Raw genomic sequence first — 54755 nt, 5'->3', positions numbered from 1 at the left:
GTGGAGCACGTTTGTGTACATGGGGACACACTTGTGTGACACAGTGACCTGCCTGGGGCACAAGCATGTGCATGGGGACACACGTGTGCAGTACGGTGATGTGCCTGGAACACGTGTGTGTGTATGGAAACACGCATATGCAATGCAGGGACTTGCCTGGATCATGTGTGTGTGCGTGGGGACATGCATATGCAATACAGGGACATGCCTGGAGCACGTGTGTGGGCATGGCGACACGTGTGCACAATGCAGGGACATGCCTGGAGCACGTGTGTGGGCATGTAGGGATATGGGTGTGCATGGCAAGGACACACGTAGATCACATGCATGTGTATGGGGACACGCATGTGCAATGCAGGGACACACCGTGGAGCACACGTGTGCATGTGGAGGTGTGTGCAATGTAGGGACATGCCTGGAGCACGTGTGTGTGTGTGCATGTAGGGACACGTGCATGGCAGGGACACGCCTGGAGCACGTGTGTGCAGAAAGAGATCCCCCACGGAGCTAGGTCAAGCCCCTCACCTTGCAACCCAGTTGGAGGTGCTGGTCAGGGCACACCAGATTGCTCCCTTGCTGCTCCCGTCCTCGGCGCAGGAGGAGTAGGATCTCTCCTGGTAGATGAAGGGGAGGACACATGGACCGGGGTCAGGTCCTGGGTATGAAACAGAGATGAAGTAGAATCATAGGATCATGGAATAGGTTGGGTTGGAAGGGACCTTTCAAGGTCATCTAGACCACCTACCCTTGCAGTGAGCAGGGACATCTTCAACAAGATCGGGTTGCTCAGAGCCCCGTCCAACCTGACCTGGAATGTTTCCAGGGATGGGGCATCTACCACCTCTCCGGGAAACCTGTGCCAGTGTTTCACCACCCTCATCATAAAGGGAAATGCATAACCCTGCTGCACCCAGCCTCGGGACCCAAAGGGTTCATGTTGTTGGGTCACCACCCTGCTAACCAAAGTGGTCCTTTGGGATTCGCTGCGGGGAAGCTCTGAGATGTTCCTCCCACCCAACCCTATGTCCACATGCCAAAGCCACACAATACAAGAGGACTCAAGATAACCCAGACAACCACCATCAGCCTTTAGGCAAACATTTTCAAAGAGCTCAAATACTTGCTCTTGGTTTCAAAGGGCTCTGAGTGATTCAAAGAACACAGGGATGATGCAGCTCTTTGACTCGAGTTTGCCAAAGGGCAAAGCAAACAAGGAAATACAAACTGCACCAAGCAGGGAAATAAAAGAAACGCAGGAGCTGGGTGAAAAGCCACACCATATTTCAAAAAAGAAAAACAAAATAGAAAAAAAAACCCAAAGCAAGGTTGCAAATAACCACAGTCGGAGGAGGTGAAGGAGGTCCTTGGAGGTGCTCTGTGCCATCAACCCAGATGAGCAATGTCTCCATGTCTCCCCAGGTTGTTTGGACCTTCTTGTGCTGCAACGCAATCTGCTGCCTCCTTGGGATCCTGGGAAGGACTTGGTTTGGGGCAACTGGTGGAGGTCGAGGCACGATGCCGTGGTGACGCGGTCCTCTTTGAGACACGTCCCAATGAAGGACCATCATGCCAACCAGCCTCGAGGGCTGCACCTTTTAGGCACCTCAAAGTTGCCACATTCCTTTTATGTTCAATGGGGAAGGACAGGAATCACATCCCCAAGGGACCTGATGCTCCTCATAATCCCATCTGGAGGTCTTGCTGCTCACCATCATCTATGAGCACCACCAGGTGCCTCCAGAGAAGACCCAGAGCTTGACTGATCCCAAGACAAACCACCTTTGGCCATCTCTATCTTTGATTAAGCATTCCATGCCTACGCAGTGTCTAACCAGTGCATCCCATCCAGGTGAGATCTGAAAAAAACACTGTTCCAAAACGGATACTGATATTTTTGCTGCTTTATTTATTTATTTCTAATTTGCCACCCAATTGGGGCCAATGTCCTGTTGGAGATGCAGCAGCAGGGGAATTGCCCGGGCTCCTGGAAAGCGCGATGTGTTTGATTTCTGTTCCACTTTAGCACAAATGGGTTTTCTTTAATGAGACTTCACTCCTCTATTACTACTTTAATTAATTTTAAAATGATAACTTTAAGTAATTAACTAATTGTAATTCATTCTAAATTGCTGAGGATTCCAGTTTGGGTAAGTTTGGGGTTTCTTTCTAAAACCTTAGTGCTGAAGAAATTAATTTATTCTATTCATACCTCATTGCTGTGTTTTAAAAGGCCAGCATGCATTCACTCATTCTTAGCTTTTAAATATTGTTTACTTGCTATTAATTCTGGCATAACAAGTTTGATTTGTAATTGTTGCATGTTAATATTTTTAATACTTGACAATCTTTATAATTACAGGCTCTTCCTTAAAGTTTAACTTAAATGCTCTGGCTGCAGTTTAAAATACTTTCTTTTCTTTTTTTTTCTTTTTTTTTCCTTTTTTTCTTTTTCTTTTTTCCCCAGTAGCATGGATGGGTTTTTTTAATAAGAAACCTTAAAAGTATCTAAAACGTAATATATTCATTTTGAGATTTTTCTATATCCTAACTAACCAAACACTGCTTATAATGTTTTAATGCCTTTTAAATACGATGAAATATGTATTTCTAAAGTACAGATGATGCCATTTTTTAACTACCAATTCATCCACACCAAGGTGTTTACAAAAATATTTGTTATCTAATTTTTAATAATTATTTAGGTTAGTATACTTACTTTTTGGAGGTAGGCAAGCCTGCAGTTATTTATTAACTGTTGATTATAAAACACCAGATAGATTTCTTTTAGGTCTCTTCTGAAAAATGTAGACACCTGCTCAGATTGCAAAGAAAAAAAAATATTTGGTAATACTTTGAGGTTTTCCCTGTAGTTTTTAGGTTTGCTTAGCTTATTTCTTAACTTGAAGCAGGGAAGGTGATGGGTTAATTTAATTTCCCACTTCCAGTGTTAACTTCCTAGCCAGGGGCGGGTGGGTTAGCATTCCTCTTTGAAGTGTTTAAACATTTCTTAATCCCATTTTCTCCCCTGTTTGCTTTGAAAACAAAGCAGGATCCAAAGGGAGATTGCTGGTTTAGTTGGTCGCCTTAAAAAACCAACTGTCCTATGCACCCAAAGCCAATATTTACTTCTCAAACACTGCGCATACCCCATGGACTTATTTTTCGGTCTACTTTTATCAGCACATCGTGTCACATAAAATTTTCAAAAGAGCAGGCCTTTTGCAAGAAAGCGGAATACTTCCTGCGTTCCTGGGGGAACATTTAGAAAATACTTTTAATTTCGCAGATGACTGCATGGCTGCCTTATTTACAAGAAGCATTGGTTGCTTCTAATTAACAGGATTAAACATCCCTGTCCTTGGATCTACAGCAGACCATATAGTGCCTCACTGGAGGAAGAACTTCTCCTCTTCCTCTCCCTGTAGTGCAACCTTGAAGGTTTTTAATGAAGATCTGCCCCATCCCTTATTGCTGTAGCAGCATCTCTGTCTTTCCTAGAATGGCTTTTTTTTTTTTTAATAAGCCATTTTCATAATCAAATTTTTAATGGATTTGTTAAATTTACCAGGATTTACTGGGAAATTTACTGGGAAAGGATCTTCAGGGAAATCGTTTAATAGTGTATTTTGAGTAAAAGGGAGAGGGTTAGGTGGGAATTCAAAGCAGCATGGGAGAAAAGTGGGGTTCTTGGGGTCAGAGGACACAGGACACCAGCTTCCCACCCCACCCTGCTCCCAAAAAGACCTCCACTGGTGTACTCCCTGCATCCCAGCCCACCCACCCAGCCTCGGGAAAGGGATGCCTGCTGGACTTTGGATCTTGTTAATCATTGCTCCAGAATGGTGGCACAAGGGCAGAAAACTTTTCCCTCCCCTTTTTATTCTCCCTCCAGTTCCCGGCACCTCCAAGGACCTGTAGCAGAGCAAAGCTGGGTTTTGGGTACCAGACAGGGAAGTTCTACCTCCTCTCCCTCTGGCTGGCCAAAGATTCTGCAACGATGGCTGCTTGACAACCCTCTAAGCTGTGAGGGCAGGTAAACACGTGGGGCAGCAAGGGGACATGGGAGGTTGGTCCATCAGCAGGAATTTAGCCCTAGAGCTCCTTAAATGCCCTACGAGCCAGCTGTCCCCCATCCACACAATTTGCTGTTGAGGTACGGTCCCCATGAGGAAGGACCAGCAAGTATCCGGGTGGGTTATCCCATAATACACATCCCATATCCCCAGTATCCCCTGATGTTGGGGATATGGGATGGCTGGGCTCCTGTTTGGGACCTGCTATGGGGGGGAAGAGGTTTCTTGGCTTGGAGTCAGCACCCTTACCCTGTCTCTCTCCCTACCAATCATAGTGGCACATAGCTGCGGCATCTCATCCCCATCCCCCCGAGGTGCAATGCCGGTCCAGTATGTGACGTATGATGGCATTAAGTTCCCCCCTGCCTACAACTCCGAGCACAGCTTGAGTTTCGCCCACAATGAGTTCCTGGCGCGTGACGATGACATCTTCAACGTCACCTACCCCAAGTCAGGTATGAGGGGTGGACAGAGGGGCTGGCCAAGGTTGGAGAGGGGCAGGAGAGGGGTGAGGGCTTTGGAAACATCTTCAGGTGTTGTTCAGAGGGTGAATCTTCTCTTGTGGTGGGGAACAGGAATGTTTTTGGGGGTTTTTACCACAGTGGTTTTGCAAGGGCAGGGTAGCACCGTCTCTTGGAGGGGCACAGACTCAGTGCTGAGGGTGCTGCTGACCATGGAGCTATGGCACAGTGAGGTCCTTCCATCCCCACCCCCAGGCAAGGTCCCCTGCCCTGCATCTCTGCTTTCCCTGGCAGGCACCGTGTGGATGACTGAGATCCTGAGCCTTATTCGCAGCCACGGCTGCCCCAGCTGGAACCGAGCTGTCCTCAATTCTGACCGCATGCCCTGGTTCTCAACCCATCTGGGTCTGGAGTCAGCCCTCAGCTACCCCCCACCTCGCCTGCTGACCTGCCACCTCCCCAGGCACATCTTCCCCAAGTCCTTCTCCCATTCCAGCGCCAAGGTAGGATGGGCACCCCTGCAGAGCTTCAGGGGGGACAGGGGAGCAGGGAAGACCATTGCCCAGGATCTGGGGAACCTTGGAGTGAGGGGGCATTGGGCAAGGACCTTGGCATTGGCCTAGGAGAGTGGCGAGTGTCCTCCATGCCCTCCAGATGGAAATATGCAGAGCCCCATCTCACATCCTGCCCCTCTTGGATGCTTTAGAGAGTAACAATGGCTCTAGGGGACTTGTGTGTTCATGGAGACCCCCGCCCAAGGTCTGCATGACGGAGTCTAGCCCAGGGTTGGTCCTTGTGTGGCAGACCCCTCCGTTTTCAGATCTACCCCAGTGCCAGTGCCTGCAACTCCCCTTCCCCTACCGGGAGTATATCACTCCTGTACGCACTCTACCCCAGGTTATTTACACCGTACGGAATCCTCGAGATGTTGTCGTCTCCTACTACTACTTCTCCAAGATGTGCAACAGCTATGAGGATCCCACATCCTTTGAGCAGTTCCTGAGGGACTTTCTGAATGGAGAGCGTGAGTGTGGTTTCAGGCTTACTCAGGGCACAGGGTTGGGTGGGTGGTGTCTTCCTTCGCCTCTGGCTCAAGGGTCTTTTGTTACTGTCCACTGATGATGGCTGTCAAGCCAGGCTTCCCACAGGAGAGAGGTCAATGGCTCAGGAGGAAAGCAAAGCACTTCTGGAGAAATACACAGGTCCACAAAGCCCTGTTGTGCTTTGAAGCAGATGGAAAGTGGATTTCCCTGCCTTTTCCTGCAGAGTTCAGATGTCTTCAGGAAGTCTTGGCCAAGAAACCCTATAAAGCCCTGGCAGGACCTTACCCATGAGCCTTGCATACCTCTAGCCTCAGCCTCTTCCCATGGTGGACATGGCTGGAGAAGAACCCATTGCTCAGCTGTAATTGCAGCTGAACGTCCCAGTCCCACCTGCTCCCTGGAAACCATTGCTCTGTCCTGCATCGTGGCTGCCCTGCTCCCAACCTTGTGTGAACCCTCCTCGGCCTTGCACATCCCCTGCCCTACCTTACTGCCTTTTGTGTCCCATCAGTGCCCCATGGCTCCTGGTTCGAACACGTCCGAGGCTGGATGGAGATGAAGGATGCACAGAATTTTTTCTTCATCACCTATGAAGAGCTAAAGCAGGTAGACACCTAGGCAGACCCTCCAGCTCCAAACATGCTGGTGTCACAAGCCACTCAGTGGTAACAGGTTCCGTCTGTCCCTCCAGGACCTGCACAGCAGCGTGAGACGTCTCTGCCAGTTCCTGGGCCAGGATTTGGATGACGATGCTGTCTCCTCAGTGGTGCAAAATGCCTCCTTCACGGCCATGCAGGAGAACCCAATGTGCAGCTCCATCCTGCTTCCTGCAGACATCATGGACCAGACGAAGGGCCAGTTCCTGAGGAAGGGTGAGCACAGAGGAGCCCCATCACAACACCTCGGGGAGAGCCTCCTGTCAGGTGTCCTCCCTCATGAGGACAGCCAGAGCGAGGGTGTCTTGGAGAGCCATATCACAGTCCATTTGGGTCGGAAGAACAGGTTCTATATAACCATAGAATCATAGGAGAGAATCATAGAATGGTTTGGGTTGGAAGGGACCTTTAGAAGTCAGCTAGTCCCCTGAGCAGGGACATCTTCAACTAGATCAGGTTGCTTAGAGCCCCATCCAACCTGACCTTGAATGTTCCCAGGGATGGGGATGGTCTCTCATTTTGGACAACCCCCTTGGGGTGGTAGCTGGACCCAAGAGCTGAGCCTCTTGTGCCTACAGAGCAGAGAGGGAACTGTGTGCTATGGTGGACTCTGAGCCACACACGCTTCTTCCTCAGGCATCTGCGGGGACTGGGAGAACCACTTCACAGTGGCGCAGAGCGAGACCTTCGACAGGATCTACCAGGACAGGATGCAAGGCCTGAACGTGACCTTTCCTTGGGACAAGCATTAGGATTTGTCCCTCTCGGAAGCCAGCTAAGCACTGGGTATAAACCAGCCACCAACCACTGGGGTAACTGGCTGCTGTTGGACAGAGGGCATTGTATTCAGGACTGCAAATGGTACTGAACCTCAGCATGCACGCCATTAATTTGCACCCTTTCTCCTTGGGAGAGCTTTTTCTCCTGGGTTGTGCCTGTCCTCTCTGTCCAATCCCTTGACCCTTTTTCCCCTGAGGCAGGCTCTAGGGTGTCCCAGGGTAGGACCCACCTCCCTGCCCTGCAACACATTCCTCTTCTGCAGGCAGAGGACAGTAGCACACAGATGAAACATGTCCTGCCTGTCACATCCACTGGCCAGGGCATCTTGATTGGGAGCTGCAGTCAGCTGAAATGTTCTCTTGGAGCTGCTTATCAAACAGGAGAGCAGCAGGGTAAACCCTTTGCATGGGGTGGGTTGAACAGCAGGATGGCAAAATATCCCCTCCACTTTCCAAGCCAAGAATGGGAACTCTTCAAATCATAGTATCATAGAATCATAGAATGGTTTGGGTTGGAAGGGACCTTAAAGATCATCTAGTTCCAACTGCCCTGCCATGGGCAGGGACACCTTCCACTAGACGAGGTTGCTCAAAGCCCCATCCAACCTGGCCTTGAACACCTCCAGGGAGGGGGCATCCAGAGCCTCTCTGGGCAACCCGTTCCAGTGCCTCATGACCCTCACAGTAAAGAACTTCCTTACATCTAATCTAAATCTACCCTCTTTCAGTTTAAAGCCATTACCCCTTGCCCTATCACTACATGCCCTTGCAAAAAGTCCCTCTCCAGCTTTCTTGCAGGCCCCCTTTACGTACTGCAAGGCTGCTATAAGGTATCCCCAGAGCCTTCTCTTCTCCAGGCTGAACAACCCCAACTCTCTCAGCCTTTCCTCACAGGAGAGGTGCTCCAGCCCTCTGATCCTCTTTGTGGCCCTCCTCTGAACTCGCTGCAACAGGTCCATGTCCTTCTTATGTTGGGGGCCCCAGAGCTGGATGGTGTACTCCAGGTGGAGTCTCACAAGAGCGGAGTAGAGGGGCAGAATCCCCTCCCTTGACCTGCTGGTCACGCTTCGTTTGATGCAGCCCAGGATATGGTTGGCTTTCTGGGCTCCAAATGTACGTTGCCAGATCATGTTGAGCTGCTCGTCAACCAACACCCCCAAGTCCTTCTCCGCAGGGCTGCTCTCAGTCCACTCACCACCCAGCATAGGACATGTCCAAGACAGACATGCACAGTCAGCTTTAGGGCCAGGGGTGCTGTACAAGAGTTTAGGAAGGGGTGTGCAGCCAAGACAGCGTTGCCATTGCACCTCTCTTGATCCAGCCTGATAAAGCCTAAACCAGGTGATGGGTTTCAGTGAAGCAAGGCCACTTGTACAAGACGTGGTGGGATTTAGAAGCATATTCTGGTCCTTGTGCTGAAAGAGGTGTAGTGCAGGATGGGATCTCCGTGGGGACCACAGCCAAAAGCATCCCAGGTAATCAGCCTTCTACAAGATTTAGATGATTATGCCTACAGAGAGGCTTTGGGGAATCAAAGAAGGGGAAGGACCTTTGTGGATCTTGGCCAAGAGACGGCTCTGTGGTTTGTGCTCCACAGAGCTTGCAGGGAAGACCAGCTCCTTCAGCTGCCAAAGTACTGCTTGTAATCAATGACAGCCTTACTTCCTGATAGAGGCAGCCAGAGACACCTGGATGGCTCCAGGCTTGGCAAGACGCTGTCCAGAGAGGGAAGGCTGTCCCAGGGACAGTGAGCAGTGCCATGGTTGGCACGTCTGTGTTGAGGTCTTGAGCAACGTCCCAGCCAGAAGATGACCCGACTTAGAGAAAGCGTTCTAGCCCTGTTGGCAGTGAAGGCCAGGCTACCTTTATTGCACACCCACTCATGGCCAACACATTGTGCCCAAGGACCACCAGGTCACAAGTTGAGAAATAATGAGAAAGAGTTTGTGACACAGCATTGGAAGGTGCCCCCCAAAACCACAGTCAAAATTGTTTCCTCTTATATAAAGTACAGTCAAATGACCCCATTCATGTGTTATGCTCTGGATGTCTGGGTACCTTATTGAAATGTTTGCCTTCAAGCTATATGTGGCTCATTCTACACCCAGCACAACATTTCTGTCCATGCCATCCTGCTAAAAGCTGAGGTTTGGGTCAATGCCTCAGCAAGGCTTTTTAAGAGCCAATACCATGGAGCCTTGGTGCAACAGCCCCCTCTGCCCCAATCCTAAGTATGGGGAGGGGAAAAAGCCAATGTAAAAGGAGAGTGGGATGTGGGAATGGACATGGAGAGCTGTCAGGTCCCCAAGGACCCTGGCACAGCACTTGTTGACAAAGGGCTGGGCCATGCTCAATGTCTTGCAGAGGCCAAATACTACTTTGAACTATGTATATCGACTAAATCATCAGTAATTATAAGAGGAACCCTGAATGTCTACTAATCGGATGTAGGTGCTGACACTGCAGACACCCAGGAAAGGGCTCATTTGTCTAATTATAGGCAGTCTTCCACTACATAAAATTTCTAGTCTCTGTTTATTCTTGTGCCATATTTATAACCTGATGAAGATGTCTTGGACACTACAGGGTGACTCCAGCATCAGTCAGTGCACATATCCCACCCACCTTGCCTTTAGAGACATCAGGGTATCAGATGGAGGCCGGGTGGGATTTGCTATGGTGCATGCAAAGGTGTTCCATCAAAGATGAGACCACTAAAGGGTTTTGCTGGCTTTGGGAAACAATGTGCCTTGTCCATCCAGAGTTACTCAAACTCCTTTTCAGCAGGAGACAAGCCCAAAGAAAATACAGCAAGTACAGCTGTCCTAGCAAAAAAAAAGTTCAGTTCCTGATTACCCTTCCTCCTCCTAGCTCACTCTTAATAAGCAGAGCCCTCGTTAAGCCATAGAAAGTAATCCCTGTGCTCAGGGAATGTGTTTTCATGGCCTCCAGAGGGAGAATGCAACCAGAGCACACTTCAGTTCTCTTCGGATGAGTCTCCTCAGATACGTGGAGAGCATCCTTCCCATCTTTACACACTTACACCTTCTCACCTCAGATCAACCAGCTGCAGCTGTAAATTTTACCTTGCCCCAGGGCATAGACATCAGGTCCCAAACACGGTATCTCTTTGTGAACTCGTTTCTCACCTGTTCCCTCTGTGTTTACACGGCACACGTGCTAATCCCATCCACCCTCTCTTCTAGATCAAAGCACATATTTTCACCAGGGAAAGCCAGAGCCCAGGTGAGGGGCAGTTCACACCAGAGCCCGCCCCAGTGTAGAGATGTATCACACTGCTTTTGCCTCTCTCTGCTCCAGCTCTGTTGTAGCCAGCTCTGCCCTCCCCATGCACACACTTCCCTGCCGTTCCCCCGCGTACCCAACACATCTCGTCTTCATTCTACAGAAAACAACTCTCTGGCAGGCTTAAAAAAAAAATTCCTACTACCTCAATCATTTTGAGCTGAGAAACAATGCAAATGTATCCTCAGGTGTGGAACAAAGAGCCCGTCCAAACCAAGCACCATGCAGAATGAGCATAGCTAGTCTGCTTCGTGTGGCACTAACTCTCAGCGGTGTGAATGTGAGCTGGTTCATGCCTTGGCTGCATGGAGTGGTCCACTGAGCCGCCTTCAGCATAGCAGGTCTGACGATGAAAGGATAAATGGTTGAGTTTTCACCCTAAGAATCCTGGTGATATTAAAGCTTGATCAAAATAGCAGGTCTGATGATGAAACTCAACAAATGGTTGAGTTTTTACCCTACGAATGCCAGTGATATTAAATCTTGATCCCAGCCTGCCCAAGAAAGTGATAATGACAGCATGGTCACTGCTTGCCTTGGAAGAGATCGAGTGCCTGGTTAAATAAACAGCAGGTCTCTGCTGCTCCATGTTGAGAACTGACTGACAGCAATGATGCTAAAGCAGCCAAAGTCACTGTGTTCCCTGGTTTGCATGCACAGGACCAGTGTATGGCTGAAGAAAAATCAGGAAATTTGGGTTATCTTCAGAGTGTCCTGAGGAGAGGTGTCAGGGCTGGGTAGGACTGTGTTTTCAACAGGTCAGCAGGGAGAAAAGAGGAATTTCTGTTTGAATTTTTGGGTACTCCAAGTAAAAGATGCTGAGAAACTCCAGAACATTTCAGGAAAGCCACAGCGAATGTCAAGACTTGTCATATAGTACAAGGGACACCACTCCACGCAAGGACCCTCACGTACAGTCAGTTGCTCCAAGCCTCCCTACATAGTTAAAGTTACACTTCGATCCACTTGGGTCTTAAGAGAAATGAATGAACGAATAAATGAATGAAAGAGGAAGAGAGAAAGAAAGAGAGGAAGAGAAGAATAAAGGAGGGAAGGAAGGAAAAGAGGAAGGAGGTGAGGAAGGAAGAGGGAACGAGGGAGAGAAGAAGGGAGGGAGGGAGGAAGGAACTCTGGTGAATTTTAGAAGATTCAGTCTAAATCCAGTTCCTGGAAAAACACTGAGCACAAAGCCAATACTTCTATTTGTAGCCACCTAGAGGATAACATGCCAAGTGTTATCAACAAACACAGGTTTGTTGGGATTAACTATCAAGTGAGCAATCGACTGTACAAATACAAACCAGGAATCACTGGCCAGACTCCCTGCAAGTGGGAAGAACCTAAGGATCAGTATCAAAGCACAACAGGCTATGGCTCAACAACCTATGGGTATTGCGACAAAAGCAAACCTCACCTGAGGATTCTGGAACAGGGGGTCCTCCCACACACGAGATGTCTGTGTGACTGTTGTCTTTTCCCAGCAGACCTGAGGTCTCTGCTGCTCATCAGTGGCTGGGTGTGTGCATCAGCTTTCAAGAAGGGTGTTGGCCAACTGCTGGAGACTGTCCAGAAGGGAGGCAGTAACAGCTATCTAAGCACAGAAAACAGGACAGAGATGGAGAGATTGAAAATGTACTCAATGAGCAAAACTGAAAACTAAGCAAACAGATGAGAACAGTCTTCAAATGCTAAGATACAGAGCTCATCTGTGTTCTCTCCTATGAAGAAAGGCTGAGAGAGTTGGGGTTGTTCAGCCTGGAGAAGAGAAGGCTTCGGGGAGACCTTCTTGCAGCCTTTCAATACCTAAAGGGAGCTTATAAGAAAGATGGGGACAAACTTTTTAGTAGGGCTTGTTGTGATAGGACAAGGGGTAATGGTTTTAAACTAAAAGAGGGCAGATTCAGGCTAGATATAAGGAAGAACTTTCTTATGATGAAGGTGGTGAAACACTTGAACAGGTTGCCCAGAGAGGTGGTAGATGCCCCATCCCTGGAAATATTCAAGGTCAGATTGGCTGGGGCTCTGAGCAACCTGATCTTGTTGAAGATGTCCCTGCTCATTGCAGGGGGCTTGGACTAGCTGACCTTGAAAGATCCCTTCCAACCCAAACTATTCTATGATTCTATGATAAATCTGCTCTCAGCTGGATGCAATGCTCTCCTCCACCACACACAGCTTTGATACTGAATTTCATATGGACCTGACTGAAACTTGGACTGATGCATGTCTTTGAGAAGGCCGTGGTCCTTGGTGGCCTGAGATTTGTATTTATTCAGGCCTGCTTTTCTGGCCTATCACCTTCACCTTTCATCTGCTGGAGCGGCTGTTGCAAAGAAAAGACTTGCTACCTCTACTCTCCTTCACCTTTTCTGTGAGTGGTCACCCACTCCTACCCTCCATTTCTGCCAGGGACGTTCTGTCATCTGTCATCTCCAGAGGGTATCTTCACACTCTTCCTTGGCATGGGGAAGACAAAGGAGGTGTTGCAAGCAGTCCCTGGGTTGTACAGTCTAAGCAGAGGAGCACCTCAGAGCTGCACAAAAACTTGTCTGTCCAACGGAGAGTCCCTGGCATGAAAGATATTCCTGTGTGTCTTCAGTTGTGAAGCGTATTTTCTGTATGTTCAGCTGAGCTATTTTGCACCTGCCTCTGAGCTTCCTAGAGACAATGCTGAGCAAAGGTCCTGTGGGCCAAGCTTGCCCAGATAGCTAGTGCAAATGCAAAGAGGGGGTCGAGGATTTTGCTGAGTGATGGAGGATGCAGTGCGATTCTCCCAGCATCACATCACCTACCCTTCAGGATGTCCGCCTCCTCAGCCAGCCCTGGGGCATCTTCCCCCCTTAGACATCTGCAGTGCGGGTGTCTGAGTCTGACACCTGACTGCAACTGCCTCCTAGGAGTGCCTGATGATCTCTGCTGAGCATACAAGGTATCTAAATGCATTTTCCAGGTAGAGAAGTTGGCACGAGGTAGATCCCACCCACGATAGCAGCAGCATCATATCCCTGCTCAGCAGTGTGACTGTCTGGGTGGTTCAGCCTTGTAGGGGACCTGGGAGCCTGGCTGTCCCATCCAGGGACAGAGCATCCTGCCACTTGCACATCTGGCTTTGTTAAGACCGGGAGGAGGTCTCACACCAACCAAAAAATTAACTGGATTGTGAACACACACAAAGCTTGCAACCAAATTTCACAAAGACTTCCCGTCTCTTGGGGCAAACATGGGACAAAAGCTGGAAAAAACTTCCCCTGTTGGAAGATGCTGCTTTCAGCCGTGGGAAAAGGTTTCTTACCTCTTCTCACGCTGCATTACCGGCATGGGATCATGCCCATTTTCCCAGCTAGGCCTGGGCACTGATGCCCTATTCCTGCAGCTGCAAGAAGCCAGTCATGGAAGGCAACTGGCAAAACCCTGTCTCCCCCCATCCCTGCCACTGATGGTCCAGAACCGGCTGTCCTGAGAGGACTTGTTTGCTCTGCAGATTCCCGAAACAGCCCACTTTCACAATCATGCAGCTTGCGTGATGCTCATGGCCCAAGAGTCGCTTCCTGGCAGAGGCTTGGCTGTTCATAGTTGTTGAGCGCCTGCCACGGGGCACGGAGGGAGTTTTTCGAGGTGGAGGGGAGGAGCTGTGACAAGGGGGACTTCTCAAATAGCCAGTGCCTTGGGTGCATGTCCTGCCTCCTTCCTGCCCTGCTCTCCCGTGGAGACAAGGAGCATACGGTATCTTTGCCACCAACATGAGGCTTGTCCTGCTGGCATGTCTCTGGGGTAAGTGAGGTGGGATTTTTTTTCTCTTTGCTTTTGTCTTGGCATCTCTTTCTCAGTGGTTCTCCTCTTCCACTATTGCTTCTTCTACAGCCAGCAGCACAAAGCAAATGGGACATTGCGAGGAACTGAGATGCAATTGGTGGTATTTGATAGCTGAGTGTGGACGCTCAGATCCCCTCAGATGTCACTAGGCAGCTGCCCCACCTTGGCACCAATACCTAGACACCTTGAGAAGTGTCTCATTCGGGAACTGAATCCCAGTGCTCGTGAGCAAAGACAGCAGCACACAAGGTGGGCTTCCCTGCCCCTGTGTATCTGCTGTGGGTTCCTAGCCTCTGTGGGTTCGTAGAATCATGGAGTGGGTTGGGTTGGAAGGGACCTTTCAAGGTCAGCTAGTCCAAGCCCCCTGCAATGAGCAGGGACATCTTCAACGAGGTCAGGTTGCTCAGAGCCCCATCCAACCTGACCTTGAATGTTCCCAGGGATGGGGCATCTACCACCTCTCTGGGAAATCTGTGCCAGTCCTTCACCACCCTCATCATAAAAAATTGTCTTCCTTGTATCTTCCTTCATTCCTGTGCATCAGGGATGAGACCAGACCTGGTGGCAATGGGCAGAGGCACGGAGCGTGCTCAGTGGCTACGGTACGTGGGTAGGCACTTGAGGCTCCCAAGAGGATATGTTATCTGAATGCCACTGGAATTTACAGAGAAGGGGGATAACCATTAGGTATCTCAGCCCATAAACCTTAGAAGTAGCTAAAAAAAAAAAAAGGCAGATGGGTAAATGACTTGTCTGGGTTCGTCAGCAGTTCTGCCCTTTCCCAAAGCTGTTGGTCAATGCTTGGGATCTTGCCAGACTGCTGCATTTGGGAGCTGAAATCATTGTTTGTGTTCAGCTCTTCATTGCTGTTGACCTTCTACAGTGGGCACAAAGTCCCCTTCTCCTGAGTTTCCAGGAAAAACAGGTCCTGGCAAGGTTTTCCTCAGGCTTTCCCTCCCAGGGTTTGCCTCCACCTCTAGTTAATCCTCAGGGAAATCTGCTGAAGGGGAATAGCCTCTTTGCACAAGTCTCCAGACACATTCCGCCTTGAAGACGCTTCTTTGCACAACCCCACTAGCAGGCCCGTAGCTGTTCCCGTGGCATTTCATTGCTGCCATTAATGTCTGCAGGACTGACAGCAGTCCTAGGGTTAATTTTGTCTGGTGCCTGCCTGAAGTTCAGAGACAGCAATGCTTCTTCATGGTCTGGCCCTGACCAACAGGCAAGAATAAAAATGCTGTGCTGCTTGCAACTCATCACATTTTCGGCCGTTTCATTCAGTGGTGTACCTCTTGCCTGGCTGTTGATGAGAGCAGGGTGTCACACCAAGAGTCTCTAGGCAGAGACTCCAGCCCCAGTTCGACCCTCTGCTGCTCTGGACACCAGCCCTAGGATGAGATTGGTGTGCATCAGCCATGACTCTGCTCTTTGCACTGGCTGTCACAGGAGCCTAGATAATCTAATCTAATCATCTAATCTAACCTGTTTGAACACTGACTTTCAGGTGACTGAACATGGACAAGAGAAACCCCAACTGCTCTGCTGTGGTATTTTCACATTATCTGCCCAAACCAATTTTTTTTTTTTCCCCCAGTAGGTTGGTTTGGGCTTTTTTTTAGGTTTTCTCTCCTTATCTGATCTCTTTATCAAGAAAGTCCTGTGGACATGCACTAGGATAGGCAAAGCCAATTGACAGCTGAGTTAGGGAGACAGACAGCAATGATGGGCCCTAACAGAGCTCACAGAGTCTTGTCTCTTGCCTTGTTTTGCTGTCCTGAATCTCTGCACTCTGCAGAGCTCATAAGACTCAGACTAATAGCCTGTGTTTCTTCTATTTCAGCTTCCCTTGCAGGAGTCCTGCTGGCAGGTCAGTATTTGTAGTAGAGAGTGGAGCATGAGTCAGCACACACAGCTATCATAAAATGTCATGCAGAATGATGCTATGTCTGATCTGGAGATTTAAATATGCTGCCTGAGGCCGAGAGACCTTGGTCTGATACCTGCTTCTGTGGCCAATGATCTTTCTGTAAACCACATTCTCCTGATTAGCTGATGGAGAAGACCTGACTCTAGCTCCTGTATGCTCTGTGAGGTGCAGCTGGCTGGAGATTTCTGGGTGAAAGGGGCAGTACTGATCCAAAACATTGACAAAACAGCCGCTCATTTTAGTGAAGTTAAACCAGAAGTTGGGATACCCTTGATGCTGGGGTCTGATCTCCATGAGACGGAAGAATGCCTGGTGTCCCCTTGGCTCCATGAGCCAGTGTGGAGGTGCTTCAGGGTTTCTGACCCTGGCACTTTTTAGTCCCCGAATTTCTCCCACTACAGCACCCCAGATCTGTGCAAAGGGACAACGGTATCCAGAGAGATTTGGTTCTTGATATTAGGTGGCAAACAGTGTTGTGATCAGAGGTTTGGCAACTGGAGCCAGGTTTTCAGAGTGATTGTGTGTCCTGGTGGGTTCAACAGCAGGAACAGGACTGAGTAGGTCCTTTCCACTCCCAAGTGCTGACTGGCTGTAGGGCCACAACTGCACCCAGGAATCACTGCCAACAGCTGAGAAAACCCAACCCTTCCCCTTGGGAAATGGGTAGAAATGTTTCCATTCTCTCCTCCCTGCTTCCAATCCTTGTAGCAGCATTTGCTGGGAGACACAGGCCTTAACTCTGGGGACACTTACCCAGAACCTGAATGCTGTGGTAGGTTTTGGGGGGACTACACATCTCCCTTTACAGCTGAAAATGAACCCTGTGATTTGTATCTCAAAACAGACTTATGGTCCCACAAACACCTGCAGCTTTTGGCCATTCCGAGCTCAAAACCCGGCTCCCAACCACCAAAGATTTGGGATGCTAGAATATCCTGGGCTTTTCTTCCTCCTGGTTTGGCAATAAAGACAGTCTCCCTGGGGAGGAAAAGCCCTCTTTCTCATTCCCTGCCTTCACCCTGGGGTGTCTGGTCTCTCCAGAAGATGTAGACACAAGCAAACATGAGATCCGCCTCGTGGGTGGCCCCAACCACTGCTCCGGGAGAGTCGAGGTGCTTCACAAGGACGTCTGGGGGACCGTCTGCGATGACCAGTGGGATTTACGGGAAGCGAAGGTTGTGTGCAGGCAGCTGGGCTGTGGGACAGCGCTATCAGCCCCTCGGGAGTCTAAATACGGGGAAGGGAAGGGCCAGATCTGGCTGAGCGACGTGAACTGCAAAGGGACAGAAGCATCCCTCGCCGAATGCAAGGCGAAGCCGTGGGGAGACAACATCTGCAACCACGTAGAAGATGCCAGCGTGGAGTGCTCAGGTAACCCCCAGGTGTTTTCTACTTTGTGCCACATTGGCCCTTCTGCCTCAAATAAGCCAGGGTGCAATTTCTGACCCATCCAGTTAGGAGGTCAGGGATGCAGAATGACTTTGTTCAGCTCCAGCTTCCTACCCTGCTTGACCCAGAGAAGTTGCATCACAACTCCTGGACCTGGAACAACCTGCAGAGATGGGAGAGGACACAGATAGTCCCCTCCCTTCCCTGATGGCCTCCATGCTGATACTATTTTCCCTTCAACTTTTCTTCTTAAGCCAGAAGTTAGGAAAGGAGCCTTTGACAGGCACTTGGGATGAACAGAGACAGTTTTGGTGCATCATGGGAGATTCTGCTTTCTCCAGGTGATCAGGGATACAGAGACATGTCCCAAAACTTTCCCCTCATTTGTTTTTGGCAGAAACAGAAATACCTGAGCCAGGACCAATCCGTCTGGTGGGAGGCCCGAACCGATGTGCTGGGAGGGTTGAGGTGCTTCACGAGGAACAGTGGGGCAGCGTGTGCCATGACAACTGGGATCTAAATGATGCCCAAGTCGTGTGCAAGCAACTGGGCTGTGGGGATGCGGTGCTGGCCCCCATTGGAGCCAAGTTTGGACGAGGATTTGACACCATCTGGCTGGATGACGTGAACTGCACAGGAGTGGAAGCTGCTCTCTCTGAGTGCCCGGCGAGGCCGTGGGGGGACCACAACTGTTACCACGGGGAAGATGCCAGTGCAATTTGTTCAGGTAATCCTTCAGTTCTCCTGCTTTTGCCAGCCATGCATTAGGGTGCCTTCACTGTCAACATGGGCACAACCTTGGACAGGACCAAGGGCTTCCTATGAGGCACTCTCCTACTGGGTTGGTGCTAACCTAATAGTCCTGCTGGTGGCCTGGGGTCCTTACACCACGGAAGAGGGCTTCAGTCTGGGAGGTTCTCTCCTCTCTGCTTACTGGGGTGCTCTGTGGCCATTTTTCTTCAGCTCAGGCTTGAGGTTAAGACTGCCATTGTTCTTCTTGCTTGGACAGTTGCATGTTATATGTGGAGAAAGCTATGCAGGAGAGGCTGCTGTGTGGAGGGCAGGGCGGGGATACTCAGGGAAGAGGGGACACACACACCGATGCACAGCCTGAGCATGCCCTCTCTGGATGTGTCTGCAGACTCAGGGATCACCGTCTCCACTTCAGTCCGCCTGGTGGGTGGCCCCAACCGCTGCTCCGGGAGAGTCGAGGTGCTTCACAATGGCGTCTGGGGGACCGTCTGCGATGACCAGTGGGATTTACGGGAGGCAAAGGTTGTGTGCAGGCAGCTGGGCTGTGGGACGGTGCTATCAGCCCCTCCGGAGTCAAAATACGGGGAAGGGAAGGGCCAGATCTGGCTGAGTGACGTGAACTGCACAGGGACAGAAGAGTCCCTCACTGAATGCGAGGCAAAGCTGTGGGGAGACAACATCTGCAACCACGTAGAAGATGCCAGTGTGGAGTGCTCAGGTAACCCCCCCTCCATCCCGCATCCTGCGCGTGCTGGGCAGTAGGATGGGCAGATTCCACCACACACATGCCCCCTGCCTGAATCAGGGCTGGTCCCGAGCCCCAGTGCAGCTCTGTGGATATCTGCTGGTGGGAACAAGAGAGGGACGCAGCTGATTAACTCATCCCATCACTGGGTGCAGTGCTTGCCCAATGACCTAGGGACAACACATGGATATAGCTGACCAGGAGCAGCATTAAATCCTCTCTTACCTGAAACTGCTCTGGTCCCTTGTCCACCTCTGGGCTGCAGGGTGACTAGCATCAGCAGACTCCTTGAAGCAGACACACAGTAGAGCCTGCAGCCATCCATGAAGACCAGGGAAGCTTCCTCCTGCCCTTTTCCCACAGCCCCTCTCCCTGGCTTTTCTGTCTTCCTTCCCACTCCAGAGAAGCCTGGCCCTTGCCATATCGCTGGTGTGCTCAGAGACACCTGAGCCTCTGCCGAGCAGGCAAGCCTTCCACAGGTGGTGGGGTGTGTAGGATGCTCTCTTAACATTTATTTTCTGGGTACTGGTGCAGAGGTGGACATTCCTGAGCAGGGGCCAGTCCGGCTCGTGGATGGCCCGAACAAGTGTGCTGGGAGAGTCGAGGTGCTCCACGAGAACCGGTGGGGCAGTGTGTGTGATGACCACTGGGACATGAAGGATGCCAAGGTGGTGTGCAAGCAGGTGGGCTGCGGGTCACCGCTGTCGGCTATGGGAGGTGCCCGCTATGGGCGAGGGTCAGACATCATCTGGCTGGACGATGTTGAATGCAACGGGACGGAAGAGAGCATCTTTGACTGTCAGGCCAGGCCATGGGGTGAACACAACTGCTATCACGGAGAGGATGCTGATGTTGTTTGTGCAGGTAACTGCCCATCACCGTGGCATCTGAAATGATGTGGGGACAGGGTCAAACACTTCTAGCAGAGCCAGCAGGCTCAACTGCAGGGTACAGAAGGGGAATCACAGGGCGGGAAGGCTCCCGCCAGCTCAGAATAATGCTGGTGGAGGCAGGGAAATGAATACAGCAGGGAGCTGTAAGGAATATAGAGCATCTGGTTAGGATGGATGTGGTGGGACCAGCTGGTGGGAGAGAGGCATCAGCACAGCAGAGGCAAACACACCGGTGACAGTCTGACTATGGGATGGATCCTGCTGGGGAGATGCTGTCAAGGGGGTTTTATATAGGGCAAGGCTCCTAAAGGGCAGAAAGCGGGAAGGTAGGGCAGTTTCTGGGGCAGGATGCAATGATGAGCATCTGTGGGGGCAACGGTGTCTAGGGCGAGATGCCTCTGTGTTGGTACATCATCAATACTCGGTAAATATTTGAGTTGGACTCTCTGAAGCTCTTGGGAGCTGAGTTCCTGACTTCTCGTGCCCTGTTTCTTGGGAGAGAATCTTGGATAGGCCCTGCATGGGTGAAGGGAGGAATCCCTGGGGGTCTTAGGCTGGTTTCGTTATGGAGGAGCAGGGCTGCAGGGGCTTGGATTTCACTTGGGTGCTGCACAGGGTCATGCTGTCAGGACCATGTGCTGCAGTCCTCTAGATCAGTCAGTGCATTCTGCAGTTCATACAGTCCCGTCCTGGCTCCTGCAGGGCCCTGTCCAAAGCTCAGGGGTTGGGTTCCCAAGAGCCCCAAATATAAGGCTATAACCCAACCTGCAGACCTTCTTCAGGAGCAGAGTCTTTGTCATTTCTAGCAGGCAATTCTGGTGTCAGACATTTCCTGAGAGCGGATTTTGCTTTACCTTGCTCCCTTTCTCTGCAGTTAACAAGAATCTGGAGGAGCCAGAAGCACCATGAGTACCAGACTGGCCCCACTAGACCATGCTCATCTTGCTGCAGCAAGATGGGCCAGCAAGATTCAGCTGGGAAGGTGAAGGCCAGGGATGTTGCAGAACCATCTGTGTGCCACAACAGGATCCAGGGTTTGGCAAAACCATTCTCTCTCATTCTTTGAAGGATCTATAAACTCAGTAATAACTGCACTGATGGAAAACCCAGCTCAACACATTATTCCCACTGAAAAGCAAATATCATAAAGTAACAATAAAGTTCCCCTAAAACTGAACTGGCTGTCTCATAAATTGCTCGTGGATCTCTGCTGCCTAAGCACATTATCTGGCAGGGTGCAGTTGGTCTAACATGATGAATATGTATGTGATAAATGAATACGATGAATATTTATACCAAAGGTATGGCAGCATACCATTTCTCAGGTCTGCAGAGAAACATTTGCCTCCACTAACATTCAGATCAGTGCCGGCACTTTACAAGTGGATAATTTCCCCTTTCAGGGATGTCCAAGCAAGACCTAGCCTTCAACACACAATTTTTTTGTGATTTGTTGCTTTCCAAAAAGCAAGGTGCTTTGTGCCTGTCAGCACAACATAAACACTTTAATCCCAATGAAGCAAAGAGCAAAGGTCTTCAGCTCAATATTGACATCGGGTGTCTCGAAGTTAGTTGGCCAACTCAACCTAGTTTTATGGGAAGGACAGATGACTGTGTCCTCTCGTCCACCTCTCCCAGACCAGTTCACCTCATTCCAAAGCAGGTCTAAAGCAGTTCATATCATCATGCTTTTGGGAGGTGCCCTAGTTTAGTGTGGCTCTTGGGGGGGGCAGAAATGAGGTGAAGCTGGTGGTGATCTGACCACAACACAGAGCATCACACAGACCCACAGGAACAGGAAGTTCAGGTACATGTCTTTTTTTTTTTTTTTTTTTTTTTAAACAGAAGGTGAGAAGAGGCACAGAAATGGTTTAAGGCTTGGAGGGAATGTCTCAGAGGGCCACGAGTTTCAGTCTGTCCTACTTATGAGAGGGCAAGCTATGTGAGGACTTCACTGCAGTACATGAACACTTCTGGGGGAAGGGTGCTGGCTACCCAAGGCTGTCCAAGCCCATACAGCAAGAGCCAAATGTTTATATACTCTATACCTACCATCAGCACAAGACAACTTTTGTGGATTAGAGGCAATATCAGCAGAAGAGGATGAATTGGCATAGGAACTGTATGACCTATTGGGCAGGGAAGGGATGCTAATGTGAGACGGTGCAAGGATTCAAGTTGACTTCAAGTGCCCAACAGTGTTCTGCAAATATTTCCTCCACCCCCTGAGAGAAGATGCCTAGAAACTTGTCTTGTGGCAGGAATTGTGGCCAGTGGGACCATGTGCAGGCAAGCACAGAGGTACCCAAATTAGACACAACATGACCCAAAGTTCCTTCTATAGCCAGGGGAGTGAGAGGCATCTGAGGTGATTCAGAGGGTAGCGGGACTGTCTTGCCCCATGCAGTTGCCTCTCTCTCTTCATTAACTGAATAGGTTCCCAGGGCAAACATGCCCCTGATTTGGGCGCATCAGTTTGGTGCTTGCATTTGAGCGTGATACAACAGAGTCTCAGTTGTTTGCTTCTATACTGCATGGTCTTTGGACTTCAGACATCACTTTTGTTTGGGTTAAATGAATGTCATACTCATGTTGGCTGGCAATATCATCTCTCTTCTCCACTCTGGAACAATCTGTGAGGTTTAGATCCCACCTGGAAGGAAATGTAAGCAATCCAGATCTGTAAAAGCAGCTTGCTTTAGCCTAACGAGCCACTGAAATTTACTAGTGTGGATATAGTATTTAGTGATATTTAAAAAATGCAAATAGGAAAAGTGTCACATGGAGGGATGGGAATCATCCCTCAAAACAGCAAGCTCCAAGTACATACCTCCAACGTCACCCTGTGGTACTTGTCTAAGACAAGAAGGTTAGACTGGGAAAGGACAAAGAGCCACCAGCCCCAACATCCAGCCTAGAAGCTTAGTGTCGACTAATGCCTAGTAGGACAAGACATGGATGAAGGTTACCTGAGCATACGATGCCCGCATCTTCTCCATGATTACAATTATGGACTCCCCAAGGCCTCGCTGTACACTCAGAGAGGGCTGATTCTTTACCAGAGCATTTCACATCATCCAGCCAGATACGGCCAAAACCTTGCCCAAAATAAGCTGAACCTGGGGCGGACATGGCCATCCCACAGCCCAGCTGCTGGCACACCACTGCAGCATCGCTCAAGTCCCAGCTGTCATCACAGATCGTCCCCCACTGCTGGCTATGAAGCACCTCAACTCTCCCAGCACAACGAGTGGGGCCATTCACCAGCCGGACCGGAGGCACTTCTGGAGTACCTGCAGAAAAAGCAACCAAAAAGGATAAATGCGCACAAATACACTGCAACTGACACGTTGTAGGGGACAAGTGCTAACCAGGCTGTCCCACGGATGAAGAACAGATGGCTAAAGAGGACACTTTAGGTGTCCATTCAGGGTTACCCCAAAGTCTATGTGGCTCTGCAGACTGGCAGAAATATCCCAGTTAGGTCTGGGAGAGGTATTTCAGGTCTCCCAACCAGTAAGACATGCTAATGCATCCCTTCCAAGCAGGCAGGTTTCAGATGGTTTGTTTGAATTGCTGCCAATGCTACGGTGACACGGGACGCTGTGCCTGCTCTGAATAAATAGCAATCTGCTAGGCTGAGCTCTGAAGTTAAAAAGTAATGTAATCTACAGACAAAACCTGTGCAATGGGAGCAATCCAAGAGCCTCCAATTAGGTGTCTTTTCCCATTTGAGATGTGCTAGGGCATCCTTGCCATCCTCCAGCTGTCATGTTGGAAGGGTGTGGGTCTCTTAGCTCCAGGATCACATCAGCCAGCCCCACATAGATGTCTGCGTACTGTTAGGTGTCTTATATAGCATTAGGTACCTATGTCCAGGAACATGATGCATGCTCAGATAAACTGGGTCACATAAGTGAAGCTTCATAATGTCCATCAGGGAACAGACTGTCCAGTGCCCATATTCCTGAAACTTTCTTTTGGTCTTACACCTTTTACTCCAGTTACTGCAATATTCACCATATGTGTTCTGAATAATTGGCTAGGAGAAAGCAGATTATGGTAATGTATATTAATAGACACTTAATCTTCCTCGAAAACTCTCATGGCTGGTAAAGCCAGCTGAATTGGACAATAAATGCTCTTAAAAAGCATCAGCCAACCCTTTCCTGCACCGAAGCAGTGTGCCAAATCAAGTTAGTCAAAAGAGGAGGTTAAAATTAGGTGTTTAACAAAGGGTCTGTCCTGTCCATAGCTGAGACTATGTCACCCAGCACTGGGTGAGAGCATTTCAACCAGCTCAGCTGCAGGCATGTACTTTGCTGTGTTCATGGTAGGGGAGATGACACTGCTTGAAAGAGCACTGAGTTCTCCTGAAGTTTCCCAAAGCTTTTCAGAGAAGGAAGGAGGGACTCCAGGAAAGCTCTGCTAGCTTCTCACTCAGACATCCCAGAAATGTAGAAAAGAACAGCTAAAAGTTGAGAAAACAGGATGCCTGATTTTAAAGAAAATATTGGAATTGTTTAGGATTGCCCTGAAACATTGTCAGACTAGGTTTTTGAGCCTGGATAAAGGTCTGCTGGTCTGACCTCATAGCTGATCTTGCTTTGACCAGGAGACTGGTGTAGAGAACTCCCGTAGTCCCTGTAACCTGAACTATCCTATGAGCCTCTCAATTGCTTTAACAAAGCAAGAGGTTTCTTCAGGACTGCAGATTGCAAGAGACACTGGAGAGAAAACTGAAAAAACACTTAGATACAAGTGCTGCAAAGACACATTCAGTGGTTTCAGGTTTCTAAACTTCTCTATGAATCCTGAAATGGGACGTTTTATTGCTTTACCTGATGGCATGAAGTAAATTTCCCAATCAGCCAAACACCAAGACTTGCTGACAACACTGCTTGGTTTTACCTGTGATCTTCATGTAAAAGTGTAGACTTAGTGGTGACTCTGTCTATACGACACCACAAGCCTATGCCTCAGCAGGAATGGGATATTTCTGGGACCTGTCCAGCCCTGGAAAAGTCTTGGAGCCTTTAGGAGCTGAGGTGTGGAATACAAACCTTGATACAGCTATGAGCCTGGGGCTTGCTGATGGTAACTCCCTAATTCTGAATCAGTGCGGACCGCTGACCATGGCCAGGGCCATGAGTGTTGTATAAATTACACAGCTATGCATTTATACACCATGGTGATTAATAGCACACACTAGGAGCATCATGAGCTCAGAGAAGACCTTCTGTTGAGGATGAAGACATTTCCCCAGCACGCTTCCCCAACTCCATCAAGACTGAGACACAGACGGTGGTTACCTGAGCACACAACACCGGCATCTTCTCCATGCTTGCAGTTATGGGACCCCCAAGGCTGGGCCTTACACTCAGAGAGGGCAGCTTCGTTCCCTGCACAATTCACATTGTCCAGCCAGATAGGGTCAGGCCCTTGCCCAAAATGAGCTGAACCCGGGGCTGACAGCGCTGCCCCACAGCCCAGCTGCCTGCACACAACGCTGGCTTCAGCTGTATCCCAGTCGTCATCACAGATGGTTCCCCACTGCTGCTCATGAAACACCTCGACTCTCCCAGCACAACGATTTGGACCATTCACGAGCCGGACGGGAGCTGGTTCCGTAACACCTGGACCAAAACATAATTGCAAAATATTTGGGGAGCCTTGCATGCTTCAGAGCTCTGTGCAGAGCGCAAAAACCCCTCCTCACAGATGTCTTGTGCCAAAGAAAGCTGTGGACATGGATGTTGATCACCAGAGCATCAGTCAGCTTTGCTACCTTGATGAGGTGGCACTGTCTCAGAGCCCATTTGTACCTGCAGCAGATTACTGCTGGTGAGAGCTTCAAGGAGCTGAACTCTTGGCTCGGGGCCCCAGGGTAAGCTGCAGATGCCACCAGTGCCATCACTGGCTACACAGCACTCCCATTTTCTGCAGAGGTCAAGGATGACCAGGGCAGCCTGTCCCCCTTGTTTTTCCTCCCCAAATCACCTTCCCAGGAATATTCCCCAGCAACTGTGGCACAGGTCTCTCTGTCACGATGCTGTGCCACTGTGATTTGGAGTGGAGAGTGCCCTTTACCTCATTACTCAACACAACCCTCCCACACGTCACCCACTGATGACACCCCACAGCACCTGGGCCTTCTCCCCACTTAGCCCATACTGCAGGTGGGATTTTAGCTACTAAATACACATGCCCATTTTGGGAGCCAGTTTATTCTGCCTGGTTTGCAGCTGATGCTCCAGAGGAGCACCGGTTCCTCTCCTGTATTCCCAAGCACTGTACAGGTGTCTTGGATCCCCTAAGAAATCTAAAATAGGATTGGATTCACTCCTTCTGTATCTCATCTAAAAGCAATATCATGGTAAAACGTGTCCCCCAGGGCCGCAGGCACCTCTTCCTGAAACACAGTCCCCATGCACCCCACATTACATGGCATAACAGTACCTGAGCAGACCACACCAGCATCTTCTCTGTGGTTACAGTTGTGCTCTCCCCAAGACCTTGCCTGGCAATCAGAGAGGGCATTTTCAGCCCCTGCACAGTTCACATCATCCAGCCAAATTTGCCTGGTTCCTTGTCCAAACCGAGCAGAGCCGGGGGCTGAGATGGCTGTCCCACAGCCCAGCTGCCTGCACACCACTTGAGCATCTGTCAAATCCCAGCTGTCATCACAGACGGTTCCCCACTGCTGCTCATGAAACACCTCGACTCTACCAGAGCAGATATTTGAACCGTTCACTAGTCGGATCGGGGCTGGTTCTGGAACACCTGAACCAAAAAGGTAAGACCAGGTAAGTTTTATTCTGGCAAACAGGTTCCTGCTAGCCACGTCAGCAAACACAGTGTGTACCCATTGGCTTAGTATGACCTACAGGGACAAGCAGCATGGACAAAGAAAGTTCAGTGTCATTGTTTTCCCTCTTCTTGCCCCAAAAGTCAAGGAAAGATGCTGTCCAAAACTGAAGAAAGGAGATGTATTGATGGATCTCACCCCCAAAATCTGAAGTCCTTAAAGCCTTCTTTCCCCCTCTGTCTTTGACTAGAAAGACACCTGTGCCCAGACAGCAAGTGCAAGAAACCCCACGGACTAAGGCAAAGGAATTAGCAAGAAAGACCCCTTTAGAGAGCACGGCAAGAAAACTGGGGTATGATTCACCTCAGCTAGACTTGGAGCCCTTAAGCATAAACTTCCAGGGGCTGACCGGCTTCCCTGAGCGCTGGTACCTGGTGCCATCTGAGATGCCCAGGGAATCTCAGACATCCCGATGGGATTCGCAGGCTTGATTCAGGACTCAAGGGAGATTGGTGCCCTTCTGGACCTGCAATTAGAGACTGGGTGGGATATAGTGGGACGTCTCAGATGACACTGGACACCTATGTTTAGGCAGCTGAACCTCACTTTTACAACTCTGCTGAGGACCCTCAGTACCCTTTATAGTGAATGGAAGGAAAGGAGCACTGTTGGGTTGCAATTTCTTTAATCTGCTTTGGGCATCTGCATCAGGATGGGCTAAATCCTGCCATTGACTGCATTGACTCAGTCTTCACTGGCTACAAAGGGACATCAGGATGTTTAATTTGGAGACAGGCATCTGTGTTTCGTCAGTGAATCCACAGGGTGTTTTCAAGATGTGGGCAAGCAACCAGATGAAAACAGTTTGTCTCCTGCAAGGGCAAGGCAAAAGTTCACCACTTCTGGATGGTAAAATGATCATATAGAGGATGAAGAAGGATGAATTAAGTAACCAGTCTTCTCAGAGGGATTTAAGGGATATAAAGGAGTGAGAGTGACACTCCACCATATCAGGCTGTTCTGAGAAAGACATGAACACGTATAAATGGGAGTGCTACGAGTTATACAAACCAAGCCTTCAGAGCTACTCAGCACTGGCAAAGCCTCAGCTGGCATAACAGACTAAAAGAAATATGCCCAACAGTTAAGGAGAAACCAGAGAAGAATGACAGGAATGAGGAGAAGCTTAAAAAAGTGTCCCAAGAGGGAACTGGGAAGAGGCTGAGGAAACAGAAAAGGGATATAACAGTCTTAACAAAAGGCAGATGCAAAGAATAAATGGTAGTTATGCCCTGCAAAGAGGCAAGAGGCTGTAGAATAAATTCCAGGTAATGACAATGAACTCAAGGTTTCCTTCTAGTGGCAACAAAGTGCAGTGCTGCAACACTTTGAGGAAATGTGTATCAACTGTGGAGGTTTCAGAGAAAAATGCTAGAAAAACATTGGTGAAAAAAGGTCTCATGAAAGTGGTTCTACTAAGTGAGGGAGGAGGAGAGGTAGAGTAAGTGGGTTTCTGCAAAATTTTTTAATATTCTTATCTGGAAGAGGAAAGAGAGAGAAAAATGGGGAGCATATCTTGATTTTTCAAATGGGTTATGTTCACTGGGGATGTCACTGGCAGCAGTAGAAGAGTCCAAGTGACCGTACACCCTCTCTAACAGGGCAAATCACACCAGTCCTGCAATGCCACCAGGTTTACTGGTAACTCATGTGGGAAAGAGTCCCAAATTTAAATTCTTCTGCACAGCCAGCAGCAGGCTGGACTGCAGCACCACAATGTTATGATTAGCTTTTGAATGGGAAGGAGAGGGGTACACAGGTGGATTCACCCACATCCCTGTTTGAAGCACTATCTCTGCACAGTACTATGGTTTTAGAGTCACAAGACAGGAAGAGGGTACCCTATGGCAGTTCAAACATCCCTCCACATACCACAGAAGTCAAGCAAGTGGTGACACAGGTGAGACTTACCCAAGCACACAACACCAGCATCTTCTCCATGCCTACAGTTATGGACTCCCCATAGAGTGGTTTCACATTTGGAGAGGGCATTTTCACTCCCTGTGCAGTTCACGTCATCCAGCCAGATAGGGCCAGATCCTTCTCCAAAATAAGCAGAGGCTGCAATGGATAGTGCTCTCCCACAGCCCAGCTGTCGGCAAACAACTTCAGCATTGCTTATATCCCAGTAGTCATCACATACCGTTCCCCACTGCTGGCCATAAAAAACTTCAACTCTCCCACTGCAACGATTTGGTCCATTCACTAACCTCAGTGGAGCTATTCTTGGTATATCTGAAGAAAAAAACAAGGGCAGGGATAGATATACATTAAGTTGCCATTTGCCTGATTAAAAATAAGATAAAATCTATGTGAGCCTAAAGACATCCATGATGCATTTATCCAGTTGCCTAATGTTGGGATATCTTCTCCAGTTGTTGTATTCAGAGCTAAGTGGACAACAGACTGTGTACCATATTCTGCAGTATATAAGTAAGAAATCCAAGTCAAGGAAAGCACGCAGCTTCTGTTTACAAGAACAGCTACACACACGCCAAGAAGAAAAACAAAAAACAGAGGAATTTTTAAGAGATCTCCACTATGATGAAAGAGACCTCACGACCCAGATTCAGGGCACTTCAAGATAGCCTGCTGCTGGGGTGCTACATAAATACCCCTCTTGGTAATAGAAAACCTTCCCTGTCATGCAGACGGACACAGACGGTGGTTACCTGAGCACACAACACCAGCATCTTCTCCATGCTTGCAGTTATGGGACCCCCAAGGCTGGGCCTTACACTCAGAGAGGGCGGCTTCGTTCCCTGCACAATTCACATTGTCCAGCCAGATAGGGTCAGGCCCTTGCCCAAAATGAGCTGAACCCGGGGCTGACAGCGCTGCCCCACAGCCCAGCTGCCTGCACACAACGCTGGCTTCAGCTGTATCCCAGTCGTCATCACAGATGGTTCCCCACTGCTGCTCATGAAACACCTCGACTCTTCCAGCGCAATGAGTCGGACCGTTCACGAGCCGGACAGGAGCTGGTACCGTAACACCTGGACCGAAACACAATTGCAAAATGTTTGGGGAGCCTTGCATGCTTCAGAGCTCTGTGCAGAGGGCAAAAATCCCTCCTTTCAGGGATCTGGAAGCCAACAGGGCTTGGGTCCATGATCTCTAAACTGGCACTAGATGTCTATGGCCTCACACAGCTTGATCCCACATTCCTTGACTGGAGCTTTTGCAATAAATCAGTCACCTGCAGAGTGATCATAAATGAGTACCCAGGTTACTTCCCTAACAGCAGAGCACTGAAATAGGGAGGAGAGAACGGAGCACTGGTGGAAACAGTGCATTTGAGAGTGCTGACTCCTCACTTGTCAGCCTCTACAAGCCTGGCCATCAGGACTGGCGAACAAAGTTGGCAGCACCCTAGTCCCCACAAGATGTCCAGGCCTGTTGGCACTCTTCCTACAAATACAGGCCATCCCTCATACCCCACATTTCATGACATGCATTAGTGGTACCTGAGCATTCCACACCAGCATCCTCTCCGTGGTTACAGTTGTGGTCTCCCCAAGGCTTGGCCCGGCACTCATGGACGATGGTTTCAGCCCCAGCACAGTTCACATCATCCAGCCAAATTTGGCCAGTTCCTTGTCCAAACCGAGCAGAACCAGGCGCTGAGATGGCTGTCCCACAGCCCAGCTGCCTGCACACCACTTGAGCATCTGTCAAATCCCAGCTGTCATCACAGACAGTTCCCCACTGCTGCTCATGAAACACCTCGACTCTACCAGAGCAGGTATTCGAACCATTCACCAGCCGGACTGGAAGAAGCTCAGCAAACCCTGTGTTGAGAAAAATGAAGACCTCAATTCTCTGTTGTATTTTGGTCTGTGCTGACAGGGTAGAGCACTGCGCTGTGCTGCTCACTTCGGGGTTGCATCAGTCTGGCATAGACAGACATTGCTCATTTTTTCCTATCAGCTCAGTAGACCCTTAGCAATTTCAGTCCCTTAGAGCGGTGGTCTCCGTGGATGTCTCTTGTTGACTAGCACCTACTAAAATCAGCCAGCTCTGTTTGAACTGTCATCAGAAGATGACAGTTATGCCTGCAGCCTGTTATTGTGGTGGATAAGGCTAGGGGGAGTATCACTGGGCTGGCTAGCTGAGTTGGGAAGGGACAGGGACCTGTGGACTAACACTGGTCCAGGAGCACCAGGTTGCCTTATGGTCTAGGCTGTGTTAAGGACTCTTAGCATCTGGAATCAGAATTCTGGTAAAGCAGAAAGAGTTCATTGAGGACTGCTAATATCAGATGCTGAAGTTTTCGAGCTCTGGTGTTGGTGAACATCAGGTATCTGGTGCTGGGGACTATGAGACAGGCCAGACAAATCTCACTGAAGGTGCCTGTTTTCTTCACAGGTGTGAGGTCAACCCACACTGTTAGATTTAACACCTGAATTTTTCACATCTAAGGTCTGAGATATGAATCCCTCCTCCCCAGACTATGTAACTGCTGATGGGAACTGCTCAGGACTGGCTGGCCAGCGCAGTGGACTGGAAGACCTACAGGCATCCCTGACAGATGTAATTTTGTGAATCTGCGTGAAAGAAGAGGAACAAGAGAAAGAATGATGGTAGCATTTGAGACCCAGAGCTGCCAGCCATGGATGGCCTGGGCAGTAGTTGACTTAATCAGCAAGAAGATCCCTCCTACTCCACATGCTCTTCTCTGTTGCACTATGAGAAAGAAGTGCAAAATTATTGAGTTGAAGAGTAGCTGAGCTGAGAAAACACCCCAAAATGAGTGTTTCTTCTGTCTGCTGTAGCAAACTGGCCTCCAGAAGCAATTCATGAAAAAGGCTTCAAGAGGAAAGAGAGGTCAGAATTTTATATAGGTTTAGACACATCTTTTTCTGAAGCACTTTTGAAGCACTCCATGTCACTTTCTTTGGATGACCTATTTGTGCTGAAGGACCTGGGCCTCAGGATCTGTCAGAAAAGGTCGCCCAGTAACAGCTTCCCCCATGACATGCCATGAGTGATGGGTACCTGTACAAACCACGCCAGCATCTTCTCCATGCCCACAGTTATGGCTTCCCCAAGAAGGGTCTCTGCACTGGGAGAGAGCAGCTTCTGTCCCTGTGCAGCTGACATCATCCAGCCAAATGGGACCAGATCCTTGCCCAAAGTAAGCCTCACGGGGAGCCGACAAGGCCTGCCCACAGCCCAGCTGCTTGCACACCACTTCTGCCTCGACCAAGTCCCAGCCATCATCACACACAGTTCCCCAGCGCTGGCCATAAAACACCTCGACTCTTCCAGAGCAGTGGGTCAACCCATCCACTAATCGAAGTGGGGCAGGTTCTGCAAAGCCTACAGGGAAAAAAAAGGAAAAAAAAAAAAATCAGGAAAGTAGCTGGTGCCAAGTCTGGTGTGTCTGTCCTCCACTTGGCAATGAACATAGCATGTTTCACAGTTTTGCATGGGAAAACATTGCATAAAGAGGCAACACAAGCACTTCCTCCACCATCACAGTGTTCAATGTTCACCAATGGATTTTACAAGCTTAAATATACTTGGGATTGAAGAGGACAAGCCCCACCCTTGCTTAAATGTGGATGTCCAGTGCTTTTAAGATGCTCTGGCCTCTGTCTGCCATTGCAAGGGGTTTCAGGTCTGCTGTGTGTCTTGCTGCCAGCCCCTTATAGAGGTCTTGTGAACCTTAACAGGCCCCAGAAATTGCTAGATACCTAGAGGTGCCAGAATCACTCTCCTACTCTCTCTTCAACCTCATGTTAATGCTGTTTTTATCCACAAGTCAATGGACAAAATGTGGATTTCACAATATATGAAGACCCTACAAACTTTGCAAAACTCTGTATGTGGCTACAGAGGAAAGACACTAATTAGTACCTCGTTACAGGAAAGGCAGGTGGAAACCAACTCTTCTCCTTCCAATGTTGTCCAAGCACTCAGCGTATTCATAATAACTGGCCCACCAGCAAAGGCCTAATGGTAAAGCAGCTGTGGCATATGCTGCCTCTTGCTTGACCAGACAGCTGGTGAACTGGGAAGGAGTAGGTGGCTCTGGGAATCATGAAGGGAGACTTGGAGGTGTAACCTCGGGGCTCTGGTTGCATGGAAGGAACTGATACTAATACACTGGGAGGGACAATGTGGGCCATGGGAAGAACCTCACTTATTGCAAGAGTTTTTGGGGACCTTCAGAAGGAACTAAGTCTACTGGCATGAGGGTGGGATGGTGGGGCTGCCAAAGCCACTGATCTCTGCAGTGAGAGAGGATGCTCTACCAAGGCATCCACTGGCCATGTGCGTGGGGAGCCCTACAAATAATTCCTGCAGCACTGCTGTCTTTTACCAGTGGCTCCTGTGGTGGTGGATTTTAATTAAGAAGCAAGACCACTTTAGGGCTTAACAGTATGAATCACTTTTTATCTTACAGTTCTCTTGAGTGTTGGGGTCAGCGCTGCTCCAAAGGGAACAGGGCCTCCTACAGCACCTCCAGCATCTCTCCACACCCCACCAAACCCAGTCGTGTCACGCAAAGTGGCATTTACCTGAGCACACAACACCAGCATCTTCTCCATGCACACAGTTATGGCTTCCCCAAGGTTTTGCACTGCATTCAGAGAGGGCAGCTTCGGTACCTTTGCAGTTCACATCATCAAGCCAAATGGGGTCAGGCCCTCGCCCAAAGTAAGCTGAGGAAGGAGCAGATAGAGCGGTCCCGCAACCCAGCTGCTGGCATACGACTTCAGCATCAATTATATCCCAGTTGTCATCACAGACAGTTCCCCATTGCTGGCCATAAAGCACCTCCACTCTCCCAGCACAGCGACTTGAACCATTCACTAATTGCAGCTTAACTGGTTTTTTACTTCCTGCATTAAAAAAAGAAAAAAAACCAAGAACATGATATGGGATTGCATATGGAAAGATTGCCTGGAGATCAAAGGCAAGGAAAGATCTCCACTAGCACTGCCCAGGACTGTTCAAGGTAAAGGCTGATAAGGATCAAGTTCTGTATCTTCCTCTGTGGTTTCAGAGTTCAGAATTAGAGAGATAAACAGCATAGACTGGGAATCCCTTATGAAACAGGACTGTGCAATTCCCATTGCGATGTTACTCCAGGGGTGGGGACTCACTACAGGTCAAGGCATCCACATGACTTATAGACCTGTTGGTGTCTTCATGTGAGACGGATCTTGAAATTCTAGTTAGTCAATGACATCTCTGGAGCTGCTCAGCTGGCCAAATATTGGCATGTGATTCAATTGCCCAAATAAGCATCCAGCAGCATTTGTGATGCCATGGGTATTCCCCTTTAGAGTCTCCCTTAGGGCCTGTATCTCATCTGCCAGGTTGTGAGATCACCCAGGGCATCTCTGATTGCACTTGGCAACTTGCTTGCAACAGGAAGACACCCAGCCCTAGTGGTGACACCTGCATTTAGACATACATATGTCTGGGTCTTAATATGGCCCTGAATCCCATTCCAGATCCAAGTAGGGGATTTCCGGTTTGGAAATTTGGTTTATTGTTCAGTGCTGAGTGGAGCAGCATTTAGGAAATACTGACCTGAAAGAGGGCAATGGGCAGCCTGTCAACCTCCCAATCCCCTTTCCACCTCCTGGGGTTCATGGCCCGCTTCATTAAGCTTTACTCCCCAGTTAACCATGATGTAGAGGGGTAGGGCACACCTTCAAGCCTTCCCCAACCAATTCCTGGAGCCCAGCATTCATTAGCATCATGCTGTAACATCCAAGTTAGGACTGGCTCACAGACAAGTGACCCACAACTGAATCTGTCATCCCAGTCCCAGTCTGGAGAATAGACACATCCACAAGGAGAGAGTATTGTCACAAAATACAAATGGAAAGAGGCCACATAAATGCTCAACTTCCCTGGCATACTTCAGCCATGAAATATGTGCATGGAAAGCATGTGCGTCCTGGTGGGCATTCTTCAGTCTCCTTACCTGCTAAATTCATGGTGATGGCATAAGAGGCAAGAATAATGTGGACTGGGGAAAAAAACCTACGATCTCTGTTCTGCCCCAGTAACAGGATGAGCACAAACACCACCGCCCCCACACACAGTGTTTAACTGAGCTGGATAACGTTGTCCTTGGCATGGTACAGGCCACTGCCTGAAGCAGCCATCCCCATCCTGAGCCCTGAGGGTAGCACTGATGGAGAAATAAAATTTTGCAAACAGGCTTAAGAACATCCCTCTACACAGCACAGCCTCCTGGGGTCACAAGGGGAGGGGTGGAAACATGAGTTACCTGAGCACACAACGCCTGCGTCTTCTTCATGATTGCAGTTATGCTCTCCCCAGGGTCTGGTCCTGCAGGCAGTAAGGTCAGCTTCTGTACCGGTGCAGTTCATGTCATCCAGCCAGATACGACCAGTTCCTTGACCAAAGTGAGCCGAGCCAGGGGCTGACAGTGCGTCACCACAGTCCAACTGCCTGCATACGACCATGGCGTCGGACAGATCCCAGTTATCATCACACACGGTTCCCCACTGCTGTTCCCAAAGCACCTCGAGCCGCCCTGCGCAGCGGCTGGGGCCACTTGCAAGTCTGATGGGAGCTGAGTTGGCAACACCTGAATCCCAAAAGAAGCCAAGGTGGAAAATGGGCATAAGCCAGGTTTTGGCTGATAGTGGAGAACGTAACATCTTGCTCTTGCAGGAATAATGCCATTTTGGGTCTGTCTGGAGAAGGATTGCTGAAATGCTCACCACTTTTTTTCCAGCAGGAACATTATAAGAAAAGCTTGATGGTTAATTAGTGGTGTAAATTTCTTGCACAGATGGTGTTAGGACCTCTAACACATCTCTGCATCTCTATAAGCAGCTGCAAGATCTTAGTCACCTACAACAGATCCGATCATGGGATTCCTACTAATATGTCTCTGCCAGACACACGCCAGATATTCAAAACCTTGAATGAGAACCAATCATTGCCAGTCATGCAACAGTCCCAACATGCCCTCCGACATGGTGTGTGACAGCTCCACACCACGGAGACCCTAGACTCTGCCCTGCACGGAAGATGAGAGGAAAACCTCAGATTATGGTCCTTAGGAAGATTCTGGAGGTCCTGGAGTATATGCCTCCACACAACCTGAGCTACTGTGGCACCATGGGGCTGAGATCATCCCTCCCCACCCTCATTGTGCAGCTCCCTGCTCCATGCACAAGACTGTGGCCATTCCTCCTGAGTTCTGCCACTCTCCCTGTATCGTGCAAGTTATCAAAGGAAGCTTTCAGGTCACTTCCCTGGGGACAAATTAGGGTATCCACATCCTTGTCCGAGATGCTTGTCAGAACTTTGCTATCCAGAGCTTGCTCACCTGGTGCCATGTGGAGCGTAGTTTGTTCACCTAAATGAAGGTTTCTAGTGCCATTTGTAGGTCTGCAGCCTCCAGAGCAGTAGTTGGAGTCCAGGATTGAGAAACTAGGACAACTCCAATGGCTCTAGGCACCTACATTGAGGCAACTACCTACAGTCCATAGGGTAGGATTCACCTCCCAGCTGCTGACAGTTGCAGTGCTGTCCGTGCTAAACAACTGGACTCCCATACAATGCAGAAAAGAAGGTATTTCCAATCAACATCCATCCATAAGGGAGGAAGACTTGAGGTAGAGAAAGGCCTCTTTCCCGTTATGGGTATAAGGAAAATCCAGGCTACTGTTGGGATCCAAGCCTGGCAGAAGATGCCGAAGATCCCTCCTTACTCAGAAAGGCCCTGTCAGATGCTTAAACTGTGTCTACATCTTTTGTCCTGGGCGCTGCTCCCCACGGCCTTTATACGCCTATATCAGAGGCTTTAGAGCAAGGGCTGCCATCTAAGGCTTGCCAGGTCCACCCTTCTATGCTGGTGGAAAGCACAGATATTTTTCTAACAAGCTTTAAATTCCCAGATCATCCTCCTTCATCATTTACAGATCTGGCACAGCCTTTACTTCATCCTAGCCCCTGAAACAGCCTCAACTTGTAACAGATTTTGTTAAAAACCAACATCACTGTTTTAGGATAATCCTTATCCAATTCTTTTACTACTTTTTTAGTTTAAATTATTGGATTATGCTGATCTGCAGGACACAAATGCAGCTGCACTAAGCACTGACTCTGACAGGGAGGCAACAGAGGTCTGCTATGCTTATTCACTCTTAGGTCCTGGCTCCAACACAGACTGTGACTCTAGGGTGGAGGAAAAAAACAGGACTACATTCTGGATTACACAGATCAGTCAAAGGAAGCTCTGTCTTTATGCTTGCATTTGTTTGTTCCCAGGGTTTGCCTCTGTATGTTTGCATTGTTAATGCCTCTAAATCTCTAGGTGACCTTCAGAAGCCAAATTATCAGCTCTACTACACTCTTCTCTTGTCTCAGAAACGTCAAGCCCTTTTCCAGTGCCAGAGGTTAAAACTCAAGCTTTCTGGATCTTCAGTCACTTATTCCAGCCACGAAACCCATTTCCTTGCCAAGGCTGGGGATACAAGAGGGGTCAATCCATCACAAGTCCCATTTGTCGGGCCGTATCCAGAACCCTGTTCTCCAGGAGCAAAGGAGAAAACTTACCCCAAAGACATGCCAAGAGGAAGAGCACAGTTTCCATCCTGGTTCCAGCAAAGGCAGCCAGGCTTCCACTGTGGGTATCCCTGGGTGGGAGAAGATTTCCCAGTGGTCCCATGGTACCAGCAGAGACCTTATACAATCCAGCTCCTGAAGACCTGGTTGGCAGGGTAGAGCAGGAAGATCGTCCTTCTGGAGAGACAGACTCAGTGGCCGGCTGGGGAAGCAGGAGAGAAGACAGTAAGGACCAAGATGGGAGGCAGATGACAAATATTTCTTACCCTGACTCCTCCCCTTAATTGGCCTCTCCCCCTTCACCCTCCAATGCTGGCCCCCTCCCTCCTGTTCCTTGCATCTCCCTGTGCTACTTCCCTCCTCCCAAGCTCTTCTGTTCATCAACATATTAAGGAAAAATAGCCCCTGCTAGAAAGCACTGAATCTTTCTTCCTCTGTTGTTTTGGCAAAAAGTAAATCATTTCTGGCACTTCTAAAACTGCCATTCTCCTGGCAGGACTAGCTTGTGAACAGGCAGTGCCCTAGGAAGTCTTCTTGGAGAAGGCAGGAGTGATCTCTGTGTCTGCCTGTTCCTCTGCCTCTTAAATGCTCTCTAGGAATGGGGAGCATATGGAAAACAAGAAAACACTTTTTTTTTACTGTGAGGATGCTCAAACGCAGGAACAGGCTGCCCACAGTGGTTATAGAGTCTCCATCCTTGGAGATATGCAAAACCTGACTTAATATTGTCCATGACAACCTGCTCTAGCTGACCCTGCTTGAGCAGGAAGCTGGACAAGATAAGGAAGAAGAGGTCCCTTCCTACCTCATCGACTCTGTGGATTAACTCCTGCCTGAACTGGGGGACAGAGAAACACAGTCTCCATATAGTGATGACGGGGAAGGGTCTCTTAGGAACTTGATGGGGCCACATTCATGAAGTCACTGTAAACCACTTGCAATAATGAGAACTTCAGGAACAAAGTGTGCAATGAGAGACATTGTCCCAGGACAAGGACACAGCATGTGCAAGTAAGAAGTTGAAGTAGGGAGCAGAAGATAAACATGGCCTCTGGAGATATGGCTTGCAAGGAGTCTGCTTAATGTCGGCTTGGATAAATAACACTGGTGAACCTACACTTCTGATATTTAATACTGGTGATTAAAATAATGTTTGTTTTCAGAAAAACTTTAAGTTAGCCTGCAGTTTGTTTATTTTCAGGACTAAGTCTTCCCTTAGAGAAGTGTTTTTCACTGGTGCACTCCTGGGGAAAAGCAGACTTTCTGAGACTTACAGCACCAAACTCTCAGTCACCAGTTCATATTCAGCCTGATGAAGATGCTTTCTATGCCATGGACCAGTTGTTTTCATGGACACAGATTATGGATGAATTCTTGGACATCTGTGATGGTATGATTGGCCTTGACTCTAGAAGATGTCCAGGATGAACATTCAGAGTCATGAGGAACAATATAAGGTGCAGGGCTTGCCTGATTGCCTTGTTATCTGTCCTGCCCCTGTCAAGAAGCTTTTGGCTTTTTCATCTTTACTGCTGACCTTCAAGTGATCCTAAGCTTCTACTTCATCATCCTTTGCTTTCTCTTCTTCCGAAGAAACAAACCCAACTCTTTTGGCTTCTCCTTATTGATCATGTGCTCTAGGTCCCTGGCCATCTTGGTAGCTCTTACCTTTGAGCCAAACCATGGCACAGACCAAGGCCGAATGCAGAAACCCTTTAGATCATACCAGATACTTAGGTACTCAGGTTGTTTAATTTATTTGGTCTTTCATACTTCCCCCCCCCCCCCCCCCCCCCCACACACACATTATGCAAGCGTGGAAGACTCCTAGATGGAAGAGGAAGCACATTTTGAGTCATATTTGCACGATAAAAGTATCAAGAGTCTTTTACTGAATCACATGCCATGAAGAAAATTGAGCAGATGAGCCAGCAACTGAAAGGAACAGAGCAGGCTGCAAGAGGGACAGAGACCATATGCCAAGAGGAGAGATCCCATGAGATATCGGAGCAACAATGAACAAATCTTATCTGCTGTGGATAAAATATCAGCAACACCTTCTATGTCTCTGAAGGGAGCCACTGAGTCCTCATGCCCAGATCTTTGTCAGAGGTGCCAATTAGTCTCCCTGCTCTGCCTTCATATTTCACATTTTCAATTGAGATATGTCTTTCTCAAGTAGCCGTTGTTCCTTCAGCCTACTATTTACTATTTGCTTCAACTTCAATTGGCTTTGTAGTTCCTTGTTTACCCTTCAATCCTATTCCTATTGACCTTTAATATAACCCTATATATCTTCTTTGTCCCCACTTACTGGAAACAATAGGCCTTTGGCCAAGTAGTGGAGCAGCTCTGCATTCCTCTGCTCCTACATCTCCCTCCGCTTTTGAAAACATTCTGCCTTGGCTTATTTCCCCTCCCTGTATTTGGAGGAAGGGAGTCTGCTGCATTGCTCTTTCCTGAAGTCTTCTCAGAAGCATGTAACATAATTTGTCCATGCAAAGCCGTGCTGCAGCATTGACATAAATCTGTGGTGTTAACAGGATGGGAAGGAAAGGAACATTGTGCTAGGTGCAGGATAAGCCACGTGTGGCTTGAATGCAAGTGTTTGAACAAGGCAGACAGACATTTGGAGCACAGCATGCGAGTGAAGGCATTTGACTATAGCCTATTAGAACACAGCTGTTCTCTAAAGGAATAAAAGACAGGAGCTAAGGGCAGCCACCACACAGGCAAACCAATGAGCTCACCCACAGGGAACAGTCCCACAGCACCAGAAGAGCAGAGAAGGATAATGAGAGCAATGGGACCTCCCAACAGTACAATAATCATCAGGTGAAGACAAGGTAATGAGCCAGCACCAAGGTCAATCCAGGACAAAAATCCTGATCAACAGCTCAGGAACAAGGCTGGAAACAGGCATACCCACATCAGAGCTCAAGTAAGGGTTGAATTTCCAACCCTGAGCTTAAATGGAGCCCCTGGCCAGAGGGTGTGGGTGTTGGCTCCAGGCTCAAACAATTAAGACCTATTGATGCACTCAGCATCCCGACAATAAAAGAGGGGAAAAAAATTGGTCCTAATTTCAGTGGGTTTAGAGAATATCTTGCAGTTTTATATCTCTCCTTTTATGTCTTAGCTCCTGACCTGGTGTTCATTGGGCAGAATGTGTTGGCCATGAGCGGGCGTGCAATAAAGGTGGCCTGGTCTTCACTGCCAACAGGGCCAGTATTCTTCCTTTTAGTCAGGTCATCTTCTAGCTGTGACATTGCTCAAGACTTCAACATGGATGTGTCAACCCCACTGGCAATGAGGGAAGGCATTGCTACCTACCCCAGGACAACTTTCCCTCTCTGGACAGTGTCTTGCCAAGCCTGGAGCCATCCCCTGGAGTCTCTGGATGCCTCTATCAGGAAGTAAGGCTCTCATTAATTACAAGCAGTACTTTGGCAGCTGCACCACTGCAAGGAGCTGGTCTTCCCTGCAGGCTCTGTGGGGGCTCAGGGGTACACAAAAACACAGAGCTATCTCTTGGCCAAGGTCCACAAAGGTTCTTCCCCTTCTTTGATTCCCCAGAGCCACTTTGTGGGGACGATCATCTAAATCTTGTAGAAGGCTGATTGTCTGAGGTGCTTTTGGCTGTGGTCCCCAGGGAGATTCCATCCTGCACTACACCTTTTCAGCACAAGGACGAGGCTGTGCTTCAGAGCTGTCCATGTTCAGTCACCTGAAAGTCAGTGACCAGACGGGTTAGATGATTAGACTAGATTACATTAGATTACATTAGATTAGATTATCTAGGCTCCTGTGACAGCCAGTGCAAAGACTTGAGTCATGGCTGATGCACACCAATCTCATCCTAGGGCTGGTGTCCAGAGCAGCAGAGGGTCAAACTGGGGCTGGAGGTGCTTGTCTCTGCCTAGAGACTCTTGGTGTGACACCCTGCTCTCATCAACAGCCAGGCAAGAGGTACACCACTGAATGAAACGGCTGAAAATGTGATGAGTTGCAAGCAGCACAGCATTTTTATTCTTGCCTGTTGGTCAGGGCCAGACCATGAAGAAGCATTGCTGTCTCTGAACTTCAGGCAGGCACCAGACAAAATTAACCCTAGGACTGCTGTCAGTCCTGCAGACATTAATGGCAGCAATGAAATGCCACGGGAACAGCTACGGGCCTGCTAGTGGGGTTGTGCAAAGAAGCGTCTTCAAGGCGGAATGTGTCTGGAGACTTGTGCAAAGAGGCTATTCCCCTTCAGCAGATTTCCCTGAGGATTAACTAGAGGTGGAGGCAAACCTTGGGAGGGAAAGCCTGAGGAAAACCTTGCCAGGACCTGTTTTTCCTGGAAACTCAGGAGAAGGGGACTTTGTGCCCACTGTAGAAGGTCAACAGCAATGAAGAGCTGAACACAAACAATGATTTCAGCTCCCAAATGCAGCAGTCTGGCAAGATCCCAAGCATTGACCAACAGCTTTGGGCAAGGGCAGAACTGCTGACAAGTCATTTACCCATCTGCCTTTTTTTTTTTTTTTTTTTAGCTACTTCTAAGGTTTATGGGCTGAGATACCTAATGGTTATCCCCCTTCTCTGTAAATTCCAGTGGCATTCAGATAACATATCCTCTTGGGAGCCTCAAGTGCCTACCCACGTACCGTAGCCACTGAGCACGCTCCGTGCCTCTGCCCATTGCCACCAGGTCTGGTCTCATCCCTGATGCACAGGAACGAAGGAAGATACAAGGAAGACATTTTTTATGATGAGGGTGGTGAAGGACTGGCACAGATTTCCCAGAGAGGTGGTAGATGCCCCATCCCTGGGAACATTCAAGGTCAGGTTGGCTGGGGCTCTGAGCAACCTGATCTTGTTGAAGATGTCCCTGCTCATTGCAGGGGGCTTGGACTAGCTGACCTTGAAAGGTCCCTTCCAACCCAACCCACTCCATGATTCTACGAACCCACAGAGGCTAGGAACCCACAGCAGATACACAGGGGCAGGGAAGCCCACCTTGTGTGCTGCTGTCTTTGCTCACGAGCACTGGGATTCAGTTCCCGAATGAGACACTTCTCAAGGTGTCTAGGTATTGGTGCCAAGGTGGGGCAGCTGCCTAGTGACATCTGAGGGGATCTGAGCGTCCACACTCAGCTATCAAATACCACCAATTGCATCTCAGTTCCTCGCAATGTCCCATTTGCTTTGTGCTGCTGGCTGTGGAAGAAGCGATAGTGGAAGAGGAGAACCACTGAGAAAGAGATGCCAAGACAAAAGCAAAGAGAAAAAAAATCCCACCTCACTTACCCCAGAGACATGCCAGCAGGACAAGCCTCATGTTGGTGGCAAAGATACCGTGTGCTCCTTGTCTCCACGGGAGAGCAGGGCAGGAAGGAGGCAGGACATGCACCCAAGGCACTGGCTATTTGAGAAGTCCCCCTTGTCACAGCTCCTCCCCTCCACCTCGAAAAACTCCCTCCGTGCCCCGTGGCAGGCGCTCAACAACTATGAACAGCCAAGCCTCTGCCAGGAAGCGACTCTTGGGCCATGAGCATCACGCAAGCTGCATGATTGTGAAAGTGGGCTGTTTCGGGAATCTGCAGAGCAAACAAGTCCTCTCAGGACAGCCGGTTCTGGACCATCAGTGGCAGGGATGGGGGGAGACAGGGTTTTGCCAGTTGCCTTCCATGACTGGCTTCTTGCAGCTGCAGGAATAGGGCATCAGTGCCCAGGCCTAGCTGGGAAAATGGGTATGATCCCATGCCGGTAATGCAGCATGAGAAGAGGTAAGAAACCTTTTCCCACTGCTGAAAGCAGCATCTTCCAACAGGGCAAGTTTTTTCCAGCTTTTGTCCCATGTTTGCCCCAAGAGACGGGAAGTCTTTGTGAAATTTGGTTGCAAGCTTTGTGTGTGTTCACAATCCAGTTAATTTTTTGGTTGGTGTGAGACCTCCTCCCAGTCTTAACAAAGCCAGATGTGCAAGTGGCAGGATGCTCTGTCCCTGGATGGGACAGCCAGGCTCCCAGGTCCCCTACAAGGCTGAACCACCCAGACAGTCACACTGCTGAGCAGGGATATGATGCTGCTGCTATCGTGGGTGGGATCTACCTCGTGCCAACTTCTCTACCTGGAAAATGCATTTAGATACCTTGTATGCTCAGCAGAGATCATCAGGCACTCCTAGGAGGCAGTTGCAGTCAGGTGTCAGACTCAGACACCCGCACTGCAGATGTCTAAGGGGGAAGATGCCCCAGGGCTGGCTGAGGAGGTGGACATCCTGAAGGGTAGGTGATGTGATGCTGGGAGAATCGCACTGCATCCTCCATCACTCAGCAAAATCCTCGATCCCCTCTTTGCATTTGCACTAGCTATCTGGGCAAGCTTGGCCCACAGGACCATTGCTCATCATCATCTCTAGGGAGCTTGGCCATGAGTGCGTGTACAATAAAGTTGGTCTGGCCTTCACTGCCAACAGGGCTAGGACGCTTTCTCTAAGTCGGGTCATCTTCTGGCTGGGACGTTGCTCAAGACCTCAACACAGACGTGCCAACCATGGCACTGCTCACTGTCCCTGGGACAGCCTTCCCTCTCTGGACAGCGTCTTGCCAAGCCTGGAGCCATCCAGGTGTCTCTGGCTGCCTCTATCAGGAAGTAAGGCTGTCATTGATTACAAGCAGTACTTTGGCAGCTGAAGGAGCTGGTCTTCCCTGCAAGCTCTGTGGAGCACAAACCACAGAGCCGTCTCTTGGCCAAGATCCACAAAGGTCCTTCCCCTTCTTTGATTCCCCAAAGCCTCTCTGTAGGCATAATCATCTAAATCTTGTAGAAGGCTGATTACCTGGGATGCTTTTGGCTGTGGTCCCCACGGAGATCCCATCCTGCACTACACCTCTTTCAGCACAAGGACCAGAGTATGCTTCTAAATCCCACCACGTCTTGTACAAGTGGCCTTGCTTCACTGAAACCCAACAGCTGGTTTAGGCTTTATCAGGCTGGATCAAGAGAGGTGCAATGGCAACGCTGTCTTGGCTGCACACCCTTTCCTAAACTCTCGTACAGCACCACTGGCCCTAGAACTGACTATGCATGTCTGTCTTGGACATGTCCTATGCATTTGAACAGTTCCCATTCTTGGCTTGGAAAGTGGAGGGGATATTCTAGTAGCGCTAGTAGTCATACCAGTGGGTATTTGTGTTTTGCAGGTTGGAGCCGGGGTGGGGGGTGTAGCTTTGAGACTGCAGGAGGCTTTTCTAATCCTATCTTTTTTTATAGTATTCATCACCAAAGTAGAGAACACCTCTTTCTTATTTTTATGAAAAATAAAGGCACCTAGACACTTGACCTTAGGGGGATACCGCACCACTGATTTTTATTGTCCGAAGTATCCTATCTGCTTTTTTTTTTTCTTTTGTGGAATCTGTAAGGAGCTTCTCTGACAACCGCTCTTCTTACAGGTCCATGATCTCATCTGCTTGTTCTGGTGGTCTGGGCTCCCTTGCTTCCACCCGGGAGTGCTGTCAAGTCTGCCTGAGATCTCTTCTGCCTCTCATCTAAACCCCTCTAGCTAGACAAGCTCCCAGACTGTCCCTCCAAGCACGGCTACTTGTGGCACAGCTCAGGGTGACCAGAGCATTCAGAAATCCTTGCCTACCCCTTCCCATTTTAGCTGTCCCACCTGGCCCCTTGGGAATCCCAGACTTGCAGGGCAAATGTTGCTTTTCCTCAACTTTTCTGTCTTGGATCGCTGCTTGTGCCTTTTGCTTCCCAACTTTTCAGCCAAACTTGAGGTGGCTGCTCAGGCTTGGCTTAGCCAGCTTTTCTCTTGCTGAGGCCACCCTGACCTTTCACTGAAATACTTTTTGTTTGTATAAATTCAGCCTCTTTGTGGCTTTTGCTGATTTAATGCATGGCTTTATGGTCACAGGCTGACAGGGATGTTTGTCGGTGGGACGCTATGGCAGGCAGGGCTCAGCCTGCCTGCTCTTGCTGGCTTACCCAAGTGAGAGGGCTCTACAAGAAGCTCAGAGTCTGCAGCAGGGAGACTGGAAACACCTGATGTGTCTATACAGTTCACCCAGCTGTGACATTTGCTGCAGCCTTGTAGATCCAGTAGATAGAGCCTTGCACTTGCTAGTAAAAACCATGGGGTTTGCATTAATAGACCAACGTAGGGCACAGGATTTGCCTTGATAAAAGCAGATTTTAGCTTGTTTTAGCTGTGGCAGTGATTTTCTAATGCTCACTTAAATGTTGTCTAGTGGTATTTGTGCAGCTAAGCTATAAACAAATAGGAAATGCATAAAAAAACCCCCCAACAACAAAGAAACCCCACCAAACTCTGTAGCCTTTGAGAAATATTAACACTGTATGTTCACTGGGCTGTATGAGGGGCTACTGTGTAATTTATTGGTGCTGAACATGTACATGTGCTGTGAAATTTATGTAGACCACTTGTTACTACTCATTTTCCTGTAATAATCATATAATTAGGGCTATAAGTGTTAATATAATTGCAATTAGACCAATAATTGTTGGTCTATATTTGTTGCCCATATAGAGAATAATTGTTGGTCTCTATTTTTTGCCAATTATTGACTAGTGACTAGGTCAATAATTGTCACCAATAATTGTTGCCAGTAATCCTTGGACTGTTAAAACATGAATTAAGCTAACAGTAAATTCTCAGCTCTCTTTATAAGGTATGTTCTCCCTGTTTGCCCATAATAAAGGCGGCAATCAAATGCAATAATAGTTCACAAAAAGCTTGCAAAGATTGCCTTCATACCTGCCTGTATTTTAAAGCAAATGAAATTATCTTTGTTTCTCAGGCCTGATAATTGTGCATAGTGTAATACAGGGCCAAATCACCCAGAAATATTTATAATTATTTTTAACACCCTCAAAGAACATGTTTGAAAGCAAGTCATTGAGATAATGAGATAGTTATGCCATTAAGTCCTTAAGTGGTGTGCCACAGCCCTGCTAAGGACATGTGCGAGTCAAACCAGCTCTAATTTTGCAGGTTCTCCATCATTCTTGTCTCAACAATTTTGCATCTTTCTGCTTCCACCTTTCTTCTCTTGTTTGGCTTTTGTTTGTGAGCTGCGTGGGAGCTCAGTGATGCTCTCATTCAAGAGAGACAGTCACACCAAACTGTGCATCAAGGGCCTCAAGCTGCAATTTTTTTCTGCTACGTATAGAAGAAAGGTGTATGATACAATGATTAGCAATGGCGACACTTGACCTGCATCAAACAGGAGCATTGCATGGAAAAATCCTGGAGCTTCTGGGACTGTTTTAAAAAACCAAACCCCGCAACCCCCTTTTCATTAGGAACAAATGGCTGTAAATTTGTTTCATTGAAGGCTTATCTACCTTAAGTTGGACATGCTGTGTGATAGTCAAGACTTTTACTTGTTCTGCAACATTGGCAGTTTGAGGCATTAAATAGTTCATGAAAGGGTAAGTTGTATAGCGAAATTGCAAAAGTAGCTTTAAGTAGACATTAATTTGTTTACAAGACATGGCTTTGCACACAGAAAGGGGGTTGATCAGTGCAAAATGTTTGATCCTTCATATAAAAACATCATGGTCTAACGCATGCACATTTTTGTTTGACATCAGTCATTGCAAACGTTATATCCCTCAGGCAAAGTAGAAAAGGATTTTTTTCTATAAACATCAGTTTGTAAGGGTGATGAAAGGCACAGGAACTGATCATCAAAAGTTACAACTGTTGGAGGTATGTGCTGTTTACTGATGACTAGATTTTGATGAGGCTGTCTAATTGCTGACTGAGATCAGGCAACTTCATACAACTTTGCCAAGGGCTAACAATGGCCCAACTCTTATGACTTCTTTAAGTTTGGTATCAATAGTTATGACTTTTTTTCTTAGGGCTGTAAAGTTCATTTGCTTTTTCAGTTGTAAACATATGTTGAGTGATATTTTCAGCCAGGTTTTGATGACAGGCTTCTTTCTTCTAAGTTCAGGTGCAATCATCTCTTTGCATACAAAATAATGTGCTAGATGACTATGCAGGAAAATAGTATTGTGTTAATATTTGATCTTATCTTCTACTTGAGGAAGTTACCTATTGAACAAATTGCTCACCTTTTTTAAAAAGGTCTCTAGTATAAGATATTCATTTCAATTAATGAATTTCCTTCTCACTTCAAATACATAAGTTTTAATTTCTTCAACTGTTAACTCTAATTCCTGAAGCATTAACACCTCTTAGTGTGTTCTTTTGTTTGAAACTCATTTTCCCACCAGTTCTGCTACTGAATTTGCTTTAAATATCTCTATGCCACCTAGTTCCCTTTAACGAAATACACATTTACCCAAAAGCTCATCATTCTTTCGGATAAGATGACCTTTCCTCTTCTTGATGTGCTTGAGGTATCTTCCTGCTGCCTTAAGTTCCTGACGGTGGAACTGCAGTGGAGAGGGTCATTTCAGGTGCTCAAAGTAGTAAATGTTTTCTTTGTCAAGGTGACTTTCTTGTGAATTCCTCCCTATTCTCCCAGCATCAGTCTGGTGAGGTGCCTCAGGCTTTCTCTGTTGCAGAACACACTTGTCATTATTCATTACAGCTCTTGGAAAGCAGAACAGCTCTGCAGAAACAAGACGGGTTCCTCATTCTTGAAGCATATCTTGGGAGAAATCAACAGTGCCACATCCTTTCCATGAGCACCTTGCTTTGGGTGAGGCTCTAGGGCTCCCACTGCTTAGGCCTGCGGTAGTGACAGCAAACCCCCTCTCCCTTTCTGCTCAGAGAGGTTTAATCCTCAAAGGAATAGCTAGTGCATATTTATAGTCAGCCTCTTCCTGGGGATCATGGGGAGGTTTACACAGCACCGGTCTTGCTAGCGACAGATGGTATCCAGCTATCTCAAAGGGGTAAAAGAATCCTTGCTCATGAGACGGCGGGGGTCATAGAGAGGGCTTTAAACTAGGTTTGAAGGGGAATGGGATAAAACTAAGTGCACCAGAGATGAGCCTGGGGGCAGCATGCCAATGTTAGGGGCGGATTCAATAGCCCAGCTCAAATGCATCTATGCCAATGCACACAGCATGGGCAATAAACAGGAGGAGCTGGAAGCCATTGTGCAGCAGGATAGATATGACTTAGTCGCCATCACGGAAACATGGTGGGACGACTCCCATGACTGGAGTGCTGCAACGGATGGCTATAAGCTCTTCAGAAGGGATAGGCAATGTAGAAGAGGTGGTGGGGTGGCTCTCTGTGTTAGGGAGTGTTTGGACTGTACAGAGCTACAGGAGTGTGATGACAAGGTGGAGTGCTTATGGGTGAGGATGAGAGAGAAGGCCAACAAGGCAGATCTGGTGCTGGGAGTCCGTTATAGACCACCCAACCAAGTTGAAGAGACAGATGAATCATTCTACAAGCAGCTGGCAGTAGTCTCAGAATCGTGTGCCCTTGTTCTCATGGGGGACCTCAACTTTCCAGATGTCTGCTGGAAATACAACACAGCAGAGAGTAAACAATCTAGGAGGTTCCTGGAGTGTGTGGAAGATAATTTCCTGACACAGCTGGTAGGTGAGCCAACCAGGGGAGGAGCCTTGCTAGATCTACTGTTTACAAACAAGGAAGGACTGGTGGGAGGTGTGATGGTCAGAGGCCGTCTTGGGCTTAGCGACCATGAAATGATAGAATTCTCAATTCTTGGTGAGGCAAGGAAGGTGGTCAGCAAAACCAGCACTGTGGACTTCCAGAGGGCTAACTTTGGCCTCTTCAAGGCACCGGTTGAGAGAGTCCCTTGGGAGACGGTCCTGAAGGGCAAAGGGGTCCAGGAGGGATGGACGTTCTTTAAGAAGGAAATCTTAATGGCTCAGGACCAGGCTATTCCCATGTGCTGCAAGTCTAATCGCTGAGGAAAACGACCGGCCTGGCTGAACAGGGAGCTTTTGCTAGGAGTCAAGAAAAAAAGGAGAGTTTATCATCTTTGGAAGAAAGGGCGGGCAACTCTGGAGGAGTACAGGGATCTTGTTAGGCCGTGCAGTGAGGAAATTAGAAAGGCAAAAGCTCATCTAGAACTCAATCTGGCCACTATTGTAAGAGACAACAAAAAATGTTTTCACAAATATGTTAACAGCAAAAAGAAGCCCAAGGAGAATATTTATCCTTTAATGGATACAGAAGGGAACATTGCCACCAGAGATGAGGAAAAGGCTGAGGTACTTAATGCCTTCTTTGCTTCAGTCTTTAATAGGGAGACCAGTTATCTTCAGAGTACTCCGCCCCCTGAGCTGGAAGGTGAGGATGAAGAGCAGAATATAGCCCACTTAACCCAGGAGGAAATAGTTCGTGACCTACTATGCCATCTGGACACTCACAAATCTATGGGACCAGATGGGATCCATCCAAGAGAACTGAGGGAACTGGCGGAGGTGCTTGCCAAGCCACTCTCCATCATCTATCAGCAATCCTGGTCAACAGGGAGGTCCCAGAGGACTGGAGGCTTGCCAGTGTGACACCCATTTACAAGAAGGGTCAGAGGGAAGATCTGGGGAACTACAGGCCTGTCAGCCTGACCTCGGTACCGGGGAAGATTATGGAACGGTTTGTCTTGAGAGCACTCACACGGCAAGTCCAGGACAAGCAGGGGATCGGGCCCAGTCAGCATGGGTTTATGAAAGGCAGGTCCTGCTTGACCAACCTGATCTCCTTCTATGCCCAGGTGACCCGCCTAGTGGATGAGGGAAAGGCTGTGGATGTTGTCTACCCTGACTTCAGCAAGGCCTTTGACACTGTCTCTCATGGCATACTCCTTGAGAAGCTGGCAGCTCATGGCTTAGGCAAGTGTACTCTTCACTGGGTGAAAAACTGGCTGGATGGCCGAGCCCAGAGGGTTGTGGTGAATGGGGTTAAATCCAGTTGGCGGCGGGTCACAAGTGGTGTTCCCTAGGGCTTGGTGTTGGGCCCGGTTCTGTTTAATATCTTTATCAATGATTTGGACAAGGGGATTGAGTGCACCCTCAGCAAGTTTGCAGACGACACCAAGTTGGGAGGGAGGGTTGATCTGCTTGAGGGTAGGGAGGCTCTACAGAGAGATCTGGACAGGCTGGATCGATGGGCTGAGGCCAATCGTATGAAGTTCAACAAGGCCAAGTGCCGGGTCCTGCACTTCGGTCACGGCAACTCCATGCAGCGCTACAGGCTTGGGGAAGAGTGGCTGGAAAGCTGCCCGGCAGAGAAAGACCTGGGTGTGCTGGTGTGGTGGGTTGACCCTGGCTGGGTGCCAGGTGCCCACCAAAGCCGCTCTATCACTCCCCCTTCTTAGCTGGACAGGAGGGAGAAAATATAACAAAAGGCTCATGGGTCAAGATAAGGACAGTTTAGTAAAGTGAAAGCAAAGGTCGCACGCGAAAGCAAAGAAAAACAAATGATATTATTCTCTACTTCCCATCAGCAGGCGATGTCTAGCCACTTCCTGGGAAGCAGGGCTTCAGTACGCGTGGTGGTTGCTCCGGAAGACAAAAATGCCTCCCCTTCCGTCTCCCTTTACTTAGCTTTTATAGCTGAGCTGACGTCATATGGTATGGAATAGCTGTTTGGTTAGTTTAGATCAGCTGTCCTGGTTATGTCCCCTCCCAAGATCTTGCCCAGCCCCAGCCTGCCATTGAGGGGGGGGGGGGCAAAAATGTTGGGGAGACAGCCTTGATGCTGTGCCAGCGCTGCTCAGCAGTAGCCAAAACACTGGTGTGTTATCAACACCTTTCTAGCTACTAATGCAGAGCACAGTTCTACGAGGGCTGCTATGGGGAGAATTAACTCCATCTCAGCCAGACCCAATACAGCTGGTTGACAGCCGGCTGAATATGAGCCAGCAGTGTGCCCAGGTGGCCAAGGCGGCCAATGGCATCCTGGCCTGCAACAGAAATAGTGTGGCCAGCAGGAGCAGGGAGGTGGTTGAACAACCACCAACCCTGTACTGGGCACTGGTGAGGCCGCACCTCGAGTCCTGTGTTCAGTTTTGGGCCCCTCACTACAGGAAAGACATTGAGTTGCTGGAGCGTGTCCAGAGAAGGGCAACCACGTTGGTGAGGGGCCTGGAGCACAAGTCTTATGAGGAGCGGCTGAGGGAGCTGGGGCTGTTCAGTCTAGAAAAGAGGAGGCTGAGGGGAGACCTTATCGCTCTCTACAACTACCTGAAAGGGGGTTGTAGCGAGGTGGGTGCTGGTCTCTTCTGTCAGGTGGCTGGAGAGAGGACAAGAGGAAATGGCCTCAAGCTGAGGCAAGGGAGATTTAGGTTAGATATTAGGAAAAATTTTTTTACTGAGAGGGTTGTCAGACATTGGAATAGGCTGCCCAGGGAAGTGGTTGAGCCCACCACAGGCTGGAATTACCAGGACAGAAACCCGGGGGTGAGTGGCTACAGACACAAGCTCCAAATCCTTTTGGATCAGAGACCTGGAGGTGTTCAAGCTCTGGACCTTCATTTCACCAGGTATTGTGCCAGATGTCCAGGTACAGCTCATTTTTCCAACTTCCCTTGTCAGCATATTTACACATGTATGTGTTTTGTAGCATTAAAAAAAAAGAAAAAAAGAAAAAATTAATGGTAAGACACTTAATGGTGTCATACTTTTTAGTACTAAGGGCTTTTTTGGGGCAGGTAACATAATTCCAAAAGCACATGTGGTCACAGAACAATAGACACTATACAAAATTCATGCTTTATAGAGAATAATATTTACTGTCTTGGTCATCAGGGATGGGCAGTCGTAGCGGCTGGGGGATGAAAATGAACAGTTCCTAAAGGGAACTGCACATTTCTAGGGAAAATAAGCCATTTGTCAGAGATAATCCGAAAGCTTCCCATGACCTGTAGAAGGAAAGGGACGCTATTCTTGGTTCCCAAATCCACAGAAAGAAGTATTGGAAGAAGTAGAGCTTGCCTTTTGGCTCACACCAAACTCCATGCAGCTCCGCCGAGGTCGCAACTCCCTCTGGTGGGATGACACTGTCTTTGCATGGAGTATTTCATCAGACACAACAGCATGAGCTTATTCTGTTCGACTTCCCTTCCCCATGCCTTTTCACTTGCTAAAACTCCCCCTCTGCAGTGTGTGCATGTTTTCATTGAAGGGATTTTTTTTTTTTTTTTTTTTTTTTTTTGGTTCATGGAAATAGCCTCAGAAGAATGCAAGACTTCCAGAGGGAGGAGGTTTTATGCAAAATGTTCAACATTTATTCAGAGATAGATAGAGAATGTTGCCGGTTTGGGGAGGGCACATATTTTATCTTCTGATATCACAGCAAGTGAAGACACAGATACCAGACTACAAGTAGGAAGGCTTTTTTCCTTCCCAAAGAGACCTATTCCAGCACATCCAGTGTCAAGCACACATTGTCACCTAGCAAAACCTGCTAGCCCCCTGTCGCCTTTTCTCCTCCTTCCTCACCCTGGTTCTTCCTTCTATTAAAAATAGTTGAGGATGGGAGACAGTCCACCCCCCTGCTTTACCTCCAGGTCTTCTAAACCTGTTCCTGCACAAGCACTTTGGAACAGGGCTAAGGCAAACATCAGGTAACTACTAGGACGGTAAAACAATGCATTTTTTACAACCTAATCAATAATAGTAATTCCTTTCCCCAGTAATTATTCTGCTTTTAGATTAACTGTAATTTATTGGCCAGCCCTATGAGTTTCTTGGGGTCCATTTTCCACAGCATTATAGAAAGCTTCTGCTGTCTGAAGTTTCTCAGGGCTCTTTATACTTCTTTTTACTTATCATAGAGTATTTGACCACAAATAGTATAAATCCCCAGCCCCACCCATTTTTGTGTTCTTTCACTCTCACTGTGCTGCATTGCAAAGGTTAATAGCTAACCTTTGGAAATAAAAGGGTTATTTTTATGGTCAGGATTGCAGTGGCTGACAGGGTCCAAAGGTACCAGCAGTCTTCTGAGCATCACCAACAGATGTAAGCACCTGCATGCAGATTTCTTTAAGGAGCAGCTGCGTTTCTGGAAATCCAGGGTGGCGTTATTGAAAAGCAGGTTTGTGTTTGTCAAAGCAATGGTTTATTTGGCTGCTTGTCTAGGGAAGAGCTCCGAATGTTTTCTTAGCCCTCTGTTTCCCGCAGGCTTTGTGTTGTTTTGTGTTGTGTTGGTTGGTAGATGTTTTGGGTGTTATCCTGCAAGATCTGGGAACTATCTTTGCTGAGCTCTGCTTTGTGTGTATTTTTGCGTGATGAACTGCTGCTTGGGAGAGAAAGAAAAACCTCAAACATACCTTTATATCTATCTATCCTGAAGCCACGCTTACTGTTAGATTTGTCTTTGGGGTCAAGCAGGGCTGGATTTAGTGGAGAGAAATCCATGCTCTGACAGTGAGATGTGGATGTACAGACCCTTTGGGAAGCCCCAGACAGGCACCGATAGCATGTAATGGGCACAGAACCCTTGCTCCACTTCTCCTTTTTGTTTTTTTGGTTTTTTTTTTTTTTTCCTATGGTGTAATGCATTACTTTCATTTTTGTTGTTCATCCTCTCTGCCTCTGCGTCTCAGTTCTTGTAGCTCTATCAGACTCAGCTATGATACAAAACTAAAGTGAAACAATTTCTCTAGTTACCTTGGCAGCAGAGGAAGACCTGAAGATGGTGTGTGAAGGCTCAAAAAAAGAGGAAATTATGAAAACAACTAAAAAATATGTCAAAATCTGACATTCTTAATGGCTATAGGAATGGACTATATTGTGCCTCAAAAAGATAAAAGAAGTAAGATGCATACTATGTATCATTAGCTAGCTAAGTGTTAGGCTTCTAACATAATTTGGTTTCCTGGTCTCCCTTTACTAGCAGTGAAGAAAAACAGCCACCTCCGGATCTGTTTTCTCCTCCTGTGAAAGTACATGATGAGAGGTTATCATCAGTTGTCTTAGTTATTATAACCAGTGAAAACTCTGAAAATCCTTAGGGAGGTTTGGATGAGCCATAACTATTGGGAGGTTCCATTTTGTATTGCAAAAATGTGTGGTGAGGAGGAGAGAAGCAAATCCATGACCCACCTGGACATGTGGTGCACTTCAAAGCATGGCTTATTATGTTTTGCTAGGTCAAAGTCAGATGAAGATCTTACTTTTTTTTCTATTTGAGTTATATTTATTATAGTATAATATATATTTATATATGGTTTTATATCTATACATGGAGAGAGAGAGAAAAAAAATGGGTTTGGTTATATGGATCTCGGAAACTTCTGCTTTAAAATCCTGGTTAATTTAGAAACTTTTATTTCTACTTTCATTAAAAATATTTGAGGAATAAAATGCTTATAGTATTTCCAAAGTGAAATATTTACTTTAGAAAATACCTATGTGTCCCTTTTTTTGTTTGTTTTTAAGGTAGAATTTATGTTCTGGGCCTTTGTACCTAAATTGTCTTTGTCTTTTAACTCCAAGGAGCCATCTCAAGTCCTGTTACTGGTACTACTAATGAGACACATATCTGCCCAGC

The 54755-nt window shown here is 48.3% G+C and overlaps 3 protein-coding genes across 6 annotated transcripts; 2 read left to right on the top strand and 1 right to left on the bottom strand.

Moving 5' to 3' along the window:
• Positions 1-1256: 1256 nt before the first annotated feature.
• Positions 1257-7156, top strand: SULT2B1 (sulfotransferase family 2B member 1). 2 transcript variants are annotated; one of them, XM_030006198.2, is made up of 8 exons: positions 1257-1849; positions 3893-4033; positions 4349-4528; positions 4829-5037; positions 5432-5558; positions 6089-6183; positions 6269-6449; positions 6870-7156. In XM_030006198.2, exons 3-8 carry the CDS (start codon positions 4393-4395, stop codon positions 6983-6985), a joined length of 864 nt encoding a protein of 287 aa, XP_029862058.1. In that variant the 5' UTR covers positions 1257-1849; positions 3893-4033; positions 4349-4392; the 3' UTR covers positions 6986-7156. The 2 variants fall into 2 exon arrangements, with proteins under 2 accessions (XP_029862058.1, XP_029862059.1); XM_030006199.2 differs by lacking the exon at positions 1257-1849 and adding an exon at positions 1920-2147.
• A 6736-nt stretch (positions 7157-13892) lies between these two features.
• LOC115337791 (soluble scavenger receptor cysteine-rich domain-containing protein SSC5D-like) lies at positions 13893-21015 on the top strand. Of its 2 annotated transcripts, none has more exons than XM_030006194.1 (7): positions 13893-14089; positions 15972-15998; positions 17100-17429; positions 17845-18174; positions 18589-18918; positions 19480-19809; positions 20713-21015. In XM_030006194.1, exons 1-7 carry the CDS (start codon positions 14059-14061, stop codon positions 20745-20747), a joined length of 1413 nt encoding a protein of 470 aa, XP_029862054.1. In that variant the 5' UTR covers positions 13893-14058; the 3' UTR covers positions 20748-21015. The 2 variants fall into 2 exon arrangements, with proteins under 2 accessions (XP_029862054.1, XP_029862055.1); XM_030006195.1 differs by having other exon boundaries at positions 13977-14089; positions 17103-17429.
• Positions 21016-21324: 309 nt separating this feature from the next.
• Positions 21325-42773, bottom strand: LOC115337788 (deleted in malignant brain tumors 1 protein-like). 2 transcript variants are annotated; one of them, XM_030006189.2, is made up of 13 exons: positions 42574-42772; positions 40612-41005; positions 37270-37480; positions 34964-35287; positions 33234-33557; positions 31705-32028; positions 30174-30497; positions 29379-29702; positions 28618-28941; positions 26298-26621; positions 25151-25474; positions 22808-23131; positions 21325-22491 (listed from the first exon to the last, which is right to left on the bottom strand). In XM_030006189.2, exons 2-13 carry the CDS (start codon positions 40705-40707, stop codon positions 22481-22483), a joined length of 3234 nt encoding a protein of 1077 aa, XP_029862049.1. In that variant the 5' UTR covers positions 40708-41005; positions 42574-42772; the 3' UTR covers positions 21325-22480. The 2 variants fall into 2 exon arrangements, with proteins under 2 accessions (XP_029862049.1, XP_029862050.1); XM_030006190.2 differs by lacking the exons at positions 21325-22491; positions 22808-23131 and adding an exon at positions 23726-23880 and having other exon boundaries at positions 42574-42773.
• Between the last annotated feature and the right edge of the window lie 11982 nt (positions 42774-54755).

The sequence above is a fragment of the Aquila chrysaetos genome, unplaced genomic scaffold, assembly GCF_900496995.4.
Source record: "Aquila chrysaetos chrysaetos unplaced genomic scaffold, bAquChr1.4, whole genome shotgun sequence".
NCBI classification, from domain to species: Eukaryota; Metazoa; Chordata; class Aves; order Accipitriformes; family Accipitridae; genus Aquila; species Aquila chrysaetos.
This window is presented reverse-complemented; position numbering and strand designations above follow the sequence as displayed.

Bases quoted from the DNA above. Each gene is read 5' to 3' on its own strand.
- SULT2B1 (XM_030006198.2), top strand. From the start codon at position 4,393: ATGCCGGTCCAGTATGTGACGTATGATGGCATTAAGTTCCCCCCTGCC. The intron at 6,184-6,268 runs GTAGACACCTAG...CTGTCCCTCCAG, and splicing joins CCTATGAAGAGCTAAAGCAG to GACCTGCACAGCAGCGTGAG. The intron at 6,450-6,869 runs GTGAGCACAGAG...CTTCTTCCTCAG, and splicing joins GGGCCAGTTCCTGAGGAAGG to GCATCTGCGGGGACTGGGAG.
- LOC115337791 (XM_030006194.1), top strand. From the start codon at position 14,059: ATGAGGCTTGTCCTGCTGGCATGTCTCTGGG. The intron at 18,175-18,588 runs GTAATCCTTCAG...ATGTGTCTGCAG, and splicing joins TGCCAGTGCAATTTGTTCAG to ACTCAGGGATCACCGTCTCC. The intron at 18,919-19,479 runs GTAACCCCCCCT...GTACTGGTGCAG, and splicing joins TGCCAGTGTGGAGTGCTCAG to AGGTGGACATTCCTGAGCAG.
- LOC115337788 (XM_030006189.2), bottom strand. From the start codon at position 40,707: ATGAGAGCCTTACTTCCTGATAGAGGCATCCAGAGACTCCAGGGGATG. The intron at 33,558-34,963 runs GTAACTCATGTT...TTTTTAATGCAG, and splicing joins CGCAGGCGTTGTGTGCTCAG to GAAGTAAAAAACCAGTTAAG. The intron at 28,942-29,378 runs GTAACCACCGTC...TTTTTTCTTCAG, and splicing joins TGCTGGTGTTGTGTGCTCAG to ATATACCAAGAATAGCTCCA.